Source organism: Grammomys surdaster, unplaced genomic scaffold (genome assembly GCF_004785775.1).
Source record: "Grammomys surdaster isolate TR1022 unplaced genomic scaffold, NIH_TR_1.0 203, whole genome shotgun sequence".
NCBI lineage: Eukaryota > Metazoa > Chordata > Mammalia > Rodentia > Muridae > Grammomys > Grammomys surdaster.
This window is the reverse complement of record NW_021604648.1, coordinates 10,978,084-11,044,495: the sequence shown is the minus strand read 5'-3', so window position 1 is coordinate 11,044,495 and position 66,412 is coordinate 10,978,084. Positions and strand designations below refer to the sequence as shown.

The window sequence follows — 66,412 nt, the reverse complement described above, 5'->3', positions numbered from 1 at the left end:
TGTGTGTGTGTGTGTGTGTGTGTGTGTGTGTGTGTGTGTGTGTGTGTGTGTTTTCATCCAGCTCCAGAGCATCTGGGGCAGGCTGCGTTAAGCACGGGACCACCAGTCAGGAGCGCAGAGCAGTTTAAAGACTTACCGATTCACTATCATATCAAATGAAGAGAAGAGAGGGCAACATGTGAGTTGGTTCTCTCCTTCAATCATGTGGGTCCTGAGGTAAACACCTTTACTCACTGAGCCGTTTAGCCAGCTTTATTCCGATTCTTGAGGATGCACAGCACCAGGAAATGAAAATGTCCTTCCATGATGTCCTAAGGGGAGGACAGGAAGTGAATGATGTCTCAAATGAGGCCACATCACTCTTGTCACTCAGAGAAGTCTTCAGGTTTATAAAATGGTTTTGGAGTGCCACCTTCTCCCATCTCACTAGGCATTCTTGGTGATTCTAAGTGTAGTCCACTGGTTGATGTGGAACATGGAGGCACATGCATTCAATCTCAGCACTCAGGAGGCAGAGGCAAACCTGGTCTACATAAGTGAGTCCCAGGTCAGGCAGGATTGTTACACAGAGAAACCCTGTTTTTGAAACACACACACACACACACACACACACACACACACACCCACCCCATACTGGTTGAGCTCTCAGCCTTTCTGAGCTTGTTTGCTCCTCCCCAAGATTGGATTAGAAACAATTGTTTGTGTTCTTCTCTCCCAGGATTAAGTTCCACAGTATTGGACTGAAGGTCCCTAGCACAGGCACCTCTGAGGTTATTTGCATGTCTGTTTTAAGTTCTAATTTCATATGTTTGGATGTTTTGCCTCCACGGATATCTGTACACTACATGCATACCTGGTGCCTATGAAGGCCAGGAGAGGGTATCAGAATCTTTGGAGTTCGAGTTACATTCTGTTGTGAGCCGCCATATGAGTGCTAGGAACTGGACTTAAGTCCTCTGGAAGAGCAGCCAATGCTCATAACCACTGAACCCTCTCTCTAGCTCCGGGAATTATTTGTTTTAGTTGTTATTCTATCTCAGTAGAAAAGGTTTCTATTCAAAGAAGAAGAGGAAGAAGAGGAGAAGGAGGAGGAGGAGGAGGAGGAGGAGGAGGAGGAGGAGGAGGAGGAGGAGGAAGAAGAAGAAGAAGAAGAAGAAGAAGAAGAAGAAGAAGAAGAAGAAGAGGAAGAAGATTAGTGTGGTATGAATTATAAACAAACAATAACTCTATACCACAGCACAGGAAATGAGAAGTAGAAAAGTAATGAGAAAAAATGTATTTTAATATATCTGAAGCATATTCCTTTCTTCTGAATATAAGCAAAAATCTAATACATGTAATTGTGGACCAATATCTACTTCAATGTAACTAAAACTAGCAGTCAGGTTCTCAAAATATAGTATCTGTCAATGGGTTAACAATGTTTGCCATGTACTGCCATTCAACTATTAGTATGAATATCAAAGACAAAAGAATTACGTACAAAACCAAACCAAACCTAACCAAAACCAAACAAAAAATTCTTAATGCAGGGGGTGTCCACGATCATCTGATCAAAGATTCAAAGGGCAGTCTGTGGAATTCTGATACAAAGGAAGAATAGTTATTTCCTGGACTATCCAGTCAACAAGTCATAGGATGTCACAGACTGAAAAAAATCTGGGTAACTAACTAGTCAGAGTCAGAATGAACAAACAACAGATTGGGCAATATTTGCTGTTTGTCTGTGGGTTGTTTTGTCCTGTGGGTCCTCTTACGTGCTGAGCGATAAGGAAGTGAAAGGGTAAGAAGGAAGTGGACAGTGGCAGAAGGGAGTTGAGTCTTCCTAGAGAAGCTAGGGAAGTGGGACCTCAGGAGAAGAGAGGAAGTAAAGAGCACTTGAACTATTGTGTTTTTGACCAATGGAAGACAGCACTGGCAGGAGCTAGAGACAATGTCCAGTGCTAAAGAGCACTCACTGCTCTGCAGAGCTTCTGTCCCAGTACCCAGATCAGGCAGCTTAGCCAGTAACCAGCTGTAGGGAGTATGCCTCTGACCTCCATGGGCACCTGGCCTAGTGGGAGCACACACACACACACACACAACATGCACACACACACCACATGCACACACACCACATGCACACATACCATATGCACACACACCACACACACACACACATACCACAAGCACACACACTACACACATATACCACATGCATACACACACACACCATACACACACACCACATGCACACACACTACACACACACCACACACATACTACACACATACCACACATGTGCATGCACACACACACCACACCTACACATGCATACACACATACACACACTACACACACACACACACACACACACACACACATACACTTGAAAATAAATAAATAAAAAGGAGAGATCCAGCAAAAAATCAAAACCAACTTGTTTCTGTAGGGATTGTGTTGTGGGGTATCCACCAGAGACTTTTACTCAGACATGAATTTAAGCCAGTAGAAAGTCATTATTAGCCAGACGGTGACTACACTGAATTTTAGGGATGTCAGCATAGTTCTCAGGGTGAGATTTTAAGGACAAAAGTCATATTCTGGGTTGATATTCTTCAGTTAACAAAAACAGATAGAAGCAGAATTACAGAAGCCAAAAAGCAAGGCTAATACATTTAGAGATTTTCCCAGAACCATGAAGTGTAATGGCTTAGTTTTTTTTGTTTTGTTTTGTTTTGTTTTTACTTTGGTTGTTTTGCAAGCTGAGTGAGTCAGTTGTGGTAAGGTCTGAGGGTCTGTTACAATTGTGCTATGGCATTGTTGGTTGCACAATGTTGGCAGTAAGGACATTTTAGTGATGCCACAAACACAGCAGAGCAGATGCAGATAGGTGTTCAAGGAAAACTATTTATTGGTTTTTTACTAGAATCATAGAGAGTCCTGACCTTCACAGTCAGACACCAGGGAAATATGCAGCTCTTTTGAAGACAACGTGGCATGTGACTTGTTTTGGCCAAGTAAGTAGGAGTGGGGTTGATGGTGTAGGTGAGCTGTAGAGTTCTGGAAAGCACTTGCCTAGCATACATAAGGGTTTGGCTATTGTCTCTCAAAACACAAAAATAAGGGTATGGGGAGAAATAAAGGAAAACACTAAAGAAAACTACTTTTCAACCACTGAGATTTGAGGTATTGGTTAATATAACTGCCCATATTACCAACATGTATGCCAGGGGCAGGGAGGTCAGTAGAGAGTAGGACAGAGTCAGTGGAGATGGATCTAAATTATAAATAATGAAGTAACCTGGAATTATTAAAAGATTTATGTGCAAAACATTAACACACTGAGCCAGATAATAATACACTTCTCAACACCTAAAAAAAAAAAAACCAAAAAACATGTCTGATTTAAATGTCTTCCAATAAAGGTATTCAGATATGTTCGTGTCTACAAATGAAATGGCAAAATTCTCCAGAGGTGTCCCCAGTACCCTTCTTTCCATTAACAAAATCTACACTCAGTGTTGTCGTCGGATTGCTTCCTCTTTAGATGCTTCGGTATTTAGTCTTGCCTTCAGAATCCCTGCCAGATTAGCCATTGCCTCTATGTACAACTCGCCTGCCCTAGTTCAGACACCGTGATTCATTCAGGGCTCCTGTCAATCTCATCTTCACTCTGTCTTCCCCACGTATCCACATACCCATTGTCCCTAAGCCAGTCTTCTCTTTGCTTAAAATGAACTCTATTAGGGCTGAAGAGATGGCTCAGCAGTTAAGAGCACTGGCCACTTTTCCAGAGGACCTAAATTCAATTCCCAGAGAGTACATGGCAGCTCACAGACATCTGTAACTTCAGTTCCATGGATCCAATACCCTCTTCTAACACCTTAGGCACCAGGCACATACATGGTGCACAGAAACTTACCCAAACACTTAGAATAAAACATTTAAAATGCTTATAAAACACTTAAATAATAAAACCTGTTTGTGTGTTTTATTTCATGTTTATATGTGTATTGTATGGTAGGGCTTACAGATTCCATGATGTGCAGCGAAGGTCAAAGGTCAGCTCTTGGGAGTTGGTCCTCACTTTCTACCTTTCTAAGGCTCCATTGTGACTTGCAGTTTCATATTCCACCCATCCATGCCCACCCATTCCTTCCCACAGCTCACTAGTCCTGGCATCTAATGGAGCATTTGCTGTGTCTGAATGCTCCGCCCCCTTACTTTAACTGATGCTTCCATCTCCAGCTCCACCGTATTCTTCTTTTCATAACTTTTCATGCCAGAAATCTACATGGCTTTAAGACTCATCCCCCTCCCCGCAAAGACTGACACAACAAATCCCACCCCAAGATCTCTCTCCCTGTCTTCTTCTTACATAGCACTCAGTCTCAGAGTTCCAGGTTCTCTTTGATGTCATACTGAATAACCCTTCAATTTAATAGTAGAGGTTGTGAGACTTGGCCAGTGTTCCACCAACAGAGGGAGCTGAAACAAGAATCTTAATTGTTTTCATATGTGTGTGTGTGTAGATACCATGGTGAAAAATTATTACTTTGTATGCTAACCTAAATGGAACAAAGAATATATTCTAGGTGTTTTACACCTAGTCTACCTCTGACCACATCTTACTGTCTATCTTTTCTTTCCCAGCCATAATGTATTTTATTTCATTATTATTTTCTTTTGAGATAGGATCTCACTCTGTAGCTGGCCTGGAACTCACTATGTAGACTAGGCTGACCTCCAGCTCACAGAGATTTGCCCTCTGGCCAGTACTCAGATTTAAGGCACGTGTCCATTCAGTGAATTTAATCCCACTCAATCTTATATTTTATTTAATGTTTGTGTATATACCAAATAGTGTAGTTTAAATTATAGGCAGATCAGGATAATTATTGATATAGGGTTCATTATCAGGTGACAAGCCTTTGTTTTAAATACTCAAGGCTGGAGTTCAAAGGAAGGGTTGAATAGGATTTCAATCTCCGGGAAATCCAATGGAGAATTTTATGAATCTATGAGACAGTGCTACAACTTTGTCTCATCTGAGCTCAGGAGGCGGACAGGCCTGAGCCACACTATGTGTCTAATAACTCCTGACTGTGTGGTTGTGGATGTTAACTCTGAGTCATATGTTTACAGGTCTGTATCCTGCTGGGAGATAGGAGCTCAGGCCTAAGGCTGCAGATATTCTGGGGCCTCAAGGGCTTGCTGCAGGAGGGGAAAAGGAAGGGTGGGGCTTCCCCTGTTACTGTAACTCAGATTTCTGGGAAACCTGCAATAACACGAATTTTAGGGACAAGTCTCTCAGCACTGACAAAAACAAATAGGGTGGAACTGACACAGCAGGAGATGAGTTTCAGCAGGAGGAAGTTGAAAGAAAAAGAGGAAGTGGCTAGAACAAAGGAAGACAAAAAGAAACTGAGTACTGAAGTGTAGGTTTTGTTCCTGCCGACTTTTATTTAAATAGACAGATGAAATATTTTAAGGCTGGCTCTGCAGGAAGATAAGAACGGATTGATCATTTTTTTTAAAGAAACAATCCAAGTACAGAGTTAGCACATGTTCCCCTAAGACTCATCTTCCTATTTTGCCTTGGTAAACACAACCGTTCTGTGTTCAACCCTGTGGGACATGGAAAGGCCTGGCTGAGTTCCTGATCTCAGTACAGATGGACTCACGGACTGGCTGTGAACAGGAAATGCTGTCGATGCAGTTGCTAGAAGACAGAGAGGGAGGGGGATTTCAAGGAATATTCACAATATTAAGTATAGTTGACTTCTAAGTGCATTCCTTGGGCTTTGTCAATTGAGCCTTCTGATAGTAAAGCTACCATTATATTATGCTTATTCTTCAGACATACAAACTGAGGTTTAGAGGGTGGAGAAATGGCTCAGTGGTTAAGAGCACTGTCTGCTCTTCTTTTTTTTAATCACTCAGGATAAAAGATTTTATTTCTCACATTGTTAAAAATAAAATCATTCAAGAAGGTTTAAACTGTCAAGGGTACATAATGTTTGTGACCATAACCAGTGAAAATATATCTTCTAATAGATGGTCATCAATTGGAAACAAGAAACTGGTTCGAAGAAGAGTAGAAATCACAGCGAAAACACTGTATAAGAATATCTAGTGAAACTAATGTAAAAATGTAACGTGCTTGTATCTCAGCATAAATTAATGTTTTCGTAGACGACTTTCACAAAAGGCACCTTTCTTCTTTGCTTCTTAACCACTCCTTCTGACTTTTTTTTTTGTTTAAATCTCTTTTACATGCTCTCAGGCAGTCTCTTTTGTTAATAAAATTATTATTATTCCCTCCACATCCAGTATAGTTAAATTGGCAGCATCTCCCAATGGCTGAATTGTAGTAGACTCCTTTCTCACTGGCTTTACATAATCCACTATGCTGGTTCGAGACACCAGGAAGGGCCACGATAGTCCCACTCACTGCCTGGGTGCTTTGGTAGACTGAGGAATCACAATGTTGTTTACAGTAGAGCGATCAGTTACAGTATTGAGGTCAGTTACATAGTCACTTGTCTGTAACTCATTCACTGGCTCCTCACAGGTGTTCTTGCATTCATCCAAAGTTTCAAAGTTGTTGCTGTTGCCCAGGCACCCACCATATTTGAATTTTTCACACTGCTTTGATTGGTTGCTATAAAAATACCTAGTCATGAAACTTCGGCAGATTCCAGGATCCTCTTCCAAGAAGCAGAAATCGGGCTTTTCTGCTCCAGATGCTGTCTTTATAGTTTTTTTTTATAACCTGGTATGCATGTTTCCTTACACTCTTCCAGGGTATCAAATCGGTTCTCGTTTCCTTCACATCCCCCATATATAAATTCCTCACATTGATGAGTGTACATATTGAAAAAATAACTTCTTATCATTGCTTTGCATGGACCATCTTCCACCCTCATTGCACAAAATGTATGCAGCTGTTTCATTGGCCGTAGCTCAGAATCTGTATCATCAGCTTCCTCAGGCTGAGCATTAAGAAGCTCAGGAACAACGCCAAGCAACAGACACACAATTGCCCAAAAGGCATGTTCTTTCTTCATTTTGTAAGTCATTTCTCAATGAGTCAGTCGTCCTCGAAAGAGATCTGGAGATGAGGTCCCAAAATTATACCGTCTTCAGAAGAAATCCAGAGACAGGTCCCAAAAATGATACAGTGTGTGCAGATGGCCAAAATTACTGTCTGCTCTTCTAGAGGTCCTGAGTTCAATTCCCAGCAACCACATGGCGGCTCACAACCATCTATACTGGGATCTGATGCCCTCTTCTGGCATGCATGTATACATACAGATAGAGCACTCATATACAATAAATACATTTTGAAGCAAAACAAAACAAAAAACAAGCTTAGACTGAAATAAATTATGCAAGAGCATACCTATGTGGTGAAATAGAAGTTCCATCAGAAAACCTGTGCTAGGGTTGGGAATGTTGCTCACTGGGTAGGGTGCTCACCTGATGGGTGCTGAGCCTGTGTTTGAACCCTTGTGCTTCATAAAAACAACTGGAACAGCAAGCTAGGGGGTCAGTTCTTCTACTTTGCCGTCATTAGCCCTATGTGTGCTATCTTGGTTGTGGATCTATCATGAAGACTAGAAATCGTATTTATGAAGTTTTTGCCCAGGTAGAAAGGAATGGAGTCTCAAGTAAATGGTAGTTGGTGTTGTCTAAGCCCCAGACCTACTAAGACCTGAATAATGATTTCAAGAAGTCTACACTTCTCTCTCTGACTTGAATTGTGGAAGATCATTCTGGCACAATATGGTGTTAATCCTGGACAAGAATAAGATCACTACCACATTTTTTGAGCCAAATTTAAAATCAAACTTTATTAAATACTGGTCAGAACCATGGATATAGCCCAGGTCCACACCTGGGTTTCCCAGGGTATGGTACCAAATTACTTCAGCCAGGGGAGTATAAAGGTAAACCCCACAAGGCTTTGTTCAATCAGGAGCAAGCACACATCCTGACATACTTCCTTCTACATACCTCCTGCTGACGTGTGATCAAGTACCTCTTGTGCAGTTGGGACAGTCAAGCTTGTTTACAAAAATCGAAAACATGTGGCTTGTTATCGTACATGAAAAATAGCCCTCAGTATTCCCGGAAGTTGTCAGTCCTTGTGCAAGTGAGGTTTAAAGGCTAGAGCAGTGGTTCTCAACCTCTTTATTCCTGTGACCCTTTAATACAATTCTCATGTTGTGGTGACCCCCAACCATAACATTATTTTCATTGCTACTTCTTTTCTTTCTTACTTTCTTTTTTCTTTTCTTTTTTTTTTTTTGGTTTTTTTTGAGACAGGGGTTCTCTGTGTAGTCCTGGCTGTCCTGGAACTCACTCTGTAGACCAGGCTGGACTCGAACTCAGAATCCACCTGCCTCTGCCTCCCAAGTGCTGGGATTAACACCCAGCTCATTGCTACTTCATAACTATAATTTTGTTACTGTTATGAATTGTATTGCAAATATCTGATATGTAGGTCTTAGGGGACTTTTGTGAAAGGGTCATTTGCCCTACAAAGGGGTTGTGACCGCAGGTTGAGAACCAGTGGGTTAGAGGCATTTTTTTGTTTGTTCGTTTTATATCTCTCTTAAGCATAGCAATTAAACTTAGAACTTTAGCCATCGCAATGGGTTGGTGGAAGATAAGACTAGAAGCAGAAAGGCTGGGCCAGAGGTTACAGCAATGTGGCAAATGCATCTAGAAAGATTAACCATCTCATACCAACCCTTTCCTTTTGATAAAAGTCTCTATTATGCAAGGACCATTCACCGCAGCTATTCTTGCATCAGTAGCTCACCCAACCCCCCACACTTTCTTAACCTGTGCTACTCTTCAGGCTCTCCCAGAAATTTTGAACCATGAGGTTTAACATTCTTAGAAACAAGTCATATTTGACGTAGACACTTTAGAGCAATGGTTCTCAAACTGTAGATCATGACCACTTTGTGGGGCAAATGACCCTTTCACAGGGGTGGCCTAAGACCATCAGAAAACACAGTTAGATTACATTGTATAACACTAGCAAAATTACAGTTATGAAGTAGTAATATAAATAATGTTATGGTTGGGAGTCACCACACCATGAGGAACTACATTAAAGAGTCACAGCATTAGGAAGGCTGAGAACCATTGCTTTAGAGAAAGACCCTGGAAAACCCCATTACTGCCAAAGCCTGTACAATTGCCAAGAAGGCTGCCCTTCCACAGTGAGCATACTTTCCTTCTACGTACATATTCACTCAGTTCATTTTTATTTTGTTTTCTTTTTCTTCATTTTTATTTATTTTCCTCCCTAAAGTGACACCTTCCACCAATACAACTCTAATGCATGCTACAGTCAATGAAAACAAAAGTCAAAATAGTATAGTAGGTTTTGGGGAGGAAACCATGTACAGTTAGGGATATTTGGTATAAGGGAGAGTTTGGAATGATTTCCTGGCTTGAGGAGATGGGGCCTGAGTTGCTATCATCATGAAGACAGAGCATATGGGGAAAAAAAAGGGGGAGGTCTAAGGGGAAACATTGGACTTGAAATGCCCAGAGGATTCTTGTGGAGATGTTCAGTAAATTAGATAGTTGGAACTGGGACTCAGGGAAAAAAGTCTGAGCTTGACATAATTATATGAGAGCTTCTAGAGTTTCCCTAGTATCAGTACTAGGAGACGGAGATCACCCAGGATGTTGAAAGTTTAAGAATTCAGGAGTAGAATTCTAGAGAATACCAGTGTCAAAGAGGGAAGTGATGGGGAAATGAGAAGGAATGGTCAGAGAGGGAGAAGCAGAGCTAGGAAGGGAGGTGCCGAATGAAGCCGATATCAGAGAAGAATGTATCTCTAGACAGCTCAGCATCTCTCCCAGCAACCCCTTCATCCCACAGCTAGCCATCCACTAGAACTGACCCGTTCACACACACTCGGGGAATTTCATTCAACTTTTTTACCTGTTTTTTTGTTCTGATCTCTGGACCTTCCTGCACTGCCTGGCTTCTTTGTCTAAGTGACTCATCTGGGTTATCTGATGGCCGTTAAAATGTTGTAAGTTTCCAACAGCTAAAGAAACACAAATCAAAGGAACCTATGGCTCATTTATACAATACACTTGTATTATTAGTGCTCACAATAAGGATGCAAAACCTTTTGTTAACAGAGGCTCTGGGGATGGAGGCAGGCACCAACTCTACTGGTGGCATCTTAAGTACAGACAACTTTTGTGCAGAGAAATCAGAGAAGCAATATCAAACCTGTGTGTATCCATTGTTTGCTTTGGAACCTACATCAAGGAAAGAGGCTGAGGTGAAAAGTAGTAAATGGTAATAATTCAGGTCCTATGGTTTATAACAGTTTGGAACTGGGCAAGATCCAAAGCCCCAGCTTTAAAGCTACGATTAAACAACAGCAGACTAACTGACTCAGAACACTTTGTAACCATCAAAGAAACGATAACCATGTGGACATAGAAATACAACTGTGAAGTAAAATGAAGCCAAAAAAGAAAAAAGAATTGAATCACATAAATACTGGCAACAGTGTGCAGAAACTGGAATTTGTATGCTTTCTTAGATATTAAATGGTGAAATCAACTTGGGAAACAATGTGGCATTTGGTTCAGTTATACCATTCCTAGACCCAAGTTGAAAGCCACAACTCCTCACAAAAACCAATATATAAACACTCATAGCAACATTTCTAATAACAATAAAAGGTAACAACTCAAATGTCCACTAACCAATGAGTGAATGAAGAAATGTAATACATGGCCATACTATCACATCCAAACATGAATGAACTTTGAAATCATCATTTTGCTTAGTGAAAGGCAGTCATGAGGAAACATACACACAATATATATGTATATGAATATATTTATACATATCTATTAATGAATATATTAATACATATATGTGTACATGTACATATACATATAATGTGTATGTAGGTATATACCCATTAATATTAAGAGCCTAGAATGAGGAAAATTTATAGAGATAAAAAGTGTATTAGTGGTGGCTTATGGTTGGGCATAGAAGTGAGTATGGGATAATTGACTGGGAGTAACAGCAAAAAGATCTTTGTCTTCTTTTTGTGCTGATAGTTGCACAACTCTGCTGAGATATTGGAAATGATTGGAGGACAAGCTTTGAGTGGGCAAGACTGCAGAGCATGTGAGTTACCCCTCAACTTACAAACTTTAAAAATCTTGCCTTGTACATTTGTAACCAGTGGGTACTTTTTTTTTTTTTTTGAGACAGAGGCTTGCTAAGTTGCTCAGGCTTGCCTCAAACTCACTATGTCATTTAGGCTGACATATGAACTTTTGGTGATCCTCCTGCCTCAGCCTCACTAGTGCTGGGATTATAAACATGTACCAGCAGTGCCTGGCACAATGAGTAGACTCCTTCTTCCTTCTTGGTGATGGGCTCTGTGGCACCAAGCCTGGCTGATAAAGCTGCTTTTAAGAAACCAAAGCATACAGGAGGCAGGGGCAGGCAGATTTCTGTGTGTTTGAGGCTAGCCTAGTCTACAAAGCAAGTTCCAGGACAGCCAGGGCTACACAGAGGAACCCTGTCTCGAAAACCAAAAAGAAAGAAAGAAAGGAAGAAAGAAAGGAAGAAAGAAAGAGAGAAAGAGAGAGAGAGAGAGAGAGAGAGAGAGAGAGAGAGAGAGAGAGAGAAAGAAGCAAGCAAAGTACAATGTGGCTGTGGCTTCGAATGCATCTGTATTTTTTGTGAAACAATGAAGGCTGAAGATCAGTTGAGATATAAGAACAACACATAAAGCTTGGAGTCCAGAGACCTGGTTCCATTCCTCAACTTTTTCAAAAGAAATATTTCTATATTTATTTGTGTGCACGAGTGTGCATGTGTGCATAGGTGCATTCATGCCATAACATGCTTGTTGAGGTCAGAGAACAAAGTTCAGAAGTTCATGATGCAGGTCCCAAGCATGGAGCTCAGGTCATTAGTCCTAGCAGCAAGTACCTTTATCTGCTGACCCATCTTACCCATTCACCATCCCTCATGCTACTGCTCACTGACTAACTTTATTTTCTCATCCACAAAGCAGGAAAATTAGCTCTACCTCACATGGATGCTTCTAGGCATAGAATGTTTAATGGGCTCATTTTCTTGTCTTTTGGGGTTGTTTAAAACTGAGGTTAAACAGCATGGTGATAAAGTCCACTAATGTACGAAAGAGATTTGAAAATAAAGTCTTCTATAGGTCCACTTCCCAGGGGCCCACCCAATGCAGCCGAAAAGGAGTGCGTGGTGCTGGGAGTGGGTGCAGCCTACATGGCCTAAGACAGGGCTCTCACCCTCCTTTCACCCACATCAGAGTCCCTTGACGTTGCCCATCGTCGACAGCCTAAAGCCTTCGACCATCGATGTGACTCGTCTCACATCAGTGTTTTGGGGTTGTGAACTTGTCTAAGACTCCCCATAATTAGACATCCAAATTCAAAATTCACATAGTTGGGATTGAACATAAGACGCCTTCTCTAACTAAACAGAGAAGGGGGAGATGCCAGAAGCCAGGACCCTCGCCCTTACCCTTACCCCCTACCTTTCCCCACCTGCACAATGTCCTCTGAAGCTTGGCAACTGCAAGATCCTGCTTAGCAACTGCAGATAGACTCAAATCAGAGTACCATGTCTTCTTAAGAATAGCAGGGAGACCATAACTCAAGCAGTGTACCATATCTTCTGAAGAACTGCAGGTAGATCATAATTCAAGGCAGTGTACCATATAGACCATGACATGTTTCAAGGCACAGGCCAAGAAGATTTTGTACTTTTCCACCACCTGGACCCTCTTACCCCCTCCCCTTGTAAAACATGCTATAAAAAAAAGCATTTCATGTTCAAAAAAAAAAAAAGAAATAAAAAAAAAAAGAAAAAAAAAAAAGAAGATAAGCTAACGTGGGTCTCAGTCACAGTTGTGTGTCAGGAAGCAAAATCAGCGGAGCCTCAGCCTTCAAAAGGAAGCGCTGTCCCTTTGTCCAAGTGCCTTGGAAAATGTCTTTATAACTGGCGGTGTGGAAATTAAGAAAAGCTTTTCATATTCTGAAAAGGTATGCTGCTTATAAAGGTAATGTGCAGGTTTGGGGTTGGGGGACTGGGAAGGAGGCTGATATAAAGGAGCAAAGGTGTGTGGTGCCAAGTTACCATAGCAACATGTTCTACTGCTCTGTGGCTCCCAGTCTTGGGCTTGCCCCCAGATGGATGAGGAGCTTGGCAAACGCCAGAACCAAGCTTCTCTGCATGAGATTATTTTCTCCATATGCAGTCAAGAGAGGCAGACACCCTTTCCCACAAATGATGTTCAAAACAAAGATTTTTACAAAGCAACTTCCTCTCCTTTCTTAGAGTGAGACCAGAAAGCCCATGTCTCCCTCCATTGCCTGTGATGAGAAGTACTCAGTAGATAGCTGTGTTATGAGCAAACGATCAGAATTTACTCAGCCAGCCAGTCTGGCAGGGAACATCACTGCTTATTGGCAAGAAGAGGCTCCTAAACTATATCAAGGACTCTCGGAAAGGAGAACTAAATTCACTGTCTGTTGCAAGCCACACAGTTTGTTTATGTCTGGATCTGGCCTTTATTAAATTTCTTCATCCTGTGGCACATTCCCCTCAAATATTGTGTTTATTATTCGGACAGAGCAGGGAGCTGCTCCCCACCCATGCCCCTCAATCTTTTGTCCAGCACATATCTCAGATCAGATGTTGTAGGGACAGCGTGTGACAATGTCTGCTTAGCGGACATTCTGTTCTCCACCCTTCTGAGATCCTGATAGAGAAGGGACCCTGCCCTGGCCAGCATCTGGGCATATCATTTCTTCCTTATAAAGAACAGAGACAAACCTTCCTGGAGCCAGGACAGCTGTTTTTGAAATCAGTCTCCTAGGATTGAAAAGTGTTACTGCATTCCAGGAGTAGGACTCTCTGTTCTACCTTGGAGGAAGGTGTTAAGGGAGGGTCTCATTGCTCAAGAAATTTCTGTCTGCTTCTCCTTCACTACAATAGTCTTACATTTTTGGCACTTCTGGGACTCTGCTTTCCTGGAAAACAGTTTCCTCTTGAAGCTCCTCTGCTGCTTCATGAAACCCCTTAAGCCAAAGTGGGGAAAAACAGAGGGGCATCCCCAACCCCACAGATACGTGAACTACTTCAGCCTGCTAATGACCAACATGCTGGCAGTCCAAGGAAGTCTCCCCAGTTAATCCCCACAGTGGCTCTGGGAGGCAAATATTTTTCATTCCTGTTTTATCTTTGAGGAATCAGGTCTTAGGGAGATCATATTAGCAGTCCCTGGCTGAGCTATTATTTAAATACAGGTTCTGGGTATACACTTACATTGAAAATAGCCAAAAGCAGCAGACACAGCCAATTAAGTTTTGCCATTGTCAAAACTTGGGGAGAGCAAAGGAAGAAAACACAGGCACAAACAGAACCCTAATAACTCTGAGGCCCCAATAATGCTAATTTTAGATCTTAACTGCAATAGCATATGTGTTGTGGTTGGTGGCAACAGGAAAGGACTGAACAGGAAATACCATGACCCAGATTCTGGCTAATGAGTAAGATTAACAAATACCAGAGAGGGCTCTGCTTTCTATGCAATCCTTCAAGACCTAGCTCCCCTGTGCAAACTTTTCTGAGAAACTGTATGACTTCTAGAACCAATCCTTTGCTCTGTTCCTCCACTGTCTTTTGTCATAGATTGGTTACAGCTCTTCCTTAGTATAGTGTTAGTATTATTTTCCCTAGCTGACTGAGTACCTAGAGCATCATGTCTTTGTACCCAGGACCTTGAAAACTGCCTAGCAAAGTCTCAAGTCAGTTGCTGCTCAATAAATTGTTCCCATTTCCTACTCTGAGTTTCCTAGTTTTCATCAGTATCCCACTTCCTTTACATCCTGTCTTGGGTGGGACTGGCATTCTTATTAGCTGCTTAGCATATGAGCCCCCTTCTCATATCTTGGAAAACTGGTATTTTATGACACGGGATGAGAGAGTATGTCTTCTCTCGTCCACGTATAGAAATTGGAAGAAGCCAGTCACTCTTCTACATCCCTGGCAATAAGACCAATCTCACCAAAGAACTCAAATTTGAAGGAGTATGACCTAAAAATCTTGGAAGGCTTAGAATGTGTGCTAGTGGTGGTGGTACTGACATGTATGGTACAGTGAAGTGTGAGTAGTGTTCCGACTACTGTGTTTCTGTGGTCAGTGCTTGTGCATCCTGGTCAGTGCTCAGACATTCTGTCTATTCTGAAACCTTCATGGTAAGCTCCCAATGAGCTCCTACTTTGATTACGATAGCCAGAATTAATTTCTGGTTTTTGATTGGTTTTTTTGTTTTGTTTTGTTTTTTTAATTTTGTTTTGTTTTGTTGGTTTTGGATTTTTTGCAACTAAAGGCCTGGCTGATATATTTGGTGGACCCCAAAATACTTGGTCTTAGATAATGGGATCCAAAGATCAACTAATAAGTTACTCCTGGTACAAATCCAAGACAGAGATATGGAATAATCACATCCTTTGCTGCACTTTTATCTTTTCACACTCAGTCTCAAAACCCTAACTGCTGCAGGTGAGGCAGGCAATAAAATGAGGTTTGAAGACTGGGAAAGTAAAGCTTAAAAAAATCCAAACAACCTTTTTTACAGCCTCCATACTAATGGGAGAGGCCTCCAAACTGCCTAATTTTCAAATCTCCTGATTTCTACCCTAAGGCTTTTCATAGCAAAATAATACTAAATGATTAATTTGTATTGACTTAATAAATTTATCCAAAAATATTCATTAACCACCCATTATGTGTCAGTCATCCATCAGGACAAGCCCTACTGTGTTTTCGAGAAAGTACTCTATGATTATTGTGGTGGTCAATCTCAATTGTCAAGATCTAGAATCACCTGAGAGATCAGCTGCTAACCATGATGTGAGGGATTATCTTGACTAGATTAACTGAGGTGAGAAGATCCACCCACTATGAAACTGGTTTGCAGGAGTACTTTAGAAGACTTTGGAGACGTAGGCTACTTCTGTGAGCAGAGATTTATAGGCAGCTCCTGAGAGCTCAGAAGACAAGAACACTATTAGAAATGTAGACCTTCCTAGGGTGTGGGAGATGATTTAGAGGTTAGAGCCTTAGCTTCTCTTCTAGAAGAAGTAGGCTCACAACTCTCTATAACTCCAATTCCAAGGAATCCATTATCTTCCATGGGTACCAGGTATGCAAATGGTACTCAAAGGAGGAGGAGGAAGAGGAGGAGGAAGAGGAGGAGGAGGAAGAGGAGGAGGGAGGAGGAAGAGGAGGAGGAGGAGAATAGAAGGAGGAGGAGGAAGAAGAGGAGGAGGAAGAGGAGGAAGAAGAGGAGAAAGAGGAGGAAAAGGAGAATAGGAGGAGGAGGAGGAAGAAGAGGAGGAGGAGGAGAAGGAGGAGAGTAGGAGGAGGAAGAGATGTGAATAGTAGAAATTGCACTTAATGAAGTTTCAGATGAGACGGATCTCTGGAAGGAATTGGACTACAGGTCACAGAACTTGTCTCTACTTTGTCAATGTCCTGAAACTTAATAGGAAACCAACTTTAAAAGTGGCAGACTAATTTAATAGGAGGAGTTCCATGAGAGGAGAGCATTCAAGATGTGGCATGGTTACTATTGGATGTTTTTAGCCAGATTTACAGCAATACTCAGGAGCAAAATGTATAGAAACTTTTGAAAGATGTGTGCTCTGCTGGAAAAGAAAGTAGTTGAAATAAAGACGTGGTATTACAGAGGTTAGTCCCTTTAAAGATACCAAGAAAAGGAAGAGGAATAGAAGGAAGAAACCACTTTGCATGAGAAAATAGGAAAGATACTTTGAAGGCATCCCAGGGATTGGACAGATCTCAACCATTAACTACATCCATCTCAGGCTGTAGTTATAAAATTGTAAACTCATTTGAAAGTGAACCTTTGGGGTAGATTGATCTCACAGGGTAATGGAGGGAAACAGTTTACTGATTTTAGCTGCCTAGGGGGACAAAAGCAAAATGCTATGATACTGGATATGAAGTGTCCTTAGGAAAGGCTCAGACAGTAAAAGGTTGCTGGAATACACCGGTAATGATAGTACTCAAGGTGGTGGCAGGAGAGTCACAGGGTCACGTCCAGCTTGGACTGCCAGAGTTCTTTTCTTACTACCCCTACTTTCAAAGTAATGGGTGGTCCCCATTTTGGGATGTTCTAAACACTAAAGGAGGTGAGCCCCAGCTGGAGGAGGTAAGTGACTAGAATTAGGTCCTTGGGGATAGAGTATCCCTGACCCCTTCCTGCCTCTTTCTCTTTCTCTTTTTTGTTTTTTGTTTTTGGTTTTTGGTTTTTCGAGACAGGGTTTCTCTGTATAGTCCTGGCTATCCTGGAACTCACTCTGTAATCCAGGCTGGCCTTGAACTCAGAAATCTGCCTGCCTCTGCCTCCCAAGTGCTGGGATTAAAAGTGTGTGCCACCACTGCCAGTGGCCTCTTTCTCTACTTACTGTGTGAAGTGCTCTGCTCTACCATGCCCTCCCCATACTGGTGGACTGATGATGGAAGTCATCAATATAAAAACCAAGCTAGACTCTGTGTCATCCAACTTACTGTTTGCCTTACTCCTTGCACGTGGTCGGGGTCTTGTCATGGTCTCGTGGGCCACACCCCCACATGGTGAGGACAGCTTAGTGAGAATACCTGGGGACCCTGCCTGAACAGCATGCATGACTTTTGTGGCAGATCTGAGAATGCCAAAGTCAACATCATGAAACACAGTCATGAAACCACAATACCAATAAGACTTGTCAAGAAATAGCCTGGCTGCATCTCCTGTTGGAAATAACTCTGAAGCTTATTCTTCTATGCCTCATGTTCTCTAACTGGATTTTTTCCCCCTGAAATCACTTCTAAAATAAACTACCTACAGTTAACTCCTGTTCTCTCTATCTGCTCCCAGGGATCCCAACAAGATGACCTTTCTCAAGGTGAACTTGGGAAAATTACTCAGATAAGGTCCTGTAAAATGAAGATATTACTTTTCTCCCAGAGACAAACTGACGAGATAGCGCAGCCTAATTCCTGACATACAGTTCAGTGCCGAGGACTGGTATGTAGGAGCACTTCTGTTTTACTTCTTGTTCCTCAGAGAAGCGGCCCGGCTTCAGCTCTAGTCAAGCCTCATCTCCAGGGCCTCACCACACTTCCTGTCTGGCTCCATGCCAGATGCTACCTCTTATTTTAGCCCTGCTCACCATGACATTGTCACATCTCTGAACGTAACCACCCTGCCGCACACTTGTGATCCAGCACATGATATTCTCAGTGCCTCTGTGCAGATCTTTCTCTTCCCTGTCAAGCCTCCACTTAGGTTTCCCTCTTCTGCAAGGCTTTCCTGTTCTCCCTCCTTTGTCTTTTCTGTCTATATACACAAGTATACACACTGAGGGCATGCAGGGAGGACACCTAACCCAGGTATGCTATCCTCTTTAACTGCACATCACCCGGAACCATAATTATGTCCTTCCTTACTTTTTTCCTTCACGAGAATGAGAACATCTGTCTACAGCAAAAATCACATATTACTTCTGTATTTCTGCTGCATACCTTAGCAGCCAACTTTTAAAAATGTAAAAACACTTCCTAGCCAGGCAGTGATGGCATATGCCTTTAATCACAGCACTCAGGAGGTGGAGGCAGGCAAATCTGTGAGTTCCAGGTCAGCCTGGTCTACAGAGTGAGTTCCAGGACAGCTAGGGCTATACAGAAAAACCTTGTCTCAGAAAACAAACAAACAAACAAACAAACAAATGAATAAAATGTAAAATAACTTTTGAAAAGTAAACAAGTTTTAAAAACACCATTGAGCTAGAGGAATTATCCCTACTCGTGAGTTGAGCAAACAAGATAAGCTTTAACTGATTCTATCCAATTTAATGCAACTAATCCATGGTAGATGAGGAACTCGGAACTGACTGTTTGACTTGAAAGCAGGACATTTCTTCCACAGCACCTTAGCTGTGAGGACTGTGTGCCAGAGATGCTCACTTAGCTCTCACTTCTTAGAAGATAAACTCCTGTATAACCGTAGAGGGAAGGTAGCTTTCCATCAGAAATGACCTAGACTCCAGTCATAGTTGATGGCAGAGGAGGAAGCTAAGTCAGGACTCACTTGAGAATCCACAGAGAGGATCAGATGGCTGCAGGCTCTGATCCTCTAAGGGGACCGAGACTAGGGTCACTGAGCCTGATAGTCTGGAGTTTCTGCTTGGAGATCATGTGATTTGATAAGCACTAAGAGTGAATCCAGGAGCTGGTGGGATAACTCAGCGATTAAAAGCACTCCTTGCTCTTGGAGAAGACCTGGATTAGGTTACCGGAACCCACGTGGTGTCTCACAACCTTTCATAACTCTAGTTTCAGGGAATCTAGCGACCTCTAGAGGAAAGGGCAGGCATACACATGCCATACATACATAGATGGGGGCCGACACTCATACACATAAAACTAATCTTGAAAAGATAGAGTGATCTAACATGAAGAACACGGACAAGGCACTATGATGAGTGGGAAATAGGAAGGAAAAGGGAGGGAGATAGAAAGCGAGAGCCAGAGGTGCGTGGGGGAGGGAGCGAAAGGCTAACTTTAGCTTTTGATAATTTCCATTGATGACCAATGAGTTCCACAAGACCCCTAATTCTTAATAAAACACTTCTTTTTCAGCTAATTCGGCTCATTTTTTCTATCCCACATCTATATAGAGCTATGACTCTCATGTATTAACATATTCCTAAGTGTGATTTCATGTTCGCAATTTCATGTTTCCTCATATTCTACCTGCAATGAAGCTAACTGCCTATGGATGTCACAGGTTGGTTTCTTTGGAAGCAGGTACTGAGGGAAATGGGGTTGATACATATTAGGGATCAATATATGTGAAGGAAGAAGGAAGGAAGTGGGATGTAGAAAGGAGAAAGTCAAATATCATAAAGGTCATGAGAGAGCCTCCTTTCAAGCAAGGGCTCTGGAGCATATGCTGTCCTCCAGAGCATCCCAACTGGATCTTTTTACCTGCAGCTCACACAGCCACGGGACAGATGCCAAGGGAATCCCAGAGTCTGCAGCAAACTGAATCTCTGCAGCTGAGACCGTGCAGAAGAAGCTAGAACTGAAGGCTCTCTTCTGGCCACACTCCTTATGTTTAGACAGCAAATCCTTCCTAAAGGGACAATCCTGTTTACCTCCTTAACTGTGTCACCATGTTGACAGGGTGCCGTGATTTTTTTTTTATACTGCACATTTCATCTAGACACCTAGTATGTCTGATCTAGACACCTAGTATGTCTGATCTAGACACCTAGTATGTCTGATGAAGGGCTCACAGCAGATTTATTGCCAAGCCACACACTAAACCAAACAGTTCTACTTTTCAATTAAGATCTTGATCTGAAGTGATCCAAGAGGCTACGAAAGGCCTTATCTCCTTCTCCTTCTGTTCCACTGCAGTCTCTCTCTTTTTGGTTTTTTGGTTATTGGAGAAAGCATTTTCCTACACAGTAAATGTGGTCTGTTAGTAATAAATCAATTTATTCTCTGGAACTGCTTCCTCTATGTCCTTTGTCAACTCCACTTCTCCACCAAGGCGCTGAGTTTTAGGAGTGAAGAGCAGGGGTCATGGAAAATACATTGCCCCTGAGCATTGCTTTTTCCCAGGAAGCAGCAGCATATGTCAGCCTTCTGTCAGAAAGCATCACAGGTAAGAAGTCCTGGCCACATTTGTGTTAGTCAGGGTCCTCCAGGCTTGTGTGTGTGTGTGTGTGTGTGTGTGTGTGTGTGTGTGTGTGTGTGCATGTGAGAGAGAAGGGAGAGGAGAGAGGAGAGAAGAGAGAAGAGAGAGGAGGAGAGAGAGAGAGAGAGAGAGAGAGAGAGAGGGAGAGAGAGGAGAGAGAGGGAGAGAGAGGGAGAGAGAGGGAGAGAGAGAGGGAGGGAGAGGAGCAGACAGAGACAGATAAGGAGAGACAGGGTAGAGTTTTCTTTCTCTTTCTTTCTTTTCTTTTTTTTTTTTTACTGTATTTTATGTGCATGGATGTTTTGCCTGCATGTATATCTGTATATCATATGTGTGCCTGGTGCCAGAGGGCATCAGATCACTCAAGACTAGAGTTACAACCAGTTGTGAGTCACCATGTTGGTGCTGGAAATTGAACCCGGGTCCCTTGAAAGTCAATGCTCTTATCCACTGAGCTATCACTCCATCCCCTAGAATCTACTTGGGCTGTAGGCTGACAAAGCTAGATTCTGCATGATAGCCTGCCAGCTGCAGATCCAGAAGAGAACCAGTGCTGCAGTTTGAGTCTACAGATCATCTGCTGAGGTTCTCTCATGCCCAGGGAAAGCAAGTGTTTTGTCAGGCTTTCATCTGATTGAGTAAATCCCACTACATTATGATCGCTTTTACTCTGAATCCACTAGTATGAATGTTAATTGCCTCCAAAATGTTCTTTAAAAATTCAAACATTATGTTTGAGCAAATTTCTGGGCCAAGGTGACTTAGAAAAGCCGACATAAAGTTAACCATTGTAATAGTGTAAGTTGAATTTTTTTTTTTGTACAACTTCAGTTTACAGCAGAATTCCAAAGTAGTTGTGTGAGTGCCAGTTGCTGGAAGACCCACTGCACAGAAGGCCTACATGGTACAGAGCCTCACAATAGATCACAATCAAAGAAGAGGAAAGAAATTCCAGAAGAGATGCAAAACCACCAGGCAGACAGAAACATTAGAATTCGAAGACGAGTTTGGCAAACACATACTCCTAGCCTTAATGATTTCCTTCTGTTTCAGAGATGAAGAAATGGGAAATCCAGAAACCAAAGAACCATGTTCTTCTGTGGGACAGACTTGGTAGAGCAGAGTTGCAAAATCAGACCTTCGGGGCTAGTGTATTTCTCCTCTAACTCTTTGGTATAGGTAACTGAGGCTCTGGCTTCCGATGGGGGTGGGGTTGGCAGTGACCCTTGCTAATACTTTGAAGTTCTAGATCTCTGAATTCGTCCCGTGAAAGACTTTGGACTTAAAGGTTTTTTTTTTTTTTTCCAGTATGTATTCCTTGTACCGGGTTCTATTTCCTTAATAGGTCTGCTCAAGCTCAGGGAGACTGGTATGGAGTGAGTGAATTTTGTTTGGAAACAGTATCAGTTCTTTGTATCACTCTCATTGCAGTTACCTTCTGACAGAAACAACTTAAGGGAGGAGAAGCTAGCTTTAGCTCACAGTTTCTGAGGTTTTTCAGATTAGCATAGCAGGGACATCTTGAAAGAATAGCTCCTTCTGTGGCAGTGGGAGCTCACAGTTGGCCTGGGAAACAGATAGAATGCTAATGCTTCTGAAATTCTGGCCTGAGTGACTTCTGCCTGCTAGGCCCAGCGGCACTCTCAGCTGAGGAAGAAACACTGAAGTCATGAACCTGTGGGGATACTTCAGATTCAAAGCATAATAAAAACAAAAATCAACTAGATAATTTTTATGTGTGAGACACAGACAGACAATAAATTAAGGAATCACATCCTATGTAGGTACAGAAAAAATAATTTCTTTTTGAGACAATGTCTTACTATGTAGACCAGGCTAGCCTTGAACTCAGAGATCTACCTGTCTTTACCCCTCAAACTCTGGTGAAGATGTTTTTAAAGAAAACCTGAAATTCTTATTGTAATTACAAACCATTTCCTAACATTTGTTTTATGCATTCAGAGATTTGCATCATGGGAAAGAGTTACTTAAATTAAGTCTGTGCTTCTAAGGGGGGGGGCACCTATTGATTAGAAGACAAACCTGTATTCTGCTTAAATACAACAGAACCTTTAGCAGAGCCTGTTTGTGGTTCCTGTGGTTTGAGGTCCCTTACAGATGGATCTGAGACAGGAACCAGTTGAGCAGCCTCTCTTGGGTTCATCCTAGCTCCCTAAAGCTCCCTCTTTGTGTGTCTTGAGCTGACCTAATAGCACAGCAGCAGTCCCCATTGGTCACCCATTATGGTCCCTGGGTCACATGCAGGTAATAAATAACTACCCTCTGCTCTTTCTTTTCTCCTGCCCCAGATTCTCTGGTCCACTTGAACCATGCCTCTCTCAAGCAGAGATTTGCTCTGTATCAGCCAACTCTCTACAAATCAGCTGACTAATGATTTTCTATCTTTATTATAAAACAACCTAGAAAAGTTTTGTAGTTTACTGAGACTACCTCTGAGTCATATCTCAGAAAAAAAAATCCTTCATGAGCCATTCTATGTGATTTTGGGTCAGAGGAGCCCCCTCTTCATTCCTAAAAGCAGCTGACTTTTAATACCATGGCTCTGGACCAGGAGATCTCTGGGCTTCCAAGGCATTGTAGAGGAATAGTCGATGTTTGGCATGTCACTTTTGTCAGAGATTCGGTCATCCCTGTAAAGAGAATATTATAACAACTTTGTGTGTGTATACATGCATGGGTGTACACACACAGCACCCTTTGCCCTGGGGTTGTCTACAAATCAATGAGATCATCTAAGTGACAATCCTGTGTCTGCTCAAACGTTAAGTTCCCTTTATAATCGGATTACGGTTTCCATGAGTCATCTCATATGTCAGTTCTTGGCATAGCTGTCTTTAATCCTACCATGATTTCTCTTTTTTCTCCTTTCTCCTTTCCTGGCAAATGATCAAGTTGATCATATGGACACCTCCCCCCGATACCATATTTAATACCTTTTTGGCTCTACCATCCCTTGTTGGTTAGTTGTATAAGCTTTCCCACCACTAGGGTGACTAGAACTCCCTCCCTCCGTGGCAATCAATCAGAATGGCTTGCAGTTGACAGCTGGATACCCGAGAAGTGGCATACTACTGTTCAATCTATGTGCAGTCCCAGGGAAAAACCAAAGGGTGAACTAAGAATCCAGAATTGTGCACTCCAGACCCTCATTGCTGTTGATTATCTCAGGGGGCTCCAGGCCATGTCTTTTTAAAAAGTGTTGTCTTAGAAACTCACTCCTTCTGAAAATTTTTAATTTCTTCCCAATTTCTAAAACAGAAACAAAAACCAAAAAAGCCAATTCACTGATTTCAATTTGTGACACTCACACATGCATATACAAGAATGTGGGATCATACACTGGGGCGTGGGTAACCTGTGAGTGGCCACCTCCATCCCAAGAAAATGGACTCTCCTTCCCCAGCAGTCAGGCCATTAAAAAAGAAAAGAAATATCTTTTCAAGCCAGGGAGTAGCAGTGGGAGTGGTCTACCTTAAAAGGTACTAAGTTAGAGAGCAGGTATCTTCTGACCTAGACTTGAAAGATAACTAAGTTATACAAGTCTAGGTTGAAGGAAGAACATTAAGATATGATTAGGAGCCAGGGACACCTTTAATCCCAGCACTCAGGAGGTGAAGGCAGGTGAATCTCTATGAGTTCAAGACCAGCCTAGTCTATGTAGTGCACAAAGTTACACCGTGAGACCCTGGCTCAGGCCAACCCTCTTCCTGAAAGATGGGGGTTGGGGGGGTGGAGTTCATCACAGCTCTGGTGAACTTTGTATGCCCTGATGGTCTGAACCACCACGTTTCTCCCCTTTTCTCTGTACCCTCTCACACGCCTAGTTTTCATAACTGACCTTCAGCCTAATTCTACCCTCCGCTCACACTTCCCTGCTTGGACAGAAGCCCTGCCTTGAACTTCAGGCTGCCTGGCTTGGATCCTGATGCTGCTTTGCTGACACAATCCATTCTCCCAGGGAACACCCAGAGTTCCACTCTAGCCCTGGCAACCCTGTTTTCCCAGTTTCACCGCTCCCCCTCTTCCCTATGGGCTCTAGTGCTGAGGTTCCACCAGGCCTCATCGCTAAACCCACCCCAAATCAAACAAAACATGGATAAGCCTCATCTGAGGCTCATTTCTCTCATTCGTAGCATTGAGAGGGTTGTAGTAGGTGACTTCTAAAGTAGCTCCCTTCCAACACTAACATTCTTTGTCTCTAAGTAGGCCAACGATATGGGAAGTCTACATTGGCTCAGAACAATTGAGGCTGGGAGAGGGTGAGTCGGACTCAGCAAAACATCAAGCTAACTGTGAAGCCAGGAGCTTAGACAGCAGCACATCACTAGGCAGACAGCGGCTACAGACTCCTGCTGGAGATTAGCCCACTCAGATGGCTATAGACAAGATGCTGCCACATCCAGCTTATTAGCCACACTCAGTCAAGGAATTAGCAAATATCATCTTTTCTTTCTGAAGGAACATGGATGATTTGTGATCTAAAGCTATCTAGTATGGTGACTGTAACTCTATCTTTCCCTGTGGCTTTGGAGTACAGTGGTTATTTTATTAGTAAAGTGCCCAATTTCCTACTGTGCAGCGACTAGTCCCAGAGCATCCAGTCTTACTCTCAGCGGCATTCTAAATTCCTTTCAGATGCTTCACAGGCCATGCAAAAAGAAGAGCTCAGGACCTTGGAGGGATACACTTGACTCCCGTGGTTATTTACTAGTTGTGATTATCAGGGCCTTGAATTGCCCAGCTGTGACTGAGATAGCAAAGCGGAACTGGTAGAGCTACCACCCAGGATGAGGCATCTAATACACAAAAGCTTCCCCCAAATGGGAACCCCCAAAGCCTTCCTGACTCATAAAAATCCCCCTTGGGACATTTTTTCTTGCTTATTTGACCTTTTGCTCTCATTCTTACATAAGCCTGCAAAGCCCTGTGGGTCTGCACAACTTCCTGCTCCAAGACCAGACCTACAGCACGCTGAGTCAGCATTAGCCCTTCCTGGAGTGGAGTGAACATTCTTTTTTTTTTTTCTCTCCTTTCTATCTTTCTTTTCCAGTATATGTGTGTGTGTGTGTGTGTGTGTGTGTGTGTGTGTGTGTGTGTATGCATATGAATACTTCTGTACTTTGTGGGGAGGTCAGTGGGCAACTTAATAGAAGTCTGTTCTTTCCTTTCACCATGTGGGTCTCAGGGATCCAAAGCAGGTCAGCACACTTCTCTCTCTCTCCTTCTCCTCCTCCCCCCTCCCCCTCCCTCTCTCTCCTCCTCTCCCTCCCCTCCCTCTTCCCCCCCCCTTTCTCCTCCCCCCCCCCCGTGTGTGTGTGTGTGTGTGCGCGTGTGTGTATGTGCAGATACGCAAGTGTGTGTGCATATGTAGAGACTGGCCTGAAAGTTACTACTTGGGCCTGGCTGGCCAGTGAGCCCAAGCAATCCACCTCTCTCCCTGTCCCCAGTACTGATCACAGGCACAGGCAGCCTGTCTTTTTAAAATGGGTTCTAGGTATGAACTGAGGCAAACATTTACTGATTTAGCCTTTTTCTCTGGCCTTTTCCTTTTTTTCTTTTTTCTTTTTTCTTGGTCTGAATATGGAGGCCCAGCTGAAGGCATGGAGAGCTTCACGGTCTGTTCACCACAGTGTACGTTTCAGTTTGGTGCCATGAATTGGCAGAGCCTAAGAGCTAGTGAGGAAGGGATGAGACAGACGCAGTAAGATGATGTCAAACTGCTGGGCTAGGAATTGTCTGTGTAACTCAATTCATGCTGGCTGTGGGTTAACAGTCCTGGTTAGATCTTCAAGAGGATTCTAGCACCAGGGGCCAGGAACCATAAGACCTTAGGGATCATTTAGCTCTACTCTTTAGCACACAGATGGAGAAACTGAGGCAGCTCAGTGGAAAGGCCAGCAACTGTCCCCAAAGGCAGAACTCTAAATTCTAGGCCCTCATTTTTTTTATATTATCTTATGATAAAATATTCATTATTCAGATCCAGCACACTGAGGCCAGACATGGAGGTGACCTCTTGGTATCTCAACACTTGGCAGGTGGGATCAGGAAGATCAGGAAATCAAAGCCAACCTTGGCCACATGTTAAGTTCAAGGCCACCCTCTGCTACAAGAGACTCTATTTCAAAACAAACAAACAAATAAACAAACCAAAACAAAGAACTCAAACAACAATTAGAAACATCTGGCACATGTGGACACTTATTAAATTTCATTGTTGAATATTAGTGTGGAGATGCTGGTGAAAGGCTATCTGCGTAGACAGTAGTTGTTCATGCATTATTTATCTGGTCCCATAAGGAAAGTACCAGATGGTAGAGGGTGTGGACACTATGCTGGGATGTGGGTTCTTTTTTTGTAGGCAACACTAAGCCGTCCTCGGTTTCAGACAAGAGGTATGACATAGTTCATTTTAAAGAGCTATTTCTGGTAGCAAAGAGAAGGATAGATTGAAAGTTGTTAGGTTAGATACCTGGAGATGTAGAGTTTTCAGAGTAGTCCTGGCAACAGATGAGTTAGGAACACGTGGTGGTGGTCATGTAAAAAATATGTTTCTTAAACAAATTATTTTATTTTATTGTGTATCTATGATGCATAAGGGTGAGAGGTGTATATGTGATGGTCAGGTACAACTTCTGGAAATTGATCTCTTCATTCTGTTATGGTCATCAGACACTGAGATAAGCACTTTTATCTGCTGAGCCATCTTGACAGGCCACACAATTTCTTAATTGCCACAGCCTGGTAAATTTCCTCAAGATTACAGTGTAGTGAGTCCTCGATATCTGTAAGTAGAAGGGGAAGTGGAGTAGAGCAGCAGGCTGGGCCTTGGGACAAACCGAGAACAACTACTTAGGCTGCTGGGCTCGTACATATGATCACAGGGTAATCAAGCAGGTTTCAGTTACAGTAAAACATATATTTGATGGTCACTGTCCTGGGAGGAACACATGCTGCTAAGAGCAACTAAAAGTCTCTAATAGACACTGAAAATTTGACTAAACAAAACATTTTCACAGGAAAGTGCAGCAAAGATGGTATGTCAGGACACAGAGGAAGATCATCATGTTATAAGTACCACTTATTGTGTGGGACATATGTCTATCCCAAACAGTATTCTGTTTTAGAAACATTATTTTACTATTGATTTCCTGGGTGACTTTAAGTCAATCCACTTAACCGTTTTAGCTTCATCTGCAAAATAAATGGGCATAGACCATATGGTTTCTAAAGGCCCCATCAGTTCTAAAATAAGCACAGAGGCAATATATAATTACATATTGTATTCTTATGGCAGTAAGTTACACCCCTGCTACTTCTGAAGACGCCTTGAAAGCTCCCATGATTCTTCAGGACTCTTGCCTCACATCTGGCTTCCATCTGAGACTCTGATGTGTGAGCGCTCATCCAGTGAACTGTCCAGTGGAGCATATCCGGGAAGAGACTCACCGTTGACAAACAGAAAGCTGGCGTGAGGATTTGAGACACGCTGGCCCCTTGCACTTTTTGGTCTTCAGACCAGATTCATCTCTTTACTCTGAACCATCTCATTTGTTTAATTGTCTTGTCAAATTTTTCTCGAGGCATGGTTTTTTGGCCCTAAGTTCATCAGGTTGGCAGTGTACTGAGACTAGATTAGAAAAGAGCCTCGTTATGAGTGAAGCTTCCAGCCTGGCCCTGGTGTGAGCTCCTGTCTTCGTCCCCACTGCTTGCTTCAGAGCCTTCTAACACAGACAGCCAGTTGCTCTGGAATGTTTTCTCATATTTTTATTGTTTCCATATTTTTCCTTCTCTTTCTTTCTAAAAATTATTTAAATATTTATTTTAAGATTCTCTCTCTCTCTCTCTCTCTCTCTCTCTCTCTCTCTCTGTGTGTGTGTGTGTGTGTGTGTGTGTGTGTGTGTATACATGTACAGTGTGTCCACTGAGCCCTGGCATTGGATTCACTGGAGCTTGAGTTACAGGCAGTTGTAAGCTGCCTGATATGGGTGCTGGGAGCTGGACTGTGGTCCTCTGGAAAAGCAAGTGCTCCTAACTTCTGATCCACCTCCCTTGACCCCACCCACATTTAGCCTTTTCCATCAATGTGTAGAATAAAAACCTGGGTTTACATGTGAGATCGGTAACCCACTAAGCCATCACCCAAGATTCCATACAGTTTTTGAGACAGGGGGATTTGTACCTTGTCATTTTATATTTCCTTTTGGGTTTAGAACTCAACACACACACACACACACACAAAATTGGCAGGTTTAGAAAAATTTAGCCCCACATTTTTTTCTCCTTTTACTTCTGGTTATCCACAAGGTGACTTTAGCTATAAAACAGTGATTCCATAAATTAAAACATCCTATTATAACTAAACGACAAATCAGGTATTAGACCAAACAGTGTATAGTTAGTGACATGCTTGAGACCAGAACTCACTCGGTTGCTCAGTCTTTAGATTGTATTGTCTTTGCTTCCCACAGGCAGGCATCAGCCTAGCTCTGGCTAACCACACATCCTCATGGCTAAGGTCATTCTGGAGTACAGCTCACTCTGCAGGGAGCCTCTCTCATGATCCATAGACAAACCAGTGAGCAAAAACGAACTAGCAGAAAACATTTGGTATTCGGTCCACAGGACAAGGTTCAGCTGTAGTCATTTCTCTGGGTCAAATTCAAGTTCAAATCCACTTCTGAAATATTTCCAAAGCTATTTCTTACATCTTTGCAGAGACACTTCTTTGGTCTGTGTTCATGGATCTAGGCCAAATTGCAGTTTACTCAACACTATGATTCATTTATTTGTTTCCCATACACTGTTTGACTTTTCCCATATTTGACTTTGGACTCCTAGCATATGGTATACATGGCTAGGCAATCAGATTTCTTAGTATTTTTTATGTTACTATAAAAAATTAGATTGAAGGTCAGTTCTAATAATAAACCGGAGACTAGTCCTTTCTTTTCAGTGAGTATTAACTTTAATTTACTTCTCTTTAGTGATTTCCACTGCATTAATGTTGAAGCAAAATTCAGGTCAAGTAGCACATCATTAATAGTGCTTAGTTCATGAATAAGATTCATACAAAGTAGCACAAACCCAAAGAAATGGGCTTACAGAAATGAGGACAGACAGGGCCCAAGCAATTAAAGTCTGAGATATTGTCTCTTCTCTGTTCTCTGAAAGAATATCTTTCTCATGACTTACTCAACACCAAGATGCTCTGTGACAAAATTTCCTGGAATGATGCATCACACACACACACACACACACACACATGCACACACACGCATGCACACACGTGCACACTACCCTTGATAGGGATCCCACAATAGATCAAAGTATAGATTTCACCAAAATCCCACTTCCAATGAGTGTTACTGGGGTTGCTTACAGGAATGTGACTAAGGGGTTACTTACAGGAACAGAAATGACTCAAAGATACCTGCATCACCAAAGCCCACCCCAACATGGGTGACAGCTCACAAAAGTTGGGGACCTGGAACATAGTTTACAGGCAGCTCAACGGGTTTTTCCTTCCAAGTGGGATCAGTTGATCTAAGCCTCTTCCAGGTAGCTCTATCATCTTGGCCTCTTTCCAGCAGTTGGGCTTGTCAGAGTTTTCTTTGCAGCTTGAGATATCTGAAAGTGACTCTCAGTAGTCTTTCATGCTTTCTTTGGGAGGGAGGAGGCTAGTGAATCTGGTCAGTTTCAGAGACTTCTTGAAGCTATTTTGAGTTGTTTACCTTCTATCTTAATGTGCTTCCTTGAAAGATGGAGCTGCATTCAGTCTTGGAGAAAACTGCTACACAGCACCAGGCTGAGCAAGCACAGGCCTTTCCTTTAGGGCATCAGTAGAACTCAGAAGGGTTGACTCTCCAGTTGTCCCTTCTGCATGGCAGACTTACCTCTAGAGTAATGTTCTTTTGATAAGAGCTTGTTCCAAAGGCTTCTATCCAATCTTTTACAAATACATTCATTCTTCAAATACTAATTGATGTCACCACATGTAGGAACTAGAGAAGAAAAATGAGTAGGCCACAGAGATTTTTATCTGATGGAAGGGCCAAAATAGACAGATGGTTAAAACTCCACGTAGGACAAGTATCATGATAGAGCTTTATTAATGAGGCTGCCCAAAGGTAGGTGGCAACAGAGACAGAAACATCACAGAGAACCATAAAGAGAGAGTGTGCTCATGGGAAAAATGGTGATGGTGTGTGTCTCACTGAAGACAAGTAGAAGAAAAACAATGTTGAATACAGATCCTCTCATAGGACAAACACCTTAAACTATGTAGTAGTCACATGTGGGGGAACATGGCCCTCCCATTTCAGTGTGTAAAAGCCATTCAGACACTAACCCCACACGCTACCGTGTGACAGAGAGATGAATGACAACGAATTGGGAACCTAGGGCTCTGTCCAGGAGGAGCTCCTGGACATGGACAGGCATTTCATAGCTGAACTTAGTCATGAGTCCTCTGAGGGCAGAATTGTCTTCCATGGTTCCTCAATGTTGGGGGATCCTTGAGATCACAAAGAGGATACCTGGAAGCAGAATCTAACAGAGGAGTTGAGAAAATGGCAGACCAATGCCACCTACTTGAGGAGGACTGCATTTTAGTGTAATAAGCCAGAGGAAAGTCATACTTTAAGCCTGGTGTAGTAGTGGAAACTGACAGAGCATGCATCCAGCTTTAGGAGTGCAAAGAAGGCTGTGCTGAATTCTAATCACTCCTACCTGCCCTATAAACCCAGAGAACCTAGAGGGTTGGTTTAGTTTAGGGTTCCTCTATAACCTCTTTGACATTCAGAGTTTAGCACAAGGCTCTCTGCTTCAGATTGCTACAACTGTCTCATATCCTCGGTCAAGCTCCTGTAGTAGTAGGCACACCCCTTTTGGGATTGTTGGATTAGCATTCTCACCACCAGATCTTGTCCACGCATTTCATAGCTGAACTTAGTCATGAGTCCTCTGAGGGCAGAATTGTCTTCCATCTCTTAGGAATCAACCAGAGACTAGACTAAAACTCTGTCAATATGTCCCATGTGTGGATGGATGAATGATTGCCTCCAATAAAGGTTTTCATTCTCTTTGTGAATACGGACCTCAGAAAGTGGAAATGCAGGAAGAGTGCTGAGCGTTCTTTAAAGCAGCGGCAAACCATGGGTTTAGAAGAGTCTTGGCTAGCCCAAGCCTCACTGATCCTTTGTAGCTTTATCTTCCTGCTCACACGTCACCATTGCTCTACACCACGTCTACACATAGGCAGGCTTCAGAGATGCATATAAAGGAGCAAGTTAGCCAAGTTCAGCCTAAGAGCCAGGTCTAGCCATCTTCTAGATCACTCTCTGACTTCCAAATTAAGAAATTTAGATGGGTTGCTTATCTCTACAGGTTTAGGGCTCCTGGCCTCCAGTCATCTTGTTTTATACCCGTCCTGCACTCATTTTTTTGAAAAAAGAAAATCCCTGTATACAGTGTCATATAACTGATAATCTCAGCACTTGGGAGGGAGGCTGAAACAAGCAGGCCAGCCTGGGCACACATATGCACACATCACACACACACACACACACACACACACACAGAGTGAATCCCTGTCTCAAAACAAAACACACAAGTACAGGCATGCACATATGCACCCATATCACTCATGCTGTTGTCTTGTTTGTCTGCCCAGCTCCCTTGTTGCCTCCAGAGCAAAGCCTGACTCTTGAGCAGTCAGGCTAGGTCCTCTGGGAACATCTTTGGCTGATCAGACTCCATCATGTTAGCGATATGCAGCTGCTCCATGCCCCTCCTCCCACAACGAGCTTTCATTCTTCTGTGTGTTTTCTTCATGCTTTTAAAGGTATCGCCACAATTTCCCTCATCCACTCCAGCTGGTGAATTCCTGCCTGGTCGTCTTTTAAAACCCAGTCCTCAGAATCCGAGAGTCGCTTCTTCAGCAGGGCCTCCCCTGACTCCTTCAGATGTCTAAGTACCACCTCCACTCTTCTGCGGAAGCGTCTCCACTTGCTTTTATCACTCAAATCCCTGAAATTGTTTGCTTACTCATCCATCTATGTCAGTTGCAAAAGCATGAGTTCCTCTAGACCAAAGGCCACTCATTTTCAGTATGTTAGTGCTTCAGAGGTCTCCACTGGTTGTTTGAGACAAGTCGAATGAGTTCAATTGAATTTTACATGTTTTATCCTCCAACTGCAACTGTTATTCACATCCCTCTATACAAAATGTAATAATAAAACGACTAACTGAACACCTTTACATTTGGTGTTATGTGCGGTGTTTTGTTTTGTTTTGTCTTTGACTTGCAAACAACGCATTCCTATCACTGTTTCTTTACAGATAAAGAATTAGGGCTGGATATGGGAAGGTATCTTTTTGTTTTTAATTTTATCTTTAGATTTATTTTATACATTGGAGTGTTTGGCCGTCATATACATTTGTGCATCACAAGTGTCCCTGAGGCCAGTGAAAGACAGAAGAGGGCATTGGATCCTCTGGAACTGGGGTTACAGACGGTTTTGAGACACTACGTGGGCACTGGGCATCGAGCCTGGGTCCTTTGCAAGAACAGCAAGTGCTCTAAACCACTGAGCCATCTTTCCTGCTCTAGTAGTATCTTTCCTAAGCAGTAGGTGGGGGAGCAATGTTTAAGCAGAAGCTTCTCAAATATTCAAGCCAATGACATCCCATAATACCTGGACCTACCAGGCAGGATCTTACTCTGTCAACTTCTGTAAACTACATCGAGTACAACTATGAAATTCAGGATTGTCTTTGGTCTGACCACCTCCTCTGCTTACCTGTGAAACCTTGGGCAGCTCAATCTTAATATATTGCTTAGTACACAGAAAGACAGAGCCCAGATCGTCTTGCTGTCAGGAAGCTTGTTATCTTCTAGTGCAAGAATCAACATTCTATTTCCGAGGATCAGATTTAGATCCCCCTCACAGTTCATAAATTTGTCTGCTATCCGGGCAGCAACGGTCTGCTCCATGGCTCACTGGAGAATGTGAAACTGTTGGCTCCTGGAATGTTTTTCTAGTTACTGAGTCCTCAAGGTGAAAGGTCTCTCAGAGACATGAGAACAGACCAAATTTATCCAACTCTACATGGCATCAGGCAGCCCTGAGCCACATTCCATTATGGCCCACACAGCAGCTGAGGCTTACCCCATGTGTGACTCCTCAGAATACCGGCCGTCCAAGGGCAGAGTTCTCTAGCCCCATTGTGCAACTGGAGAATGGAAAACTCTTACGGCAGATCTCCTTTCAGGCTGGAGACTGTACAGGACCTTAATGAATTTCCATTTCTCATGTTTTCTGCACCTGCTGCTTACAATAGAGAGGAGAGCCTCACACAAGGGTGTGTGCTCTTGTTCTGAAAGGTGGAACATAGAAGACAGCCAGAAGGGGAAAAGAGTGTGAATATGCTTGTGAACACCTACTATGAGATAGCCATTTTAAATATGCTTTCTTCTCCCTACCTTCTCCAACCACAAAGTCAGGCATGGTGGCACAGATTTATAATCTCAGTGCTGGAGAAGAAGAGATAGGACGGTTCCTGAGACTCTTGGGCCTGTGAGTTCAGTAGCAAGTTCCAGGCCAGTGAGAGACCCTGTCTCAAAAGCATCAAGCTGGGGGCCAGAAAGATGGTTCGATGGTTAAACACGCCTGCTGCTCTTGAAAAGGACCACAGTTCAATACTCCACACCCACACTGGACAGCTCACAATTTCCTGTAAGTCTCGCTCCAGGAATCCTGTGCCCTCTTCTGGCCTCTGTGTGTGCACACTTCAACGTGTATGTGTACACTATGTACATGCACACACACACACACACAAACATGGATATGTATGTGTATACAGACACACATTAGCCAGGTAGTGGTGATCACATATTTAATCCCAGCACTTAGAGACAGAGGTATATAGGTCTTTGTGAGATCAAGACCACTCTGGACTACATGGTTCCAGGACATCCAAGTTTACACAGAGAGACCTTGCCTCAATAAAAACAAAAGAACAAACAAATGCCTTTTCATTCGATCACCATAATAATCATTTTTTCTCATTTTAAAGTTATGAAAATGGAAGCAGTCTCCAGGCACAGCAGTGTATTCCTTTTCATCAACCAATAGAGCAACATAGAGCATAGAGCTTGGTCCCAAGCATTAGTGACAGGAACCTAGGTTGTAGATGAGATGGAACACAGCCATACAGGTATGGTCTGAGACTGGCATCTTGTCCCATGTGCCACTACCATAATCAGGAATTATTCTTGGAGCTGAACATACAACGTTGGGAAAAGGAAACAGTTTGGGGGCTGGAGAGATGGCTCAGAGGTTATGAACACTGGATTCTCTTCAAGAAAACCCAGGTTTGATTCTCAGCACCCACACAGCAGCTAACCGTCTATAACACCAATAGCAGGGGATCCACTGTCTTTTTCTGGTCTTTTTGGGCACCAGGTATGCACATGATACACAGACATAGATGCTGGCAAAATATGAAGTTTCACCAACATGGCTGCTTAAACATGATGTGAACAAGGATGGCACCAACAGAGAAGTAACATGGATGGGGACAAGTTCATGAAGTCTCAACACTAGACAAGTGCTACGGGCAAGTAAGGAATGCTGAGACCAGGAGAAACAATCTTCCCTGGGGAAGAGCACGTTAACTGGTTATCTAATGCCAAATGGACACTCCTAAAATCATATATATATGTGTAACATTGTACAGACAGAGCATGTTGTATTTATGAATTTAGAAATATATACATATCAAAAATTAAAGAAAGAGAGGTCATGAATTTGAAAGACAGTAAGGCATGGACGAGGGGAAAGATACATGGGACTGTCTGAATGGAGGACAGGGAAGGCAAAAATTAGATACTTATAGTATAATCCCAGAAAATAATTATTTAAAAGGAAACAAAAAACCCACCCATAAACATTAAATAAGTGAAAAATTTAAAATACCCTTGAACTAAGAGTTTGAATACATTTAAGTCTATAGCCTATTGTATAGATATGAGATCCTGTCTTGGTTTTCTTATCCACAAAAGAAAAAAATTAATCTCCTATTCAAAATTTTCATAAACATTAAATGAGATTTTGAACATTTTGGAGATTTAGGCCTGCAGAACTGGCCAACTGACAAATGAGACACATCCCCTGCCCCCCCACACACACACACAAGATTTATTTAACTATGTATTTGATGCATTGTCTACAAGTATATCTGCAAACCAGAAGAGGGCAGAAGACCCCGTTGTAGATGGTTATCAGCCACTATGAGCGTGCTGGGAATTGAACTCAGGACTTCTGGAAGAGCAGTTAGTGCTCTTAACCATTCAACTCTCTAGCTCCATAAATGGGCCAATTCTTATCCAGTTATCTCTTCTGTGGAGTTCTGCTCATGATTGGGTAATGTCGATCTCTTAGTTTTTCTCCAAGCTAAGTGAAGAACAGTTGATTAGTAGAAGGAGCATAGAGTAGGAGTTGGGTGACTTGGGTTTGAGTCTTGATTTTATCAGTTACCAATGGTGAAATCTGTAAGCAAGGCAATATGTCTCAGTGCCGCTGTCTGTGACTACTTTACCTCTTAGGATTGCCCGAGGCTGGATGATAGCATAGAAACAGGAATGTTTTTTTCAGTCTGAATGCTCTGCACTAGTGAGAGCTATTTATCCAACAACATATTGTGGCTACTTGCTATGGATAAGTCAGGCGTGTGCCAGGTGGTCAGGGTACAAAGGCACTGGAAATGTGATCTCCCTTAGCTCCTAGTGTAATGAGATAAACAAGCAAATGGGTAATTACACCATGTGTGAGTGCCCTATGGGAGGAGCAGGATACCCAAAGTACAAAGAGCAGGCACTATGTTGCTTATGTATTGTTGCAAAACAGATTACCACCAACTTTGCAGCATAAAAAAAACCCCTTACATCATTTATGAATATGAGGAATATGAGAATGAACAGGCTGCATAGTTATGGCTCATGATCTGTCGTATAAGTCAAGCTATTGCCTTAACAAACTAGACTTTGGGATTGGAGAGATGGCTTAGTGGTTAGGAGCACTGGCTGCTTTTCCAGAGGACCTGTGCTCAATTCTCAGCACTCCCACAGCAGCTCACAATCATCTGTAATTCCAGTTTTAGAAATTCTGATACCTTCTTCTGTCCTCCATGGACACTGCATCCATGTAATGAGCAGACATACATTCAGGCAAAATACCCATACATAAAAATAATAAAACCTCAAAAACCGAATAAACTAAAGTAGGCATAGAAAATATATTTGATACTTCACTATGAGTGGCTGTCTATAGGGGGCGTCCATTTCTCTCCAAACGGGCTTCATCAACAGTTTTACTCAAAACGTGACTCTCTTCCAAATTCTAAGAGAAACACACACACACACACACACACACACACACACACACACATATACACACTTCATAGGAAACATCTATCATATCTCCCATTTCCCAACACTGGCATGGCACAGGTGGGAAATTACAAGAAGGTGTGAGAACCAGGAAAAGGGGATCATCCTGGGTCCTTGCTGCCTCCAGTACTTAACCCTTCGGGGAACAAGAAGGAGTCAGGAAAGCTTCCTGAAGTTTAGTCTTGGGTAGCATTTTGCTACATCTCATAGTTTCTGCTGGATACTAGACTTGTAAGAGAGAACTTTATAAATTCAAATTATTCTGCTATTAAGCAGAAATACTGTAGATAAGATAGAGCATACTTTAGAGTTATGCTCATTTCCTGAGTGCCTACAGCTGGTGAAACTAGACCCCACTTGGCCTGATGTGGTTCTTCAAGTCTACCCTGCTTGGAGATGGCCCCTGATAATTACTATCTACCTCTAGAGTGTAGAGTGGACAGAGAACATGTCTGTCTGACAGACACCTCTGTGTATAGTATCTGACATACTCGCTGGTAGCATGTCCAAGTGTTTAATAAAATAAAAGAGACTTAAAAGGAAACATAGTGAATTCAGGGCACACAGAAAATGTCATAGGATCAAGACACAATATCTAAAACATGAATATCATACACACATATAAATAAATGAATAGACAACAATAGTCATTTCTTTTACATTTTTTATTATTTGTTTGTGTGTGTGTGTGTGTGTGTGTGTGTGTGTGTGTGTGTGTGTGTGTGAGATCTTCCCTGGACAATATCTCCTTCTCTTTCCTCTCTTTACAGGCCTTTCTGTCTACAGCCCCAGCACTGACCATTTTGAATCAGACTGAACAGCATGGGTGGCAGACATGTGGACAAACTTTGACTGTTTATTTCAGACTACTCACAGACCCCCTCAGTCTTCGGTTTGGGCTTATCACCACACAGTGCTCCTAGATGTCAAGATTTAGAACACGAGGCTATGACTAGCTCCATTTTATCCTGGTCTTATCTGCAATTAGCGCCCCCTCCCTGCCCCCAGAATCATCTGTCATCTTCAGAGTGCATAGAAGGGTATTAAGGCTTCATAGTGACAGTGTGGATCCCCTCAGATCCCACTGTCAGAAGGGGGATTTTTAGAAAGCTTCCGAGATGCCCTCCCATACAAAAAGGTTCCCCTCCATCAGTGTCGTCACCAGACCCTTCAATGGCTTTGCTTTCTGTTTTCTGCCTTTTTGATGGAAAGTAATACAGCGAAGTGGTTTAGATCATGGGCTCTAATTGTAAGAGCCCTTTATTTTCTCAGTGATTTGGGCAAATTGACATCTTTGAGCCCAAATTTTCTCATTTGTAAACTGGGAATGATAAGTTATTTATGTCACAGGGTTATTGCTAGGACTGACTACTCAACTACAAATGTCTTAGACACAGTCTGCAAATAACGCACACTTGCTAATGCTAGAGATCAAACCAGGCTCATTTGATCCATCCTCTGTGTAGGGAGAGAGTATAGGTGATGTGTTTTGATGGAAGGAGAAAGAAAATTCGGATTCATTGAACAGTGGATGAAGAGGGCTGAAAATGTCACTCCTCTGCACTCATGTAGTGCTTAGGAGGGTCCAGACTAAGAAGTAAAAATCAGGGGGAAAGGAACTTGTTCCATGTCACACAGCTGTGACCCACGTCCTTTCCTTGTTCACTCAAGGAAAGTTTCCTACGACTCTCTGGGGCCCATTAAAGCATTTGATTATTTAGTGACTCCACTCTGTAATGAATCCATGCATTTACCTTTACTATATGATATTTCCCATAGATAATATATTACATGCTTATATGTTATATATAATGAGATATATTATATATAATATATGTAATATATGTATTTCTCCCACTTCTTTTACTGGTCTCAAGATGTTCTGAGCCCTGTTCCAGCTTCTCTTTTCCACTTAGTAGTCCCTCCTACTCCACCCTCAGCCTAGTTTCCTGGTAAACTCTTTTCTAATCTCTGGTCTTATTCCCCTCCTCCTCTTAGGTCTCAGTCATTTCATTTCCAGTGCCTGGTTTACCCTGCTTGGGAACTGTATGTGTTAGCGTCAGCAGGATTGTTATCAGAGGCCCAAGCTAGCTCTGCTGCACATCAGGCTGCAGGCAAGGAGCAGAAGGGGAAATCGGCAGTCCCGCAGGCAGAAAAACAGTTCCTCAGTCTGGTGAGCACAGATGGTGTTTGGAGAGTCAGTGCCATGCACGGAGAGGTCAGGAAAGTAAAAGCTGTAAGGCCTGCAACCTGCAGCATGTTTAGAACCCCCCCCCCAAAAAAAAAAAACACTGGGTTTTAAGCAGATACAGTGTTAGGGAGATTCAGTCTTAATAGGATCTATCACTGCTAAGGAATTTATTGTTTTTACTGACAGGGAATGACCTAGACTGAACTTACTGAGCCTGTTCTGTTGGCTCACTGAAACGTTAGCTCAGTGGAACTCTTGCCACCTGTCTCTTACAGATGAGCTATAGAATTCAGCTCATCAAGTTTCACACACACACACACACACACACACACACACACACACACACACAAAATAATCCGACTTTTAATTGGGATTTTATTGTTTAGAGATCAATTTAATGAGAACTGACAATTTTTCAATACTGACATTCCATCCAAGAGCACGGTTCATGTCTGCACTCATTTTATGAAATCTTTATTTTATTTACTATTAGATTGGAAGACATCTCTATCTTTACATGGATTCGAGGGATTGAACTCAGGCTGTCAGTCTTACTCAGCAAGCACCCCTACCCCCTGATTCACCTCTCTCAGCCTTCTATTATTTTCTGTTGGTTAAAGAAGCCAAGGTTTGTTTCTATTGTTTTTTTGTTTTGTTTTGTTTGCTTGTTTTTTGCCCTAAGAATAAGTATTCTATAGAAATTACTTTTTTATGCAGTATGAATTTTTCAGTTTGTATTTGTATCAGATTATCCTTCCCCAATACTTGCTGCGTTTTCCTCATTTGGGGTTGATTACAGATTGATCCATTGTTTCCCATATGGTGCATTAAAAATTAATCAACAACTATGCATCTAAACGTTTCTCTCCTCATCACTGTTCCATGTGCACAGTATCTTCCCTCTAGAAATTAGTGAGCACATGCCCCAGCAGCACATATACTAAAATGGGGAGGAAAACAGTTCTTAGGAGAAAGTGCAAGGGAGGCAAACGCCTCAGGTTAGAAAATGCCCATATTTTGCTATCTTCTTGGAATGCCACTGTGGCCAGCAGAGCACATAGCTCAAATCTCAAAGTTAGTTTCTTTTTTGGGACATAGAGAGATAGATGGCTCAGTGGTTAAGAGCATTGGCCACTCTTACAGAGGGACCTGGGTTCTGTTCCCAGCACCCACATGGGAACATCACAGAGACCCTGATACCCTCTTCTGACCTCTGCAGGCACTAGGAATGTACATTGTGTGCATATACACATAGGCCAAACTTCCACGCATAAAATAAATCATCTAAAACAAGTTTTAACAATTTTTTTTAAAATTCACGTCTCTTTACTACCCGTATTCAGTTACATGAAAATCAATCTCATTTCTATTTCTTTTTGGTAATGCGTCTCTCTTTTCTGGAAATGTCTAAAGCTTTCTCTTTCTTGGCTCTGAAATGCCCCTAGGATTTATCTGAGTAAGGATTTTCAAGAGTTTGTCTTACTTGATACTTGGGCAGGCCCCAGGAAAGCCCTGAGCCTCTTTTGGGTCACATTATTTTTCCCTACTGCTCTTTGAGCCTCCTCCCTAACAAGATTTGCTTTGCTCAGGGTACTTCTTTCAAATGGATGGAGGCCTTTGAATGCATCCTTTGTGACTCTGCATTGTCTGCTAGGGTTGTCTCAAGCAGATGCCACAGAACCAGCTCATCGCACTGGGTGGCTTCAACATCCCAAATGTGTTTTCTCAGAGGCTAGGAAGTCAAGTGCTCTATTGTGCTGGCCCAGTCACTTGCTGGCAAAAGCTTCTGCAATGCTCCCTTCTGGCTGTATCCTCACCCTGCACGAAAAAAAAAAAAAGCCAAAACCAAACCAAACAGAGTTTTCCCTTCCTCCTCCACTTGTTGGATTGGTCTCTACCCTATGATCTCATTTTACTTTTGTAAACTACACACAGCTCTTACCTCCAAATGTAGTGACATGCTATGTATGCGTGCATGTGCGTGTATGCATGTGTGTGTGTGTGTGTGCACAAGTGCGCGCGGATGTTTGTGTGTGCATGTGTATTGCTTCAATATACAAATAGAGGTATATTTGCAACATAACTCAAAGCACTGTCATTTTTTCACTTTTTAAAATTTTTTTCTATGTTTTTACTTAGCGTTTGAATCACCCCTCTCTATGCCCTCCATACTTGTCCTGTTAGTCACTCCAACCACTGCTTTGTTAAGTTTTACTGTTTTACTTTTCTTTCTTTCTTTTCTTTTCTTTTCTTTCTTTCTTTCTTTCTTTCTTTCTTTCTTTCTTTCTTTCTTTCTTTCTTTCTTTCTTTTTTGGTTTGGTTTTTCGAGACAGGGTTTCTCTGTGTAGCCCTGGCTGTCCTGGAACTCACTCTATAAACCAGGCTAGCCTCGAACTCTTAAACTCAGAAATCCGCCTGCCTCTGCTTCCCATGTGCTGGGATTAAAGGCATGCGCCACCACCACCTGGCCTGTTTACTTTTCAATCTCCTTTTTTTTTTTCTTTGTTCTTTCTTTTCCATAGTAACCTGCACAGTATCCTGTGTGTCTTTAAGGATGCTGCTGCTTACAGCAATTGTCTCTTCACTTATCCACCTTTCCTCTGGGCTTAGCTTCCAATGTGCTTATCTGTGTTCATTTTGCAACAGTTGGTTTTCCTCTGATGTCTGGTGGTTCTGGGCTTCCTACCCCTACCTGTGTTTGAAGGTATATTATTTAGTGGGTATGCTGCTCAAGTTTGTAACCCCAATATTGAGATATTTATTTCCCTCCAGGATCCTTTGGTGAATGGAAGGTCAGTGTGGATCCTGTAAGTAGGACATCTTCCCTGGAAGATGCACATGGGCTAGAAGACAAGCTTGAGGACCACTGTCCTCTCCACTCCAGGCCTTTACTTAGGTGAAGCTGCAGCTGACGGAAGTGATAGACACAGCTTCCCTGCCCCCTTACCCCACCCCCTTCCCTTGTGTAGGAGAGCCAGGCTCACAGCCAGCCCTCTTCCTTTTTCTTCTCAGGCTCTTACATCCCAGCAGTTGTCTCACTACTGTCGTATCGATTCTCCCCCACAGATGGCACATGTATACACACACGCACGCACTCACGCACGCACACACGCACACACGCAGGCAAGCACCAAAGCTCTCTGAGATGGAGAACAGAGGAGCTGAACCTGCTGCTCAGAAGCCTGTGTAATCCTAGTGACCATCTTGATGGAGTCTATCTCCAAAATCCGGAAAGAAACAAACTCTACCCCATTCAGTAGATGAGAGACCCAAGGTTCAGGTAGGTTAAAAGCACAGACACAAAGAACTAACACCAGAGTGGACTCTAGCGCCCTTGTTCTCCTGTTTCCACTGCCATTCACTGTTTCCGTATTTGTTTCTCCTCTTCCTGAGTGTGTTTACCTTTACTTCTTTCATTGACATGGGTGGGGGTAGGGTTTCCTTGGCTGTAGACTCTTGTTTCTATTTAGCTACCCCACAATGTTCAACAAGCAGCAGTCAGGGTAAATTTTGTGGACCAACTAGGTGGTGACTTAATTATGATTATGCCCTTATCTGTAGATAATTACATATTGGAGTGGTACAAGTATTTTATTTGTGCTCTTTAAATTTTGTATTGTGTCCATTAAATTAAAGATCTGGGGAAAAAATAAAGTCAGGTTGCAATTCAATGAAAAGTGGAGGAAAGTTCAAAATCCAGCTTCTGGCTGGAGTTCTTCCAAACCCCAGGCAATAAGTCTGCGCAGACAGACAGGGGACAATGACACACTTTCTGTTCTCTCATGTCGGCTTCTGGTTCTCTGCTGGTTGAGAGATGACAACTCTCTAAAAGAGACAGAATCAGGGCTGACGTTCATAAAGATGGCACAACCCAGGTTTCTTCTTTCTGGTCTCACTTGGTTTCTTCCTGCTCTTTCTCAACAAATACTCATTGTGCACTTATGATACTGGTTCTCAACGTGGCTGTTTAATAAAACTACTCAGGGAAACCTTCCAAAATATCATTAGCTGTTTTCACCCCTGGAATGATGGAGCCGTGCTCCTTGTAATTCTAAAGCTCCTCAAGCAGTCACGGCACACAAGATGAAAAAGTAGTCATCAGTGACATATGATGTCTCGTGCCAAGTGGGACACACGTAATCCCAACTTTTATTGAGGGCATAGTATGTTCCAGGCACTGAGCTAAATCTTACATGCATATACATATCTAACCCCTCAGCAGCCCTAGAAGTGAGACCGAGGAAGGATAGCTAGCTTGCCCAGAATAACACATTTGGCAGAACGTGGCCCCCAGGACAACACTCACTGTTCTTCGTTGTCTGTAACCATAGTCCAGTGAACAGTGAATTGACAGGAGATAGATGCCACGAGAAGCGAGAAGTGATGGGGCAGGGCAGGAAGTAGGGGGAAGCACTTCAATTAAATCAACACAAACTGAGACCTGGCGGAGAGCCTCAGGCCCAAGCTTCCCACTCATCTGTCTTCCTCATAACTCCTTCTTATTGAAAATGCTGGAATGCCCACAACCACCCTATCATTTCAACGGAAAGGCTGAAGTCATGCACAATTACTCATGTGAATCCCAGGACAGTGTGTCCTTTTGTATGCCTCTCATTCACATATATAAAGCTTTATTCTGTTGTCTTTTTTTAAAAAAGTCTTTGTTGAAGAAACAATTTACAAATGTGCCAAACACACATTGGTTCCCCACCCTCCTCTCTCACTTGACTGGGACACTAGAAAACAAGTCCCTAGCTTACCCTGGCCGTGTGCCCGCTTGCCAACTAGGCCCAGAATGGAAACTACTGTGTACTTCACACTACTGCTGGCCAAGTTATGGCCCTAAGCTTAAGTTTGAGGTTAACCTCAAGGAGTGTTTAGCCACACCTGCAATCCCCTCTGCCTGGCCTCGGAGGCAAGCACAGACTTTGTGTGTGTGTGTGTGGGGGGGGGGAATGGTGTGATGTTGTTAATTAACTTTGGGAGGAGAGGAAGTCCTCTCCAGACACCAAAAATTCCAACGAAGAACATTATAAAAAGCAGTCTTTGTACCAGCCAGCCACATGATTCAGGCTGGCCTCTGTTGGGCTTGGAGTTAAAATAACAACTCTGGTAGTGGGCAGGGTCTCCACATCACCATTGGGCACCTCAGAAGGTGATTCAGCTGGGGAAGAGGACCTCAGGAATGTAGACAGAGTTAGTAGCCCTTCCCAGAGCCTTCAGGAAACCCCACAAAGCTGCCTGGAGCCGGCATGCTGAAAGTGACTGGCAAGCTGAGTAGCAGGTCTGTCCAGTCGATTCAGGTCAAGGAGCACAAGCCACTGAGGCCTGATGGAGAACTGCCTGACAGAGACTGGGGTAATCTCACTCCAGCAGGTCCGTCCCCCACCCAGCGCTTATCATAGTAGGGGCTGCTTCTCACTTTGTACATGGTACTATCTTAGAGAAGGAAGAGTCACCTCCCAAGCTGCCGATGTCCTGGAGGCTTGGCTGCTGTAGGGCTGAACTGAAATCTCCTCAGTCTGGGAGACTCAGTCTAGAAGGGTTCTGTCGGGCAAGAGTTTGTGTCCTGTGATATAGACAGACGGGCAGTTGAGCCATTTGGCTGAGACCTTAGGCAAGAGGGTGCAGACTTTGCCTGTTGACCAGTCTACAGGAAGGAGAGACAATAGAGACAGGCCTTAGAACTGAGGACTGAGTACATTAGAATGTGAATGCTGAACTGTGACAATTACTCTCAGAAGTTCTGTCTACAGTGCATGCCTTACTGCACAGAAATAGAAACAGATTCCCAAGACGAGGTTGCCAAGACCAGGAAGACAGGGCACTATGGTTTCCAAGCAGGCAAGTTTCCCAGTAATCTTTCTACATCTGGGCAGACAAGAGGGCATTTCCACCATTATAGCATCACATGCTCAGGATACCTGGCAATGCACATCCTTCCTTTTCGTCCTTGATGTCAGTAAAGGATTTCTATTCTATAGACTCCTGATGCATCAGAGTTGATAAGATTTTAGAAGCTACGGAGATGGATTGTGATAGAAAACAAAGCTGAACCAGGGAAATGTCGGACTCAAGAGCACACACACACAGCCTGTGATTTCTAGGGTTGAATCCGAGTTCTCAGACCATACTTTAGGACTTTCCCTCCATACAACCCCAGACCCTTTGTGGCCCCTGTATAACATGGCCTCTTCCCATTCCCAGTTCTACTTCCTTTTTCACTCACTTTCATACAGGATCTTGAACTATACCTTATTCTTGATCAGCTGACTTTCTGAGAAGTTTCACTATTTGGTATTTTAACCCAAACCAAAGATAAACAAAACAAAACTATTAAATTAAAAAGAGGTCATTGCAACCGGAGGTTCCCAGTGTGAGATGAGACTGGATTGAAAAATTCCCAAATTGTTTAGTCCTTGCCCTCAGAGCTGTATGCACCAGTGGCATGAGCATTCCCAAAGGCTGCATCTTAACAAGCCCTAGGGTGAACCAAAGGCACACTAACATTTCAGTACTACTGCTTTAGGGCGAGGCTGGGGAGAAGTCATCCCTCTTCGTGTCACTGAGAAATGATGAGTCTTCTGCTATCCCCTTCTTGTTCCTTCTATCCCTCCTTGACACCATATGGTCCTGATGAGGGGAAAAGGATGCATTGTAAAAGAGGACTTGAAATGGAAAATTTTAAGAAAAATAAAATATAGCCAACTTAAAAGATCTTCTGCAGCTCCAATGTCATGTTGTTAATGTTGAAATATAAACATCTGCTATGTTTATATTGGCTGGCTTCTGAAGTGATCATCTTTGGTTATATTTAGGAATGCAATGGCTTGGAAAGCACACTAAAAAACTCTGAGAACAAAAATATTTTCCTTCTTAACTTTCTGGGAAATCTGGTTGGTTTTTTCCCCCCAACCCCCCAAACACATCTTTTCCTTACATTTTCTTTCTCTGTTTCTTTCTCTGTTTCTGTCTCTCTGTCTTTGTCTTTGTCTGTCTCTGTCTCTCTCTTCCTTTCTCATCCATCATGATACATTTCTTCCAGTTACCTATCTTCATCTTTTATTTTTTGCTTACTTTTTTTTAGACAACAGGATTTTTAAATGATAGTTTTGTTACAGAAGTTGAGGAGTTAGCAAAGTGAATGAAGGCAAAATGGGGGTCAGAGGTCAGAAAAGAAGCAAAAGAACAATCATCTTTCAACCAACAATAAAAACAACCGTAAGCATCATATAAAGTCATCTTAAACCTTTTATGAATGTTTTTAACATTGATAGGATGATTAAGAATATGATGGTTAGTATCTACTTCCTTTTGAACGACACTGTAAATTATTAACTTTTTTTTGTCAGTGACCACACCTCAATGGCATGATAGTCTAAGGATGTAGATTTAGGTACTTAAAACCTTTCACAATAAAAAAAATGCTGTAATCCCTGATGGCTTCCTTGTCTTTCAAAAGTTATTGAATTAAATCAAACACATGAATGCATCATTGCACTTATGAAAAAGGAAGATAATAGCAAGTCCTTTGGGACCACCACTGGCAGCCCTGCTTTCCCTCTCTCCTCCTGCCCCTATATTTTCCACCTCAGCCCAGGGAATCGACTTCGGCAGGTGTGCATGGCTTTCAGAGTACAGCTTTAGGTGCTAGGAGGATTTCAGGAGGTGAGATGGTCACTAGTGAGACGACAGGTGTTGATTCATGAGGTGATGCAGGGACCACCCGTGGGCCAGGCACTGTGCTACCCAGTGCAGTTTAAGGTTAAGGAAATGGAAGGAAGTCTTAGCTCCTTCCAAGAAAACATCCCTTTCCTCCACTTTTACCAGGGTTAGTTGCCTCCTGGTCTGTAATCTTTCCTTTTCAAACCGTCCAGTTTACTCCTGATTAAATAATCTCAAGAGACCACTTTAAACTATTTCTTAATCTATGGTCTAATGTATTCACTGTTCCTCCTACTCTGCCCACTCTGTGTTCCCTTATCCACCAGATGCTCAGGCATTTATCTCCCCATCCTGTATCTACTGAGCGCACAGCTCCCATAGGTCCTTCTAACCCTTTCTCTAACTCTTAGCTCTAGAGCTCCTTTCTTGCTTCCTCTCCTGCAGCAGATGCTACTTTGTTGTCATTACAGGTTTGGTTTAGTTTCATGGCCAATTCCCCACTATACTGCAGGTTTCTAAAATACAGGGCCCCCATATTATCTAGCTCTGCATTCTCAACAGCCAACATAGTGCTGGGTACACAGTTGATGCTTAGTAAATGTTTGTTCAACAAAAGGAGTGGGTAAATTCACTTTCCAGGAATGTCATGCAGGTCTCACACTAGTTTTCAGGACTGGAGGTTAATACTCACCTAGAAAGAGAAGCAACTGCATCAAATAGCTAAGGCAGGGGAGCCCTAGATAACACTTCCTAGGTCCTGAAAGTAGTAAAGCCAGGAATCTAACTGTTCTGAGTCCTCCGACACTACATTTAAAAACAGTCTATGACTCTCTTTACAAGGTAAGGCTAATATCTTTAATAAAGTTTAATAAAAGAGAAAGACAATTTTTAAAAAAGTGTGTGTGTGTTCATGTGCACATGTACATGTGTATACCTATATGCATGTATTGTGTATATGTGCTTGTATGTATATATACATGTGCATGTGTGTTGAGCTTGCAGGTGTGTATGCATGCTTGCATGTGTGTGGGCCTGAAGTTGATATTAAGTGTCATGAGGCTTTTCCATCATTTTCCTCTTTATTTGCTGAGGTAGGGTCTCTTGGTGAAGGAGCTGACTTTCTAGCAAGTCTAGCTAGCCATCTTGTTCTGCAGGACCGATCTCTGCCTCTGGAGTGCTGGGCTTCCAAGGTGCCTGGCTTGTTCTGTGGGCACTGATGAACAGAATTCAAGTCCTTACTCTTGCAGGGACAAGCACCTAATCCACTGACCCATCTCCCAACTGGAAGAAAATAATTTTTTTTTGAGACACAGTTTCCCTACATATCCCTGGCTGTCCCAACTCACTATGTAGTCCAGGCTGGCCTCAAACTCACAGAGATGTACCAGCCTCTGTCTCTCTAGTGCTTGGTTTAAAGACACATGACACCACCCTGGCTTAAGAAAGCTATTTTTGAAAAGTATCACATACATATGTGAATTTGTCTATTCTACTCATTAGAAACTAGAAGTTTGTTGTTGTTGCTGCTGCTGCTGTTGTTGATCTTTTTAAGGAGGCAAGACCACAGTCATACAGGACCATAATCCTACAGGGTAGCCTGAAACCCAAGTTATCTGAAGCTGACAGATGCCATCCTGCCTCAACTTCTAAACTGATAGGATTATAGGCATATACCACCGTGTCTGGCCAGGACATACACATTTTAAAAGCTCAAATCCAATCACATTGTCCCCATTTGTAATTTATTTCCAGTGATGTTCTTTAAAATTTTTCAGTTGGTCCACAAAGAACCTGCATAGCCTCAAGTTGGCTTACCTATGTGGCTCCGTGTTGTCACTCTTTCTGAGACTCTTTGCCAACTCCTTCGTTCCTCACGGGTCCCTACTTCTTTATCAGTGTTACTTAGAACACCCTGTGGTGTAACCCATATCCGGGACTATGTTTCCTACCTGCATCACCTGGTCAATGACTTGCTTCAGGTCCCAGCTTGGCTGTCATTCTTTTGGGAGACCTACTTTGAGCCTCCCACTAGATCAGGCTACTCCATTTGTATTGCATAGAACTATATTTTCACTTTCTTTTCCTTTTCTTGGTCCTGTGTATACGTGTGTTCCTGCTAGACTATATGTCCGTCTCATGCATACAGGTACCCAAGGAGGCCAGAAGCAGATGTTGGGTCTCAGCTAGTTACAGGTGTTCACAGGCTGCCTCATACAGGTGCTGGGAACTGAGCCTGGGTCTGCAAGAGCACTATGTAGTCTTAAACTCTGGAGCCTCTTTTACTTTGTATTATTGAAGTTTTCTAGTGAAGTGTAATTGCTGGATGTTTGCTTTCACTCCTTCCTCTCTGGTCAGCAGAGTATAATCTCTAAGGAGACAGGATCTGTGTCTGCCTGTTCACTACTTTATTGTATTTTCCACATTATTTTATTTAGCTTTGAAATTCTGTGATATACATATCCTTACTTATTCCCACTTGAATGGGTAAAAAACTGATACTCTGATAGAATCAATATTTGAGCATAGGTTCTACCTGTTTAAAGAGATAGAAATTAGTTTATTTGGGGTTGGATTCCCAGACTGTCAAGTCCTGCTTTTACCACTTACTTATTTTATAATTTGATGTAAATCTCCTCATCTATATGAGAGATTATGTGCTATAATTATTTTGTCTACTTTTCAATATTCTTGAGAAGACCATGTCGAACACTAGACATGAATGAAATACCTTGTAGATCATAATCCACTCTCTAAATTAAGTGAGACAGATGGTGATTTCTGTCAGGCCAAAGTAACAGGCCCTGCTTATCTGGTGTGTCAGCTCTGCACATCTGTTTCTTGAGTAAACTTGTCAGTTTGGGGGCAGTTAGCCCAGATGTCCATGTATGTTACCTTACAGAGGTTGCCACCCCAGAACTTAGGTTAACAACGAACAGTATATTCTGTAACGTGGATAGCATCTGTTTTCTACATAATTGTAAGTAATTAGAGTAGATGATGTATAATGATGTTATAACCAGCCCTCAGTCCTTGCTCACCAAGGAAAAGGTAAAATGTTTAATTATGAGTAGTTAAAAATTAGCATTAATGGCTGAGAGCTTAGAGTTGGAGTCAGCTAGATTTGAGTCTAGTTCTCTCAGCTCTACACTTACTGACAGGGAGGAAGCGAGCAAGTTTCCTCATCTCTACATATAAACCTCATCTCTACATGTAAAATACACCTAGCTGTCAGCCTCATATAAGGATTAAAACAAAAAACACGAGTGTCTGGTGCACTGGAAACCCTTAGTACTTGTGGATCACTGTTGAAACACTCTGGGCTGCCCTCTTCTTGGCTTTTTGATCCCTATACACCCACTTTTTTCTAAGCATCTTCCATCTCAGTCAGAGAGGTCCTTTCAAGATGGCAAACTGGAACAGCAGGGAGGAAACTCCATCTTTCTGCATCTGCTCCAAGCTGCCCAAGCTGGTATAGGGAGAGCTTTCTGGCAGGCCCTCTGCGTAGTAACTCCCACCACATTCCTATTTGTGAAGAGCAAGAAGTTTTTCTATCCACATATGAACAACTGCATGTCTTCAGATAGGCACACTAAGAATGGAATGATTCTATTTTCCCTGGCTGTGAACAAAAAGATGTATGGTTTTTGTTTTTGTTTTTGTTTTTTTTTTGGTTTTTCGAAACAGAGTTTCTCTGTGTAGCCCTGGTTGTCCTGGAACTCACTCTGTAGACCAGGCTGGCCTCAGACTCAGAAATCTGCCTGCCTCTGCCTCCCAAGTGCTGGGATTAAAGGCGTGCACCACCACCGCCCGGCTAAGATGTATGATTTTTAACCACAGTGGAAAGTGTTTTTTGGTTCAGTCTAGCAACACTTTGGCTACATAAATTGATATGATTCATTATTAATCTTAAAAAAGAAAATCAATCTTTAAAAAGCTGCTAAGATGGCTCACTGGGTAGAGGTGCTTGCTAACAAGGTTGATGACCTAAGTTTAATCCCTAGATCCCACATGATGGAGAGAACGGACTCCCAAAAGTTGTCCTCTGACCTCTGCTTGTATTTTGTATTGGGCACAAAAAACAGACAGACAGTTTCTTTTTCTAAAAGGAAGACCTTTCTGTTATTTTGTATAAGAAGCTAGACATCCAAGGTACAGTATTATATTCTATTTTGCATACATATATTTTTGTTTTTTATTTTGACTTGGAAAATGCTAGGGTTTGAACCTAGACTGTATATTTTTTTCTTAAAAACTATTTATTGATCCACTAGTGCTCTGTTCTGTACAGAGGAATCCAGTAATGAAATAAGTCATCGCCCCTTTACAGAACTTGTAAACCTCTATGGAGGACAACAGGCAAGGGCATGGTAAGGGATGAGACCCCACAGGTGAGGTGGTGGGTTAAGAGAGTAAAAAGGCCAGAAGCTCTGTCATCACCAGGCTGGTCCTGAATCTTATTAGTTAAATTACTTTGAACAAGCCACTTGCCCATTCTGAAGTAGTTTTCTCACATGAACCAGACAATAATAGGTTTACCTAGCAAATTATTGTGATGATTAACTGAGATAACATAAACCACCAAGTACAATGCTAGGCTAATTGTATGTAACACTAGCCACTAGGGATATCTTTAAGGGGCTGGAGAAATAGCCCAGTCAGTAAAGTGCTTGCCATGCTAGCATGAGCACTTGGGTTTGGATCCCCAGCACCCACATAAAAAGATGGGGACGGTGATCCACATCTGTAATCTCAGCACAGAGAAGGTAGAGACAGGAGAATCCTTGGTGCTTGCTGGCCAGCCAGCCCAGCCTAATCAGTGAATTCTCGATTCAATGAGAGACCCTGTCATAAAAATAAGGTGTAGAGTGATTGATTGAGGAAGACACCCAATGTTGGCCTCTGACCTCTACAGACTGGCATATATACACAGGCACACACACACACACACACACACACACACACACACACAAAACAAAAACACTCCCTCTAAAACCAAAACAAAAAAGATCAACACATGAAGATATAGACAATGTTAAGAAGTCTTGACTACATTGCATGGGGCCAGGAGGCTTACTAAAAGCTATGTTAGTTGTCATTCTTGCATGGTGAATGAGAAGCATCTTTCCAGATAAGCCACTCTGATTTACTGGAAAAGGTAAGTTGCTTCCTGCTAAATACTTGCACACTTCTGACACAGATGGTGACATCTGTGGCCACTTCCCTCCTCAAGTAGAATGCTAGGTGGTGGTTTCATGCTTTCCCTACCCAAGAGCATGGGTTGTCTGACACGGCAGAGAAACAGGAAGAATGGTGGTTTCAACCTAGAAAAGAGACTACGTAGTTTACAGTAAATAACTTCTATTTCTCGAGGGGGGAGAGGAAGGGAGGAAGAGTTGAGATGACAAGGGAGACAAGATCCAGCTCTTGGAAAAGCTGAAAACATCCTTGATGTTACATGATGATTCTGTTTCCACAGCATCCTGAGCAAGATGATGGCTGAAGTCAACTTGAAACAATGGCTCTAGCAGACAGACAAAAGAAGAGAGCTTGGCACTGTTCCCATAAATGCTACTGCATCTTTTCCTCAATGAAGCTGCTGCTCTCTGCTAGAATCTCACACTCAGTTTAAGAAAGTCAAGAAAGTGATTCAGGATTGAGCAATCAATCATACTATGGAAGCTAACTCAATTACCCAGAACTTGATTTATGGGACAGAAAGGGTTTCTAAGACAACTTGAAACCATGGTTGATGTAATGGCTATTATGTTCAAGAAATACCAATATAGCCTTTCATCTTTTTCTGAAAGTATTACTCTCATAATAAAATTGTAACACATAAAGGCTTCAGTGGCATTCCTATTGTTTCATTTGTCTCTGTATAATAACCATACTAGTGGATACCACTTTTGCATTCCTAGCATACGTCATAGAAAAGTGACTCTAGGGCACTCCTTGGCTTCTGTTCAAATTGTACAGCCCTCAGAATGCTGCTCATATTTAAGTTGTAGTCTATATGCTCCATAAAGCTAGAGATCTTTTCTCCTTTCTTCTGGGTTGTGTTCCACCAGGAATTCAGAACAGTGTCCAGGACATTATGGGCATTCAATTAATGCTTGTTGAGATATTTAGCAACATTCACTATCCTTCTTAGTACAATTATCCTGAAAGACCAATACAATTAGCTCCAGTTTTGTGAATAATAAAGTTGATCTCCTTATTTCAAAGCTATACAGAATTATGCCGCAAAGGTAGAAAGAGTGGCTGTAAAGTCACATGGGACCTAGATTTAATATAAGAGAATCAGGGGAGTAACCTTGTTCATGTGACAATTCTTTTCTTACTTCCATAGAGTGTGTGTTGCAGGGGGAGTATAGCTCTATTGTCACTTGGCTAAAGGAGGAGAGGGAGAGTCAGCAGAGATGTTCAGAGAATGATGAGAGACAGCAACATCTTTGTATATCCTGTGTTCACCCAGCCCAAGAAAGACTGTTGTGTTCTGTATAAACCCAAAGAGCAGACTATCTGGTGGACTTCCCATGCCCCTTATCCTCTCTGGCTGTCATAGAGCTGCTATTTGATATTAAAATAATGTCTTATGGATGTTATCAGTTATAGAGATGAGAATATGGTTGAAGCCAAGCATGTGACATACACCTTCAGACCCAGCACTCAAGAGTCTTTGGAAGTACCATCATGAGTTCAAGGACAGCCTTGGATAAACTCTATCTCAAAAACAAAACAAATTAAGATAGGGATCAATTAAGGGAGACACTTAACATTGGTTTTTGGCCTCCATGTATACATACATACATACATACATACATACATACATACATGTGTGTGTATACCTACACACACTTGTGAACATATATTTGAACATACACACACACTACCAAATGATCAAACAAAATTATAGATTGAACTAGTTGGCAGCAATGGAAATAGAAGGGAATGCCTTCAAAACTGTTTCAAAGGAAATGGAGGAGGAAGAGAAGTAAGAAGAGGAGGAAGAAGAGGAAGAAGAAGAAGAAAGAGAAAGACAGTTGGGGATGTGAAAGAGGAAAGGTGCTTAGGGATAACTCCAGACTTCTGACATCAGACGATAGGTAGAGGCAGCCATCTACAATGAGATGGGAATCAGACTAAAAGAGTGGCTAGGGAGGAAGCTACTGAGCATTGTCTGCACTCTGAAAGCTCACACACTCAGAAAACCCTGGCCTTTTGGTATACCCTACATCTTCACACCCCTGAACACAAACCATTGCTCAAGAGCAGTGGGCGAACTAGGTAGCTTCAAATGTGGCAGAGTATGCTTCCTGGTGCTAGAGTAACTCAGTTCTAAATCTTGATGTCTACATTGTTTTCTCTTAGTTGCTAAGGCGACTCAAGAAAGGCAAAGAGAGGATCAGGGACCCACAAACATAAGATTATGAAGGAAAAGAAACAGACCAGGGAAAGCTTCAAGATTAGAAGCTAGTTTCCTGCCAGCACTTCATTTCACTTCATGTAACTCGCCCACACTCTTCTCTGGTTTCCAAAGACCAACTGCAGGCTCTTCTCCTGTGTCAGCCTCCAGTCCTTGGTGCTGAATAAAAAGAACTAAAAGAAGGGGGATGTGGAGTCCTCTGAGGACCAGGGGTAGCTAGAAGCATCCAACTGAGTGGCAGAATGAGAGAATAGCAGGCGAGGAATCGATAGAACAGAGCTCCCAGTGGGCCCTGAGTTCTTACTCTCAGCTCAGGCTGATTGAAGTGCTGCAGGCCTGGTGCAGAGCTGATCTCTGTAGCAGCCTACTTGAGTATGGTGAGTAATTGCCGTCTTATGATGTCTTCTGAATGCTGCTATGGAGAAAAAGCCATGTTTTATAATACAAGAGCAGAGACTCATAGAGCCAAAGGAGGGGAGAGCAAATGCAGAATGTGGGAATACTCTTTCATTTTTAGGAATACATTCAACTGTTTCTGTTCATTTGTTTGTTTCTAGATACAAAAGGCAATATGGTAGCAAAACAGTACAGAACCTGGAAAATACAGAGAAGTAGAATGAGGGATTAGTTATAACCCCACTAATCCATCTTGACCTTTGGTAAATACTGACTGTGCATTGGGTCAGACATAATCTCAGACCTGTAACAACCCCTAAGAGCCAGGACAGAATATCTGTTCTCTTTAATTGATAAAGGAACTGATGGTTAGAGGGGTTGACATTTGACTGAAAGCCCACATCTGGTGAGCAGCAGAGTCTAGGTTTGGACAAGGTTAAGTATCCTAGTTTTTCGTTTTTTTTTTTTTTTTTTAAAACTCACAACACATATCTGGTTATTTATCTTGGTATCAAGAAGTGCCACTTCGCCGGGCGGTGGTGGCGCACGCCTTTAATCCCAGCACTTGGGAGGCAGAGGCAGGCGGATTTCTGAGTTCGAGGCCAGCCTGGTCTACAGAGTGAGTTCCAGGACAGCCAGGACTACACAGAGAAACCCTGCCTCGAAAATACAAAAAAAACAAAACAAAAAAAAAAAAAAGAAGTGCCACTTCAGTAAACAATCCCAATTTTCCAATGGGAAGTAATTCAAAGAAAAACAAGAGACTAAAGATGTTTTGAAAACATCCCATGTTTAAATCTTGTCATATTTCTCACAATTTTGTAAACTCATCCATTGCAAAAGTGCTGTTTTAATGTTTTTTTTTCTTTCCGACGAACCAGAACAGTGACTTCCCTTCTGTCACTCCGCCAGAGGCTTTCTTTGTGACTCTCCAAGACTGGCTGCAGTTGTATCTGTTCTTAGTCTCTTTCCCCCATTGTCTCTCTTTGAAGCAACATGTTTTCATATTTACACTATGGAAATGCTGTGACCCTAAAACATGCCCACAAATGACCACCTAAAATACAAACCAATGGTGCTGCAGAGATGGCTCAGTAGTTCAGAATACTTAGTGGCTGCTCTTCCAGAGGATCTGCATTTGATTTCTGGTTCCTGCAAGGTGGCTCACAATCATCTGTAATTCCAGGTCCAGGCATCCAGTGTCTTTTTTCCAGCATCCCTGAACACGTGCATGGGGTATACAGATATGTATGAAGACAAAACACCCATACACATAAAATAAAACAAATATTAAAAACGAATGTAATTAGCAATCTTACCCCAATTCTAAGCTTCCCCATCTCTCAGTCCTCTGACTACAGCCTCATTCTTACATTTCCCATCTGACCACCATGTCATTTGAATTATGGAGCGATTCTGTCCAGACCACTTGATCTCTTATAAACTGAAATGTTAATGGCTTTTATTCATAACATGAACATAGAAATGCTTTCAGCATGAAAATTACCTAAACATAGTGTTGTGTACAAAGTACCTGATCCGAACTGCCCAGTTTTAAAAATAGAATATCTTTTATTTACTCTTTGACAATTTCAAATATGTAAACGGTGCATCTTGATCATATGCATCTCAGCTTCCTGTTCCCACTCCCCCCCATTAAACTTGCTAGGTCTCTGTCCTCACTTCTTGTTCTCACTGATTCTCAAAGTCTAACTAGTATGCCTGGTGGGATATTGGCTGACGTGGCTGACTTGATGTTGTGCAAGTAATGATAGCTGCAGGGAGTTCAGGGGTACGATGGCCAAGTCATGTTCCAGAGACAGTGCTTCGTAGCTCTCCTTCCTCTCCTCTGGCTCCAAAATTCTATCCACCTCTCTTCAATAGAGTTACTTGAGCCTCAGAGGCTTGATATCGATGTCCTGAACACTCAGTAGACACTTATTCTTAGCATTTGACTAGTTATGAGTCCCTGTATAAACTGCTCTCCACTACAGAGAAAAACTTCTCTGGCCAAGGTTGAGGGAATCACTTATCTATGGGTGTAAGATAAATATTTATAAGACAATTTGTCAACATGTAGTTTAGCAAAAACAACAATAGTAGGTCCTTCTCATGCTGTGGCATTTTGAGCAGGTTGACAGCACCAGCCCTGAATTTCTCCCTGTGGATCAGGCCTCAAATCCAACCTAAAAGCAGGTAGGTGTTACCCCTAAAACTTTCATGCCACTAACACACCAATAGGTACATCTTGCCTGGCAGGCCAGTATTTTATTATGCAGGGTTGGCTGCACTGAAGCCTTTCTGATGCCCTGAAGCCTGCACAGCACCTTTCACAGGCACTGTGAAAACTAGTTAATAAGTAGATAGAAAGCTTTCAGGTCAGTTCCAGTTTGATCTCTTTGCCCTATAACCAAAGTGTCCAACTACCCAGTTTTGTTCCCCATCTAGTCTTGTCTTGATGGCCTTAGACACTTAGTAACTGGCCTTGATTCTCCCCAAGAACACTCCAGTTAATACCAGGGTTTCATTGACAATAAGAACTTTTAGAACCAAGCCACCTCCAATTCTACATTTAGCATTCCCTGTATGATTTTGTGCTTGATTTCCTTATTTACAAAGTGGGGAGATAATATCTATTTTTATGAACTTGTAAGATCAGGATAATACGCAGCAAGTTTTTAGAGCATGTTCTGGTACGTTGGAGTCATATAGCTATTAGCTATGGAACAAATGGGATTCTTTGCTTACTAGATCACTTCAAGGACAGGAATGAAAATATATTATTCTAAATTGGTTTTAGGTTTTAATAATTTTCCTAATCTGTTTACTGACATTATAGAACTTTTTTTTTCTTTTACTGTACATATACTGTAGGGTGCTCACAAACTCTACATTGGATAGTTTGCTTGAAACCCTAATGACTTAACAACCCTTTTTATACTGTGACAACTCTCTACATGTATATGTGCACAGAAGCACATACTAGAACTAGGGCCTTCCTAGAACTAGCTAACTGCTATACTGTTAACCCAGACTCCTAGGTCTATTTTTTTGGTAGTAGATTTTTGGACATTTATGTAATATAGTTGATTTATTTTATAAATGCTTTTCTTCTATTCATTTTCCATGTCCAAATGCTGTCTGCAAGTTTTGCATTTTATCAAAAGATCATAAGAAGCTACCCATGGCTTCAGCCATCGTCTGTACTATATTTTAAGGAGTTTAGTTAGATAGCAGTGCAAAGACTGGCTTGACAAAGGGATCTTGAGGTCAGGGAGGTTAGATTAGAGACTAGTAGAATAGCCCATACTAAAAGCCTTGTCTATATGTGGGGCAAGAAGACAAACATGTGTGAATAATCTTGGGTGGACTGAAGATGGCTCAAGAATGGAGTGGTGTAAGAAATAGAGGGGAAAGATCAGATTTCCCCGTGGGTGTGGAGATGGTAAATCCACTAAGAAAGACTACTTTCTCTATTGTTTTCTAAATATAGAAGGGTTTCAAACTTCAAGGAGCATCAAGAAAAATATATTGTGAAAACTCAGAATACAAGACAAGCCTCTTTAGTTCACAATAAAACCTGTGTATGCCCAAAATTTTCACACCTGGACCTAAAATTGAACAGAACTGGAATCATAAAATAAATAAATAAATAAAAGGTCACACAGGGCTAGTTTGGAGATGGTAATCCAGCATGTTTAAATGTTACCTTCCAAGCAGTGCCTGCAAGTTGCAAAGTTTGTGGGCTGAACAGTCTTTCCTCTCTACAAAAGTGGAGGTCTGAAAGTGCCAAGTAAGGCCACAAGTGCTCCAACTACATCCTTTCCAAGATGCTAATGCTTTTTGCTTTCACTCAAAATTCTCAAAGCCTCTTCAGTGGGCAAAGAACAAGACAGAATAGCTGGCCTGGTCTAAGATGGCGTAGGCACCAACCACACAAAAGGGAGTGGCTGAGGCCACCTGCCCAGAAACGGCACACTCTCACTAAACCACACTAATTCCCTCCCTCTGCCCAAATACTCCAGCTGGCACAGGGAGGAGCAGTTTCTGAAAATTAACATGCAGCCTTCCTTGGTTGCATCTGTATGGCCTGTTACCACACTTTCTAAGTTAGAAATCCAGATGTGTAACACATTTCTAGAAAGAAATAGTGTGTAGTTGTTGAGGTGAAGATACATCACTTGAAAGACTGATTCAACAAGTACTTAGGCATCACCATCTAGCTATCAGGAACCATTTTAGGCAGTGGTACACAGAATGGTGAAGAACAGACGGAATACGTTACATAGTAGGAATAGGTGTCACACATAGTATGTCATCACTTTAACAGTAGCTCTAATACGTTCTGTTTGTAACTCAAGGGGAGCATGGTCAGGCAGATAACTACACTGCAGGTCTTTGACATCTACTTGAATTCCAGCCATAAGAAAAGGACCAACTGCCAAAGTAGCTTGGCATCACCCGGCATGATCCTTGTCCTAGTGGGAAGTCATGGCTCCCTTTCTGAGCTGCCCCGCACTTCGTTTGATTCTTTGAAGACCATTACATCTTCTACGATGTTGTGATTATTTACTTATGTCTTATCAGACTTTGTAGATTCCTCAAAGCAAGCTGCCTTTGCTCATCTTCCCGTCCCTCTCCTGACGCTGCCCCCATCTCTCCTTTCAAATTCTTCCACACATTTATTTGCTAGTTTCTGTATTTTCCGGTTTGTGCTCTTGCAGTTTCCTTTCACAGGATGCCTTGCCCTTTATTGCCGGAGGAGAAATGGCTATTCTTGGAAGAATCAACTCAGAACCTAAGTTAGGCCTTCTATAACTACCCTGAGCAATGTGTATTCATGTGTTCTTGTCCTTGAAAGGGTCTAAACGTATCTGTTCACTCACTTACCCCACCCACACCCCAATCACCTTGTGGGTCAAAAAGCTCTAAAATCAAGTCTTCATTTTCTCATCTATAGTCCTGGAATCTTCTTTGTCTGAAAAAGTATCTCAGTTGAAGTGTATAGAGGAATTGACCTCCTTCTAAACCAGGTAAGAATGAATCAGAAGTCCTTTGGTAAAAAATAAAAAAATAAAAATAAAAATAAATAAAACCAACTACTACCAACCACTACAAGATCCTTCCTGCTAGAGGGTTTTCTGGTATTTACTCCTTGGCTCAAAGGCTTTGTGACTTGTTAGAATCCTAGCAGTTATTAGATAGAACCCGAGATGAAGAGTATGCACACCCACACGGATGCTCCCCAACTCACACTGGGGTTACACCTCAATCAAACCATCCCAAGCCGAGTATAAACAGGAAATGCATTTAATGCATCTAACTTATTGAACAGATGCTTTATGGACAAATGGGATGCAAAACCATAAAACAGAATATCCCAAAATGCCACAACACAGTATGTTGTAGAGCGGTGGTTCTCAACCTATAGGTTGCAACTCCTTTGTGGGTCAATTGGCACTTTCACACAGGTCTCATATCAGATATCCTGCATATCAGATATTTAATACATTATAATTTATAGTGTAATGTGATGAGACAATGGCTATGACAAAAACCACATTTAGTTATGCATATTTCTGGCTTCCTATTTACATCTAAACAGTGTATTAGTGCTCCCAATGCAGATTTGTTCTTCCTGATGTAGTTACATTGAAGGAATCCTTATTTTGCTTCTTCTATTACTTGTTTGTTTTGTTGGTTGATTGAGGATGAGTGGCCCAAATCTGACGTGTTAGAGTGCTATAAAGGCTCAGGCTCTAACCCAATCATTCCTATAACAATATCATGTAATTCAATTAACCCATCATCCCACCGGACCAAGAATGTCACTCAGTGACAGACTGCTTACCTAGCATGTATGAGACCCTGGGCTAGATCCCCAGCACTGGAAAGAAACCAATATTTTTAGGTGCTGCTTCTCTAACTTGTATTGCCTTTCTCCAAGCCTATCTTTGTCAAGAAGTGGACAGTTTGAGAATTGAACCTGCATGACATAATGGGTAAAGGTGGTCTGTAAATATCCTGGGAAGTCTTTCTATGCTGAAGCCAAAATCAGCCCACATGCAGTAGGTGACATTTTGCTTTCCGTACTCTAAGGTTTGTTTTTCTATTGTTACTCTCTGTTTCTCCTCAGACACCAGGTTTCTAACACTGCCCACTGATTATTATATTATTTTAAAATTTATTTATGTATTTACAGCCCCCCTCTCCTCTAAGCCCTTCCTTCACACAGCCCCTTCCCCATTTTCTCCATCTCCTCTGAGAAGGGGGAGGCCCTATGGGTACCAACCCATCCTGGCACATTAAGTCACTGCAGGACAGGCCATACCCTCTCTCACTAAGGCAGACAACTGTTCTAGTTAGGGGAACAAGATCCATAGGCAGGTATCGGAATCAGGGACAGTCTCTGCTCTAGTTGTTGGAGAACCAGCATAGCATGAAGACTAAACTGCGGGGACCTATGCCCACTGATTATCCTGAGCCCTGCATACTCAGTGAAACACTATAACAGACACTATGCTTCGGCTCAGTGTCTCCATTTCCCTGTTTCTGTCTTTTTTTTTTTTAATCTTGCCAGATAAGGTCTAACTGTATGGCTGGCTAGCTAGTGATTCTCCTGCCTCTGCCTCCTGGGTTCTGGGATTTCAGTTGTGTGCCACCATACCTGACTACTTTTCCCTTTTAAGTGAAGATAGTGCGGTGTAGTGTGCAAAGGATAAAACATCTGTCTGTGGTTCAGCTCTTCAACTGGAGCTTCGATTTCCATTATCTGCTACCGAAGTTAGTACCTACTGCTTTACAGAACTTCCAACTGTGTGTCTCATCTCCCAGAAGCCGTGGTACACCCTCCTGCAGCCCATCCCTCTCCAGGCCAAGGCGATAAAAATCCCTCCTCCCTCCTTCCTCCTCCCTCCTCCCTCCTCCAGCAACTGCAGAATAAGTTTATGGTTCTACCTAGTGCCTGCCTCCCAGATATTTGACACGTTAGCTAGACCAGGCTAAGCCACATGGTGTGGCACATCCCTTACTCCCTGAAAACCTTTCAGTCAGAAACTCCCATCTTATGATACTGAAGGATCCCTCCCCGTTCAAGCCCACTATGCTGCCTCTGTGTGGAACTAGTTTTCTTAGTATTCCTGGAATTGAATGCCCTCTCTTCTTTCAAGCTCTTCCTGCACCATCCACAGAGCAATGCCCCAACTCTCCTAATTCTCTCCTGCCTCAGGGCTTTGTCATGGCTGGTTATGGCCATGAACCTATAATTCTCCTAGCAAAGTTCTTCTGCAGGGTAGTGTCACATTAACTCCCTCTTATGAACATGCAGATGTTTCCAACAATATCACCTCTCCTCATCATCCTTGATATTCTTTCCAGCAAGGACCATGTGCTATTCTTCCTTTTATCTTGTGCTGCTGATATGAAGCAGGTAGCAGACATGTACCAAGTGCCACCTCCATTTTATACACAACCATTTATGCATCATGAAACAGGAAGCTTATATTAACAGGGAGCCAAAGGCCTGTCAAGTTCTATGTCAGCACACATGGAGCCAGTGGGACTCATTGTCTGCTACTCTGCTACAAGAACAGGAACGATATCTTTCCTCTTGAGGGTCTTTCCTGACCCTCAAGTGCTTCACAACTATCATAATAGCTCTCTGGTAAGCCACTGACACCAGACTATTGAAAATAATGTCACCGGGCAGTAGTGGTGCACGACTTTAATCCCAGCACTTCGGAGTCAGAGACAGGTGGATTTCTGAGTTCGAGGCCAGCCTGGTCTACAGAGTGAGTTCCAGGACAGCCAGGACTATACAGAGAAACCCTGTCTCAAAAAAACTAAAAAAAAAAAAAAAACCCAGAAAGAAAAAAAAAAAGAAAAGAATGTCTATATATCACTCTGGTGTGAGTATCACGTGTAGCTATAAATGAAGAGACTCAGAGCCTAGAGAGGCCACAGAAGGAAGAGAACTAAATTGAAAGCAGAGTTGATAGACATTTGCTGACCTTTAATTAATTAATTATTATGAGTAGCCATATGCTACTGTGCATGAGTGAAGGTCAGAAAATAACTTTGTGTCCTTGCCTTCTGTCTACTTTTATACAGGTTCTGGGGATTGACTTGGGTCAGCAGGCTCTCTAGCAAGTGCCTTTACATACAGAACTATCTCTCCAGTCCCACTCCCTGCCTTTTAACTTAGGAATTTTCAATTCTTCTTGTAAAAGTGATACAAACCCAGTGGAAAACATACTTTATGTTCTGTTTGTTGACTAAGCTTGTTATGTAGCCCAGGCTAGCCAGGTGCTACTTACCCTAGGCTGGCCTTAAACTCATAGCAATCTTCCTGCCTCAGTTTCAGTAGTGCTGAGATTATAGGCTATCCTTCATATTTTGAAATTTGATCCTCTCCTAGGCTAACAATAAGCTATAGAATACTCTTTCTAGATTCCTGGGTTCCAGCACCCAGTTAGCCACAGACTTGTGCTGATAGGCAACAGAGATCGTGTAACAGTAGTTTCAACCTTCTAAATACAGTTTCTCATGTTTTGGTGACCCCCTCCAACTATAAAATTATTTCATTGCTAGTTTATAACTGTAATTTTGCTGCTGTTATAGATTGGAATTCCAAAGCCATCTTCAAATCTTAGATCTTAATTGGAGGCAAGCCCTCCCTCTGGCTGGTGCCAGGACCTCAGCCTTTTCCTTCTTCCAGCATGAGATTTCTGGGGAAATTCAAATATTTTGGAAACTATTGTTTCAATAGTTTGATAGCTAATGGGAGAGGCACATGTTTCTTTAAAGTGTTCAAATTCCTGCCAGGATAGCTACAGTATCTTGTCAGGTCCCTACCTTCTATCCTAGCATTGTTCACTGAACACCATTTATTGACATGGCCCTGTACACTTGCAAAGTTTGAACAAGGTATCTCCATTTGATGTGAAATTACCATGATAGTTCAATAGTAAGTTTTTCTAAGTAATAAGAATTTCTAAGAAATGGCTATTAAGAATCACTCTGAAAAAAGTAGAATCACCAAAGTGTGTACTACTTCAAAAGAAAAACGAGAGCAAAGAGAAGTCCAAAGGCCCCAGCTCATCTCTATTGTGCACCCATGTCTAGGTTAAGCTCCAAATGTCTCCATAATCTTGAGCCAACTTTAACTTAGTCAGTTTTCAGAGCTCAGAGATGCTCAGTTTGTACAGATGAAAATGTTGTTTCTCTGCAGAGAAGGTGATTCTTTGCAAAGTTTCCACACAGCCATGTTTTGAAGGGTCAAAGGACTGTGAGATACTCAGTCCTTCTGTGGTTTTCACAGCTTTGGGGTGTCTTGTATGTGTCCTTAAGAGAGGTGTGTCTTAACTACTTTTGGGAACAGCTTCTCCCGCTCTCCCATGTGAGTACAGGGAATTATACCCAGTCATCGGGCTTGGCAGCAGACACCTTTTACACTCCAAGCCCTATCTCCAGCCCAATCTTCTTGTTTGTTTTGTTTGAAATAGAGTTTTGATATGTAGCCCAGGTTAGCCTCAAACTCAAGCTCTTCCTGCCTCTGCCTCCCAACTTGGGATTACAGGTGTCTACCACCAAATCCAAATTCTCAATAAAAGTTCTAGACTGTTAAAAAAAAAAAGAGAGAGGTGTGTCTTATCGGGCACGGCAAACCTGGCAAACTTCACTCTTCGTAACGGATTAGCACTTTGGCGCCTAAGGCTTTGCCATAGACCGTTTTCTGGTGAGAAAGTGTGTATACTATCCCTTTACAGCTGACTTCTTTGGGCATGAGTTTTCACATTTGAAACATGGATATGTAAATGTGTGTATGTCACAGGCTTGCATGAGCTGTGTGACATCACTCTGCAAAGAATGACCTTATAACTCCTCTCCCCCCTCCACTTGCTTCTATCTCTATCAGTCCATACTTAGTACCCTTTTTATCTTTCTGGGTTCATTTTTCCTTAACTCAGAGACCAGGGAGGTGAATTAAATGACCTCTCAATTCCCTTTCATTTCTACTCTAACCTATTAGGAAGTAGAGTTTTCATGAAACCAGGAACAGTTTGGATTACTAATGAAAGTTAGGGACAGGAGCCAAGAAGACAGGTGTGGGGAAAACACCCACAAGAAGGAAAGGCAGAGAGAGGCTCTGGCTCGAGCAGGAGAAGATCCAAGTGCTTTGCCTGCTAGGCATCTCAGATGAAATAGTCACATCTCTAAAACCAAACCCATCACACTCGTTGGCATAGTCAGTTCTCTTTTCAAGTGTTTAACAAAGGTTATAGGTTTGTCTTCCAGAGTGCTTTTAAACATTGGTCTCTCCATATCAGGATCAATCTGTTACATCTAAAACTACAGGTTTGCATCTTGGGCATTTCAAGGTTCTGGGCTAATATCCGATAATCAGTGAGTGAATACCATGTGTGTTCTTTTGTGATTGGCTTACTTCACTCAGGATGATGATTTCTAGTTCCATCCATTTACCTAGGAAACTCTCGAATTCATTGTTTTTAATAGCTGAGTAATACTCCATTGTGTAAATATACCACATTTTTTGAATCCATTCCTCAGTTGAAGGACATCTGGGTTCTTTCCAGCTCCTGGCTATTATAAATAAGGCTGCTATGAACATAGTTGAGCATATGTCCTTGTTATATGTTCGGGCATCTTCTGGGTATATGCCTAGGAGTGGTATAGCTGGATCTTCAGGTAATGCAACTCACAGGCCACATGAAGCTCATAAAGAAGGAAGACCAAGTGGGGGTGATTCAGTTCTTCTTAGAAGGAGCAACAAAATACTCAAGGGAGCAAATATGGAGACAAAGTGAGGGACAGAAACTGAAGGAGGGGCCATTTGAAGACCTTTCCACATGAGTATCCATCCCATGTGCAGTCACCAAAGGTAGATGCTGATGTGGAAGTCAGGAAGTGCATGCTGATAAGAGCCTGATATGGATGTCTCCTCAGAGGCCTTCAAGAGTCTGACATATTCAGAGGGAGATGCTCACAACTAGCCATTGAACTGATCATGGGGTTCTCAATGGAGGAGTTAGAGTGAGGACTGAAGGAGCTGAAAAGGTTTGTGGCACCATGAGGAGAGCAACAATACCAACCAACCACAGCTCCCAGGGTCTAAACCACCAGCCTGGGAGCACTTAGGGAGGGATCCAGGGCTTCAGCTGAATACGTAAGAGTGGAGGGCCCTGCTGGGCATAGGTGGAAGATGAGATCCTTGACCTCATGAAGCCTGGACGCCCCAGGGGGTGGGAATTTTGAGGGTGGGAAAGTGGGAGTGGGGGGGTAGGTAGGGGTTACATCCACAGAGAAGAAGGAGGAGGGGTAAGGGGATAGGGCGTTCCCGGGTGGGTGGGGGATGGGGTAAGGGGACAACATATGAAATGTAAATAAAATATCCAATTAAAAAATTATTAAAAAAAAAGAAA

At 42.4% G+C, this 66,412-nt stretch overlaps 1 long non-coding RNA gene and 1 pseudogene across 1 annotated transcript; one reads left to right on the top strand and one right to left on the bottom strand.

Moving 5' to 3' along the window:
- Nucleotides 1-6,152: 6,152 nt before the first annotated feature.
- Nucleotides 6,153-7,173, bottom strand: LOC114623897 (annotated as a pseudogene).
- A 5,841-nt stretch (nucleotides 7,174-13,014) lies between these two features.
- LOC114623876 lies at nucleotides 13,015-33,093 on the top strand. Its single transcript, XR_003711839.1, has 6 exons — nucleotides 13,015-13,083; nucleotides 20,744-20,786; nucleotides 21,873-21,998; nucleotides 24,725-24,844; nucleotides 25,044-25,099; nucleotides 32,686-33,093. It is a non-coding gene; the product is annotated as an uncharacterized LOC114623876 (long non-coding RNA).
- Nucleotides 33,094-66,412: the final 33,319 nt, after the last annotated feature.